The 67,231-nt window shown below is 40.8% G+C and overlaps 2 protein-coding genes across 4 annotated transcripts; both read right to left on the bottom strand.

Moving 5' to 3' along the window:
• Window positions 1-9,794: 9,794 nt before the first annotated feature.
• Window positions 9,795-20,503, bottom strand: LOC110525297 (HMG box-containing protein 1). 3 transcript variants are annotated; one of them, XM_036980382.1, is made up of 11 exons: window positions 20,382-20,503; window positions 18,859-19,037; window positions 18,463-18,649; window positions 18,029-18,152; window positions 15,936-16,047; window positions 13,692-13,810; window positions 13,365-13,521; window positions 12,753-12,897; window positions 12,339-12,626; window positions 11,898-12,039; window positions 9,795-10,938 (listed from the first exon to the last, which is right to left on the bottom strand). In XM_036980382.1, exons 2-11 carry the CDS (start codon window positions 18,998-19,000, stop codon window positions 10,921-10,923), a joined length of 1,434 nt encoding a protein of 477 aa, XP_036836277.1. In that variant the 5' UTR covers window positions 19,001-19,037; window positions 20,382-20,503; the 3' UTR covers window positions 9,795-10,920. The 3 variants fall into 3 exon arrangements, with proteins under 3 accessions (XP_036836277.1, XP_036836282.1, XP_021461009.1); XM_036980387.1 differs by having other exon boundaries at window positions 20,387-20,467; XM_021605334.2 differs by having other exon boundaries at window positions 19,997-20,394.
• Window positions 20,504-37,821: 17,318 nt separating this feature from the next.
• Window positions 37,822-62,370, bottom strand: LOC110525287 (cAMP-dependent protein kinase type II-beta regulatory subunit). Its single transcript, XM_021605298.2, has 11 exons — window positions 61,882-62,370; window positions 53,684-53,719; window positions 46,931-46,983; window positions 46,583-46,675; window positions 46,064-46,170; window positions 45,661-45,814; window positions 41,078-41,179; window positions 40,785-40,859; window positions 40,578-40,646; window positions 39,862-39,997; window positions 37,822-39,562 (listed from the first exon to the last, which is right to left on the bottom strand). The coding sequence occupies exons 1-11, from the start codon at window positions 62,144-62,146 to the stop codon at window positions 39,426-39,428; spliced, it is 1,227 nt and encodes a 408-aa protein (XP_021460973.2). The 5' UTR covers window positions 62,147-62,370; the 3' UTR covers window positions 37,822-39,425.
• Between the last annotated feature and the right edge of the window lie 4,861 nt (window positions 62,371-67,231).

The following is a 67,231-nucleotide window of genomic DNA, read 5'->3' as shown; positions in this document are numbered from 1 at the left end:
CCAGCATAAGGTGCATCTGTGTAATAATCAGCTTCTTGATATGCCACACCTGCCAGGCGGATGGATTATCTTGGCAAAGGAGAAATGCTCACTAACAGGGATGTAAACAAATTTGTGCACAAAATTTGCGAGAAATACGCTTTTTGGGCATATAGAACATTCCTGGGATTTTATTTCAGTTAATAAAACATGGGACCAACACTTTAAGTTGCATTTTATATTTTTGTTCAGTGTAAAAAAAATCTGCCCCCCCAAAAATTATTTTGAAATCACAAACAGAAAAACCTTGTGTTTGTTTTATTTCACACCTATTCCCAACACATTTTGCCAAAACAACCTGCTGTAGGACGTTGGTACCCAGGCAGGCACTAATGTGTCTCTCTCTCCTCACTGAACGAATGACAAATGGATGAATGGGTGATAATTGTGCACCTTACTTCACAATTTAATTTAAATTAGGCCTAACTAAATGATAAGGAGGGTGAAGATGTTGATTTACTTTAGAAAGACAACAGTGTAATGATGAGCAGAAAATCATTTGACCGCGCGCCTTGGGGGTTGATTTTTTATTTTGTAAAAATAATCTGTTTTGGGACTGGTTTATTTACTTTAACCCTATTACTAATCAAACGTATTGCAAGGGAAACGAAAACAAGATACATGTTGCAGTAGGCTTTTCGAATAATGCTAAATGTATCCTTGACTCTATCCAGCTAAATAAACAATGCCAGCTCTGTTGCTAAAGGTAACATGTCAGCCTATTAATTATGAAAATATAAACAATGACCTGTTACTCGGCTATTCAAAATCAAATAGGCTACAAATTCACTATAGACTAACTCTTAATTTGTTTAATTTAGGCTAGACCAATTACAGACCATTCGGAAAGAATTCAGACACCATGACTTTTTCCACAATTTGTTATGTTATTCCTTATTCTAAAATGTATTTAAATGTAGTTTTTTCCTCATTAATCTATCACAATACTCCATAATGACAAGCGAAAAACAGGTTCAGACATTTCCGCATGTTTATAAAAAAAAATGGAAATATCTTATTTACATAAGTATTCAGACCCTTTGCTCAGGTGCATCCTGTTTCCATTGATCATTCTTGAGATGTTTCTACAACTTGGAGTCCACCTGTGGTAAAATCAATTGGTTGGACATGATTTGGAAATGCACACCTGTCCATATAAGGTTCCATAGTTGACAATGTACGTCAGAGCAAAAACCAAGCCATAAGGTGCAAGGAATTGTCGGTAGACAAGATTGTGTCGAGGCACAGATCTGGGGAAGGGTACCGAAACATTTCTGCAGCATTGAAGGTCCCCAAGAACACAGTGGCTTCCATCATTCTTAAATGGTAGTAGTTTGAAAGAAACCATTAAGACTCTTCCTAGAGCTAGTCGCCCGGCCAAATTGAGCAATCGGGGGAGAAGGGCCTTGGTCAGGGAGGTGACCAAGAACCCGATGGTCACTCTGACAGAGCTCCAGAGTTCCTCTGTGGAGATGGGAGAATCTTCCAGACGGACAACCATCACTGCAGCACTCCACCAATCAGGCCTTTATGGTAGAGTGGCCAGATGGAATCCACTCCTCAGTAAAAGGCACATGACAGCCTGCTTGGAGTTTGCCAAAAGGCACCTAAATGACTCTCTGACCATGAAAAACAAGATTTTCTAGTCTGATGAAACCAAGAAAAAAGTATTTGGCTTGAATGCAAAGCATCACGTCTGGAGGAAACCTGGCACCAGCCATACAATGAAGCATGGTGGTGGCAGCATCATGCTGCGGGGATGTTTTTCAGTGGCAGGGACTGGGAGACTTGTCAGGATTAAAGGAAGGAAAGATGAACGGAGCATAGTACAGAGAGATCCTTGATGAAAACCTGCTCCAGAGCGCTCAGGACCTCAGACTAGGGCGAAGGTTCATCTTCCAAAAGGACAAAGACCCTAAGCACACAGCCAAGACAACGCAGGAGTGGCTTCGGGACAAGTCTCTGAATGTCCTTGAGTGGCCCAGCCAGAGCCCTGACTTGAACCCGATCGAATATCTCTGGAGAGACCTAAAAATAGCTGTGCAGCGACGCACCCCGTCCAGCCTGACTAAAGGGTCTGAATTCTTATAAATGTGTTATTTCAGTTTGATATTTTTTATACATTTGCAAACATTTCTAAAAACATGTTTTTGCTTTGTCATTATGGGGTTTTGTGTGTAGGTGGAGGAAAAAATACAATTGAATCAATTTTAGAATACCACAGAACGCAAACTGGCAGCGCGCATGCGCCACCGTGAGCTATTGTGCATACATTTATTTATTTTATTATTATTATTTTGCCCTAAACCAAACGCGATCACTATACACAGGTTAAAATATCAAAACAAACTCTGAACTAATGACATTAATTTGGGGACAGGTCGAAAAGCCTTAAATATGTATGGCAATTTAGCTAGTTAGCATGCACTTGCTAGCTAATTTGTCCTATTTAGCTAGCTTGCTGTTGCTAGCTAATTTGTACTGGGATATAAACATTGAGTTATTTTACCTGAAATGCACAAGGTCCTCTACTCCGACAATTAATCCACACATAAAACGGTCAACCGAATTGTTTCTAGTCATCTCTCCTCCTTCCAGGCTTTTTCATCTTTGAACTTATACGGTGTTTGGCATCTACACGTTCATAGTATTACCACGACAACCGGCAAAACAGTTCGTCTTTCAATCACCCACGTGGGTATAACCAATGAGGAGATGGCACGTGGGTACCTGCTTCTATAAACCAATGAGGAGATGGGAGAGGCAGGACTTAAAACGCGATCTGCGTCAGAAATAGGAATTACTTCTATTTTAGCCCTTGGCAACGCAGACACTCGTTGGCGAGCGCGAGCAGTGTGGGTGCAATAATTGAATAACATAGATTCCTAAATTTATTGTGCAATGCTCGCGCACGTGACGCGAGCGGTGTAGTCAGCCTCTGAGCCTGTAACGTAACAAAATTTGGAAAAAGTCAATGGGTCTGAATACATTCCAAAGGCATGGTTTGTACCAAAGATACCTTAAATAAATAAAAATGTCATGTTTTTCTGCCATATATGCAGTAGGCAATGTATTGTATAACGACACAATCCTTATTTTAATTCAGTTTTTTTTTTTCAGGCTTAGGCTCAAATAAAGTCCTATGCTTGTGCATAAACTGTCACATCTGCTCCTGCAACCCCCTCTACTGCTCATCCTGTGTCTCCTTAACCTGCCGCCACTCCCCCAGTACTCTCTCTGTCTCCCTCTCTCTCTGTGTGTGTATGATTGTGTGGGCGGAGACAGGTGTGCTGGAGTCAGAGCAGATCCCCACCAGCTACTATTCAGATCCTGTTATCCTGTTTTTGCCACCATGGCCTTTTTTTGCCTTATATAGACTTGTTTGTACTGTATTATTGACTGTATGTTTGTTTTACTCCATGTGTAACTCTGTGTCGTTGTATGTGTCGAACTGCTTTGCTTTATCTTGGCCAGGTCGCAATTGTAAATGAGAACTTGTTCTCAACTTGCCTACCTGGTGAAGGTAAAGGTGAAGTAAAGGTAAAGGTGAAATAAAATAAAAATAAAAAATCCTGTTGTGCCTGTTTTCCTTGCCTGACGCTGTTTTCCTCTCCACTACAGTTCTGCCCGCTCTGACTGTGGTACCTGTCTCCAGTCCCACATCTCGTCATCCTGCTACTCTGTCCTGGTTTCCCCACTCCACTACTCCCTTGGATTCCCCTCCGGACCTGCTTACCCTGTCTCAACCCCTCTCGCTCCAGCCTCAGCCTCCGCACCTGGTTTCCAGCTACGTGCCCGAGCTTCCCCTGACCTGCACTCCATCTTCCCCGTGTTTCAATAAATACCTTGGTTACTTCATCCCAGTCTACTCATCTGAGTCTGTTTTTGGGTTCCCCTGTTCCACTCTAATATGCATATGGTTGTTTTGAATAATCATCACCTAAAAAAAGAGCTGCCCATTTGGTGTGTTAGGCTTTGAAACAATATCCACAATGTGTTCCACTCAGTTTCAACCTATTGAACTTTTTTCTTGAAATTGATAAATCAGTTAGTTTTAAAAGCACATACTGTTTTGATGATAAGTGTTTGATGTGATTTTCAATTGCATTTGCCTTGACATCAGTGGTTAGTTGGACAATAGTGCTGTGAGTACCAGGCCATTAGCGACCTGATGATCGTTAGCAGTTGGGTACTACCAATGCATGTCCTGAATGTATAAGAGGAAGTTGCTGTGACTCAACGGTCACTTCATGTGTTTCCGGTATGTGTGCCTGAAGCGCTGAAAAATATGGACACCTTGAGGGTGGCCGACTCATTTCTAAGGTAACAGGAAGATGGTTTTGCTCGTTGTGAAATTGTGTATTGTAAGCACATATAGATCACATGGCTATTGAGAGACATGAAAACCTAGGAGATCAGTGTTTTTTTTTACCCCCTTTTCATGGTATCCAATTGGTAGTTACAGTCTTGTCTCATCGCTGCAACTCCCGTACAACTCGGGAGAGGCGAAAGTCGAGAGACGTGTGTCCTCCGAAACACAACCCAACCAAGCCGCACTGCTTCTTGACACAATGCCTACTTAACCCGGAAGCCAGCCGCACCAATGTGTCGGAGGAAACACTGTACACCAGCGACAGTGTTAGCGTGCACTGCGTCCGGCCCGCCACAGGAGTCGCTAGTGCATGATGGGACAAGGACATCCCTGCAGACCAAATCCTCACCTATCCCGGACAATGCTGGGCCAATTGTGCGCTCCTCATGGGTCTCCCGGTTGCGGCCGGCTGCGACAGAGCCTGGACTCGAACCCAGAATCTATAGTGGCACAGTTAGCACTGCGATGCAGTACCTTAGACCACTGCACCACTCGGGAGGAAAACCTGAGAGATCTGAGGGAAATCTTCAGCTTTGCTAAGATCATCTTACAAATTATTCATGAAAACTGAGCTGTCCCTCCTACAATTAGCTGGCTACCTCTTAAATGCTCAAGACGTGCAAAAACAAAAGATAGGACAGGTGAATAAGATTGCAAATTTAAACTTTTATTTAAAATATAGTACAAGGATATTTTGAGTTTGGTGGGGCATGGACCTGTACATTATCAACAACAAAGCTGTATAAATTCAACGCCATGGCAACCTGCAAGCAAAACATCACATGACCTGTACTAGCCTGGGTGCCAGTCTTTTTATGCTGTACTGCCAACTCCTTGTCATTCATTGTCATGCCATAGAGCACAAAACAGACTGGCACTCAGGCTAGACCTACTGTATACAGTTTGGCCATGTTTGTGTCAATGTAAAAACTGATAGATCTCTTGAAGATTATTTCGTATGTCATTTTATACACAGGTAACTGCCAAATAAAGGAAACACCAACATCAAGCCTCTAGATTTCAGTCCAAAAATAAATCATAAGGAATAAGGTATCTATATCTGAGAGGAGAACGAGTTACTTCTCTAACAGAACACAGCGGGTGTTCTTTAATGGAAGCCTCTCAAATATAATCCAGTTAGAATCAGGAATTCCCCAGGGTAGCTGTTTAGGACCCTTGCTTTTTTACATGTTTTTGACTTTGAGTAAAGCCAGAGTGCCTATGTATGCAGATGACTCAACACTCAACAAAGAGCTGCAGTTAGTTTCAGAGTGGGTGGCAAGGAATAAGTTAGCCCTAAATATTTCTACAACTAAAATCATTTTATTTGGAACAAAACTCTCACTAAACCCTAAACCTCAACTAAATATTGTAATAAATCATGTGGAACTTGAGCAAGTTGAGATGACTGAACTGCTTGGAGTAACCCTAGATTGTAAACTGTCATGGTTAAAACATATTGATACAACAGTAGCTAAGATGGGGAGAAGTCTGTCCATAATAAATTGCTGCTCTGCCTTCTTAACAACACTATCATCAAGGCAGGTCCTACAGGCCCTAGTTTTGTCACACCTTGACTACTGTTCAGTCATACGGTCAGGTGCCACAAAAAAGGACTTTGGAAATGTACAATTGGCTCAGAACAGAGCAGCACGGCTGACCCTTGGATGTACACAGAGAGCTAATATTAATAATATGCATGTCAAGTCTCTCGTGGCTGAAAGTGGAGGAGAGATTGACTTCATCACTACTTTTATTTATGAGAGGTATTGACATGTTGAATGCACCGAGCTGTCTGTCTAAACTACTGTCACACAGCTTGGATACCCATGCATACCCCATAAGACATGCCACAAGAGGTCTCTTCACAGTCCCCAAGTCCAGAACAGACTATGGGAGGCACACAGTACTACATAGAGTCATGACTACATGGAACTCCTTTCCACATCAAGTAACTCATGCCAGCAGTAAAATTTGATTTAAAAAACATATTAAAAAAACACCTTATGGAACAGCGGGGACTGTGATGCAACACAAACATTGGCGCATACACACACACACGATAACATAAGCACTACACATACACATGGATTTAGTACTGTAGATATGTGGTAGTGGTGGAGTAGGGGCCTGAGGGCACACAGTGTGTTGTGAAATCTGTAAATGTATTGTAATGTTTTAAAAATGGTATAAACTGCCTTAATTTTGCTGGACCCCAGGAAGAGTAGCTAATAGGGATCCATAATAAATACAAATACACACACACACACACACACACACACACACACACACACACACACACACACACACACACACACACACACACACACACACACACACACACACACACACACACACACACACACACACACACACACACACACCCTTTAAACCCCTATTTCAAAATAATGGGCAACTGGGCATTTTATACATTACCCTTAGCACGATGTGATGTTTTAATTGCTTAATTAACTCAGGAACCACATAAGTGTGGAAGCACCTGCTTTCGATATACTTTGTATCCCTCATTACTCACGTTTCCTTTATTTTGGCAGTTACCAGTAGCTTCCACTAGCATACATTTAATTGGTTGTACTGTATAAGATTACATATGTACTGTATATAAAGTGCAAAAAGAAATTAAAACACTAAAAGTGAAGGCTTGGGCCTGAAGTGCTGTTTGGATGAGTGTGCAAAACATCCATGTGTAGAAACATACATCATCATCGGCACACGACCAGCTGGTTTAGCAACTAGATGCCTGATTCACACTAAAGGGCTAAGCCAAGCCTGGCCGAGCTGTACTGAGAGGCCTGGTTATACATCTATCACAGTTCCTGAAACCATGCTAGAAAGCACAATGTGAAAAGAAAATATCCAAGCTATAATAATATGTTGGTTCGACCCTACAGTGTGAATCAGGAAACAGGGTATCTGAGTTATGTTCATTAGAGCAAGGAAGGAAACCTTTCAAAATGTTTTGCAATGGAACAATAACATAAGGGTTCTCCTTCAAATACTCATTTTGATGTATCACATATGGGGATTCGCTAGGATCACCAATACTCTTGGAAGGGCCAATAGAAATCATATGTTGGAGACAAGAGTGGAAAATGAGATGAGCCCCTCATCTTCTTATAAGGAGCCACTCTCCAAGCCTATGGCCATTCTCGTTCATCTTCCCCTTGAGGACTATTGCTCTCTAGATCTCAGCATGACCCTGTTTCCTGCTTATTTGCGCTGAAGCGAACCGTGTAGGATATTTTTGCTGAGCGTAGCTCTTCAGACCCTGTTGAGAGGTTGAGTACTGAACGAAAGGTTTTTGCTTTGTGTCAATTGCTTTTCTACTTCTCAGTGAATACAGGATTTTTTTTTATGAATACAGGATTTTGAATACTTCTTCCTTCAGATACATTGCCTGCTCTGTCTAGAGAGAGCCCACTTCCCACATCTATCCAGACTGACTTTCTGCACCCTGATAGAAGCAAAGACCGTGTGAGGGCCATGGGAGACCCCATCCCAAAAACGGTGACCACGCCATTTGGGGCGGGAGAGCTGACAAACCAATGAAATAGAGGGATGCCGTATGCTTTTTCAACTATGTTACCTACCCTCCCTTTTCCGTCTACACAGAGCAAGGGAATAGGGCCTCCCCCTCATTTTCGAGCCCCTCGATGGCCAGTGACTTTCAGGCAGCAGTTATACCCTACTCACAACCAGTCCTGGCAGGGTTTATGCAGGGTTTATACCCTAGCAAACAAAGCAATTCTCTACTCTCTCGGGGCATAGCTGGTGAGATTATTTTTTACATTTATTTTTTACATTTTAAGGAAAGAAATGCAGGTCTTCAACTCTTGAAAAAGAGGGCCAACCTCCTTATGCATTCTCTCTGTTTTACAGAAGTGGTATGACTAAACAGATCGTTTCGTCCTACACTGTGTTCCATGGTCTTATGCTCCTTGCAGGACTTTTTTGGACAGAGAGAAGGTCTGGTGGACCAACGCGTCAAACTTGTTGGCCTTCGTTAGCCAATACAGAAAGAACGGGAGAAACTCCCATTGCATAGGCATTGGCTTAATCTACCAACCAATCGTCACCCACAACACCTTCCCCTTAACCCTCCCCACTCTTTGCAGTCATGTGATTCTCCAAAATTTAATGATGACAAATACATTACTCAGTAGGTCACTCCCATAAAATTATATCGTCACTCCCACTAAGGCCAACTTTGAATCGTTGATATCCAAGGCTTATATTGCACCGTGCGCAATAGCCTAGGGATGAGGTTACTCAACCTGGGACATGTCTATTGTGCTTAAGATTCTTTCACAGCAGCTACTAGCCGCTGAGAAGCAATATTCCTCCATCTTTTGCTTTTGGCATCCCTAAAGTGAGTGTGTGGACAGTGCTCTACCAGCCACTGTTCACACCCGCATTCTGCCCCAGGGTTTTTCAGGCTAACCCTATACCTAACCCCATCCTTTGGTCCAGGTCGACAATTTATTTTTGTCGCACCTTGGAGCCTATAAGGGCGTTCCTGTTGTTGTCCAGTACACGCATTGCACATCTACTTGGATTGAACGAAGGCTCAGGCAAGGGTGTAATGCTTTCAATCATTTGGTTACCACCCTCGAAAGAGACATATCTCATTAAACTGAGATTTGCGCACCATGTTTTGGGCTTCCCCTCACTTTGTTATGAAGTTTTCCCAACAACTTGTTTCTGCAACTTCTTGCATGCGCACTTCCTCAGCTTCGGAGCCTCTTGAGGGTTGCTGATGTTGGGACTACCCTGGCTTCGGTGAGCATGTTTGCGATACGAGAGTTGGCCATATCACCATAGAGTATGTGATACATTGAAATTAGTATTTGAAAGAGAACTTAAGGTTACTTTTGTAACCCTGGTTCTCTGATATAAGTGAGATGTATCTCAGCATTTCACTGCTCACAAGAGTGCGAGGAGAAGCATGCTTGAGAATGACCAGAGGCCAGAAGAGTGGTTCCTTATAAGGAGTTAAGGGGGATCAGCTCCTTCGCCACTCTACCTGTGTCTCCAACAGATGCTTTTGGTTGGTCCTTCTGAGAGTAACAATAATAATAACAAAAAACTGAGATCAAAACAAGACAATGCGAGACTAGGCAAGGCACACAATTGGCCCAGCTTCGTCCGGGTTTGGCCATCATTGTAAATAAGAATTTGTTCTTAACTGACTTGCGTAGTTAAATAAAGGTTAAATAAAAAAAAATGGCCCGGCAGCAATGTTCCAACATCAAGTGGAAAGCGTTCCCAGAAGAGTAGAGGCTGTTATATCAGCAAAGGAGGAACAACTCCATATTAATGCCCATGATTTTGGAATGAGATGTTCGACGAGCAGGTGTCCACATACTTTTGGTCATGTACTGTATGACACAATGCATGAAAGGCTTTATCAATCTGTGCAATATATTGAGTTGTACAAATATAAGTCAATATGAACTACAGCTGAGAAGAGAAAAAACACAATTTTAAGGTTCCGTATTAAACCATTTAATAAGGCAGTTATAAATTGTGTGGTCACCATTTATTAATCATTACGCCCACATTTGTAAACCATTTACTAATAATTAGTAAAGTATTTTTGCAGTCCAGTGAGCACTATTTATACTTTATTAATATTTTATAAATATTTTGAGTGACCAGTGTAATTTCTCACAAAAAGATGGACATGCCATTGGTAGACATTCCTGCATGATTAATAAATGATGAGCAAGCGGTTTGTAAATGCCTTATAAATGCTTTATTATGGACCCTTAAAATAAAGTGTTACCAAAGCTATTTAAAATCCCCCTTATTTATTTTACAATTAAAAATATAACTTTTGTATCACTGCTCCTCCTTCCTTAACCGAACTTAGCACCACTGGGTCTCAAGTAGGATTCTCAATTTCCAGTATTTCTACCAAAATTCTCAAGTTTTCCAGAATTCCTGGTTGGAGGATTCTGGATTTCTTGCTTATACCCTCCTGATTCTGGGAATCTTTCAACCTGAATTTCTGGAAAACCTGGGGAATCTTTGGAAAGTTACCAGAATTTTGCAACCCTGATCTCAAGGTTTCATGCCTCGAAATATGAAATTACCTGAAGAAATAAAACTGAGCCTTTCCTTTTTTTATAGAGGAATAACAAGGCATCTTTTGTCATTTTAAAATGTAAGAAAATATAAGCACGGTTAGTTACACTTTATGACCTGCTTTTTAATATATAGTTCATAGTTGTTGTTTTATCTTGTAGGCCTATCTATAAGGTCTCTTAGTTATAAAAGCAAGTGTATTCAGCATCACAGTTATGTCTCATCAATTTGACAGGTGAGCAGAGAGAGAGAGTAGCCTGGTTCCAGGTCTGTTTGTGCTGTCTTATGGTCCAACGACCATAGTTGGCTATACAGCACAAACAGATCTGGGACCAGGCTAGAGAGGCTAGTGGGGTCGCCTGGTCGGTCTGTTCACCTGGTCGGTCTGTTCACCAGGCCATCTATTGGTGCTGGGACCCCTGAGGAGAGAGAAAGAGAGCGGTGGAGGGTAAAGGCCCAATGCAGACATTTTTATGTCAATATCAAATCATTTCTGGGTAACAATTAAGTACCTTACTCTAATAGATTTACATTAAAATTGGCAAAAAATAGCTTAGCAAAAAAACTGTGTTTTGTTTTTTGCTAGGACTGTCTGGGAGTGGTCTGAGTGGGGAAGGGAAAACTGAAAACTAGCTGTTATTGGCAGAGAGTTTTAGAAGTCTTTGTAATTGGCCTATTAACCAATTTACTGCATGGTGATGTCACAATGGAAAGCCGAAACTCCCGCCCATGCAAACCTGCTGATTAGAACATCCTATGTAGATTGTATTTTCAAAAAGAAACCATCAGGAAATAACACTGATCACATGGTTTAACACTTTTACAGTGTTCGTTTAACCAGCTGTTAATATTATACAAAACACAGGAAAACTGAATTTTTAGTGTACTGAGCCTTTAAAGCATGCTCAGAACTTGCACACAGCGTTATTATACCTAGAGTGTGCAATCCTATCTTTCCATTGATAGGCTGCTGTGACATTTTTGGCAAAGTGCCCTATAGGTTTTATAAATCTGTGACCTTACATCATCACTATTTGTTTTAGCTAAGCCCTGAATTTGGCACAGTTGCCTGGTAAACTATATACCTGGATAATTTCAGTTGGAACTTTATGATCATGCCTATAATAACAGCCTACACAGACCGCAAAAAACAACCGTAAATGGGATAAGATGTTTACATGCCACAGTATCCAGTCTAAGATCAGCATATATCCCAGGCATCTTATCCGGCTTTCCTACAGCCAGGATAAAAGCTTTTCGGGTTATTGTAAACCGGATATGATGTTTGTGTGTCAACTCGAAAACTGAATACTTGAGTATCCAGAATAATAAGGGAATATTGGTCTGCATGTAAACGTGGTCACTGTGATCAACTTACTGAGTTGGTTCTCTTGCGTTTCCAGCAGTCAGGGTTGAGTCTCTTCTGCTCGTCAGCCAGAGCCTTGGCCTCCATGGTGTACATCCTCCTTTCCTCGTTCTTCATCTTCTTCCACTTATCACCCAGGATTACACTGATGGCTCTGTATAGGGACACAAGGACATACTATAATTTCTACCATAATTCATTAATTAATTCAGTCACTCATGTGTGTGGAACTTTATTAATTACTGTGAGAGACAACACTCTTTTCTCTGCTACTGTAATCCTACCTGTGGCTCTGGTCTAAAGCAATAATCTACTCAGAGACGTTCCTAACATAGAGATCCTTTCATTTTGTAAACAATTTGTCAGAACAGGACGGATGTACTACTGACCATCCCCCCCAGAAAATTATGTTTTACACACATGCACACACACACGTTTGGTCTGCCTACCCACCTGTTATCCTTCCCAGGGTACATCTGTGTGTACTCCAACCTGTACTTCTTAGCGAAGAGCATGAAGGCGTTCATTGGCCGCTTGCATTTGGTGGGTGTGGCCCCGCCAGGGGCTGTCCCTGAGGTATTGCTCCTGTTTGATTTGCTGGTGGAGGAGGGGTGGAAGGAACTGGAGAGTTTCTCTGGGTCAGGGGAGACAGCGCCACTGCTGGACTGGGAGGTCCTACGCTGCCTGGCCATGCTGCTCAGCACATAGACAGCTGAAGAGTCCAGAGGGGTGAAGTCATAACTGGAGATGGATATGAAGAGATAGGGAAGATTAACACAATTTATATAATTTCACTAAAATCTTATCTACTGTGTCATACTGAGGCATTGATATTGTCTGAATAATATTCCGAATATTATTCTGTACCTCCTGAAGGTGTCGAAGACAACAGAGTCGTCACAGTTTATGGAGTCTCTGTGGCCTGGAGGAAGACATAGGTCCCCCACCTGCATCTCATAGCAGGGGATACCGTGCTGCACCACCGTCAGGCTGGGATAGAACGAGGACCAGCCTGGGACAGGAAGAGAAATGGAATTGTAAACATTTTTTTTAAATACACAAAAAATATGTACATCTGGCCTGTACTATAAAGCCCTATCACCATACAATCTCAAAGATGATCCTACCAATAGGCCATTGAACATCAAGAGCTGAACATTTGCTTAATCAATCTGATGATAGGGGCGGCAGGGTAGCCTAGTGGTTGGAGATTTGGACTAGTAACCGAAAGTTTGCAACTTCAAATCCCCGAGCTGACAAGGTACAAATCTGTCGTTAACCCACTGTTCCTAGGCCATCATTGAAAATAAGAATTTGTTCTTAACTGACTTGCCTAGTTAAATTAAGGTAAATAAAATATCTAGGATTTCAGAATAATACCGCCTGCATTTATCATTATGCACGCAGTTCCAGTTTGCCATGTTCCCTTAACTGATTCAGTTATCTTGTTAACAATTCAAAGACATTTCGTTCTTTTACCTTTGTTTTTCACAAAAAAGGGGTGATCAAATCTGCACTCCGCCGTTAAGAGGCCATCTTCTGGCGAGCCGGGGTCAAAGGTGAGTTTGAGGACAGCCTGGCCGTACGACACGTTCTCCTCGTGGGCCACTAGCTTCAGACCTTCCGAACCGTAGCTCTGTAAATCAATCAACATCCAGAGAAAAAAATGTGAGAGGGAGTCTAGCCAATCATATCAGATCTGGCGATTAGCAAGGGCATGTTCATAAGGCATCAAACGGAAGAAAACAAACAAACAGGGAGGGATTAGCTCGATTATTTTTTTGTTGCTGTAAAACATTTTGCTACCTTTCGGGCAGTGGACGGCATTATTCTCTCATCATCATCTGACTCGTCATCAGAGTCTCCCAGGTCCTCAGCCTCTTGCCACTCCTTGTTAGAACCCCTGTGGAACCGCAACCGGGTGCCTGAATAGGAGGATAACAGCAAAACATTTAGTCAAATAGAGTAAGTAGAGAGAGAGAGACAGAAATTTCTTCTTGCCTTGAGACTTGACTTTTGATGCTTCTTATTGATACATCCTTACTTACCAAGAAGAACAAACCGTATTGGCCTGTCATACTGCTGTCTAAACACCAGAGGCTGATATTTCCCTATGAATTTATGTTCACTCTGGATTAAGTTAGCAACTCACACAGAGGAAACACAGGCTTAAAAAAAGAATATATTTAATATAACACTTTTCATTACAGCTCAACTGAACATTAAACATGAAATAAAGGGACTTTATTATTTTGGTTTCCGTCAGCCACAATGGTGGTCAAGACGATAGATGGAATATGAAAATGTATGTCATTTTTGTTTTGTTATTAAAGGTTAATAGATTACGTTATTACGAAAACATTGTAATGTGAAGAGTTTTCCTAGTACATGTTTGATGTTTATTTATTTATTTACCTTTAGGCAAGTCAGTTAAGAACAAATTCTTATTTTCAATGACGGCCAGTGGGTTAACTGCCTGTTCAGGGGCAGAACGACAGATTTGTACCTTGTCAGCTCGGGGGTTTGAACTTGCAACCTTCTGGTTACTAGTCCATCGCTCTAACCACTAGGCTACGCTGCCGCCCCATTGTACGTTGTATGGAAAATATCCAAATCAAAGAGAATGTTTTGGGGAAGATTAAATGTTAAGTTAGTTGTCTAAAATTGGATTTGAATCAAATCTAGACCTTGCCTCATTAACTTGGTACGCCCAGAAAATTGCCCTAAAGGCGGTTACGCCCACTTCTGACCCAAGGGTATAAAACCTGTGAGTATAGAATTTACAGGAAGACTACCTGACCCAAGCTGCAGCAAGGTCTAAAAAGTCAACAAACCCAGAACAAGTTTGAAGACAAAGAAATCATTTTCTACCCAAGCTACGGATGAGTAGCTGTGTCTAAGCAGGTGAATTCAAGTCGAACCACCTAGCCTCCATCTCCCATCGAATTGTGGTATCTAAAGGGTTTCATTCCTATGCTGTGAGCTCTGAGCTACAGAGCTGTCTGTCCTCAGAAGACCCCTTCCAGAGCAAAGGGTGAGGGAACAGACTCCTAAGCCAAAAGGACATTGACATCGGGAGGACAGTCAGAGAGGTGCGCCGGAGTAGTGCGTCATCGAGCAGCCTGGACGGTCCACACAGAGAATCCTCTGAGATCATCCCCACGTAATTACATCATTATATTCTGACCCATAAGAGCGACAGTTTGGGGCAAGGCTAGGGTTAGAATAGCATAACTGACAAATTCACCCAAATGTATATTTCTCGTGTACTTTCTTTTTTCTCTCTCTTGAAATCCCCATTGTGGGTAACACACGCCATAGTGTGTTGGCCCATTATACTAAGTTCTAATCAATAGCCGATAATGTGCTTTGTCTATGTGTATCTTTTATTATAATTTTAGCTTTTTAGTAAATAAATATTCAACTAAGATTGGTGTGGTACAAACTCATTGGTGAGACCCGGGTCCGTGCAGATTCACGGGCTATACAACGTTCAGAACGAGATTGGTAGAGGCAACTGGTTAATTAGCGGCTGTTGTAAAAATCGATATTCTGATATTCTTTGAGTTAATTCGGGAAATAGAAACTCAATAAAAACTAGTTTTCCCATGGTGCCCCAGGTTAATGAGTTAATCATTGCTTGATTCAGTTAATCACGCAATTAGAAACTTTAATCATTCGATGAACAACAGTCGTCACATTAACTAATACAACGTCACGACACAGTGGACAGGTGGATGGCCTAGCCATTGACTGTAAGGCAGATGTTTCCAGCACTGATGACCTGCTTGGGTGTCCCAATAAGCATAGCCTCAATCTTACTACTGATCAACTGGAGGAAGTTCTCTTTCATCCATGCCATGCCACATATCTGTGATATGTTGCCTGATACAGTCCTGAATCCAGACTGCACAGCCACTTGTTATCAATGTGTTAGCTAGGCTTTTTCCACAAGTAAAATGTAAATGCACTCAAGGCCATAATTCTAGGAAAAGCTTATCAATTTCTCTCTGTGTATGTGTGTGTGTGCGCGCCTGCGTGCATCCATACCTTTCAGGAAACAGTGCCAGGCAGTTAAGGGCCAGGAGTTAGACCAACCCATGTCCTCATCATCAGAGAATGATGACATAGAGAACACACCAGACTCTGACTCACTGCTGGCCTGAATGGGGGATGTTCAAAAAAAGAGAAACATATTATTATTATTATATTCAGCCCCCTTGAACTTTGCGACCTTTTGCCACATTTCAGGCTTCAAACATAAAGATATAAAACTGTATTTTTTTGTGAAGAATCAACAACAAGTGGGACACAATCATGAAGTGGAACGACATTTATTGGATATTTCAAACTTTTTTAACAAATCAAAAACTGAAAAATTGGGCGTGCAAAATTATTCAGCCCCTTTACTTTCAGTGCAGCAAACTCTCTCCAGAAGTTCAGTGAGGATCTCTGAATTATCCAATGTTGACCTAAATGACTAATGATGATAAATGCAATCCACCTGTGTGTAATCAAGTCTCCGTATAAATGCACCTGCACTGTGATAGTCTCAGAGGTCCGTTAAAAGCGCAGAGAGCATCATGAAGAACAAGGAACACACCAGGCAGGTCCGAGATACTGTTGTGAAGAAGTTTAAAGCCGGATTTGGATACAAAAAGATTTCCCAAGCTTTAAACATCCCAAGGAGCACTGTGCAAGCAATAATATTGAAATGGAAGGAGTATCAGACCACTGCAAATCTACCAAGACCGGGCCGTCCCTCTAAACTTTCAGCTCATACAAGGAGAAGACTGATCAGAGATGCAGCCAAGAGGCCCATGATCACTCTGGATGAACTGCAGAGATCTACAGCTAAGGTGGGAGACTCTGGCCATAGGACAACAATCAGTCGTATATTGCACAAATCTGGCCTTTATGGAAGAATGGCAAGAAGAAAGCCATTTCTTAAAGATATCCATAAAAAGTGTCGTTTAAAGTTTGCCACAAGCCACCTGGGAGACACACCAAACATGTGGAAGAAGGTGCTCTGGTCAGATGAAACCAAAATTGAACTTTTTGGCAACAATGCAAAACGTTATGTTTGGCGTAAAAGCAACACAGCTGAACACACCATCCCCACTGTCAAACATGGTGGTGGCAGCATCATGGTTTGGGCCTGCTTTTCTTCAGCAGGGACAGGGAAGATGGTTAAAATTGATGGGAAGATGGATGGAGCCAAATACAGGACCCTTCTGGAAGAAAACCTGATGTAGTCTGCAAAAGACCTGAGACTGGGACGGTGATTTGTCTTCCAACAAGACAATGATCCAAAACATAAAGCAAAATCTACAATGGAATGGTTCAAAAATAAACATATCCAGGTGTTAGAATGGCCAAGTCAAAGTCCAGACCTGAATCCAATCGAGAATCTGTGGAAAGAACTGAAAACTGCTGTTCACAAATGCTCTCCATCCAACCTCACTGAGCTCGAGCTGTTTTGCAAGGAGGAATGGGAAAAAATGTCAGTCTCTCGATGTGCAAAACTGATAGACATACCTCAAGCGACTTACAGCTGTAATCGCAGCAAAAGGTGGCGCTACAAAGTATTAACTTAAGGGGGCTGAATAATTTTGCACGCCCAATTTTTCAGTTTTTGATTTGTTAAAAAAGTTTGAAATATCCAATAAATGTCGTTCCACTTCATGATTGTGTCCCACTTGTTGTTGATTCCTCACAAAAAAATACAGTTTTATATCTTCATGTTTGAAGCCTGAAATGTGGCAAAAGGTCGCAAAGTTCAAGGGGGCTGAATACTTTCGCAAGGCACTGTACATTGCCCTGAATGAAGCATGCCCATCAGGGTTGGCCAAAGCCACTTCAATTCAGTTCATCAAGGAAATTCCTAAATGAATTTCCAATCCATAGATAGAACATTTGAATTTCAGTGAGGGATTTCAGTTTACTTCCTGAATTGACTAAACTAAAATGGAATTGACCACAATGAACACAAATGGTCATACATAATCTTGTAGTAAATAGTCTAGGTGACGTGACACGTACAAAAACATTTTATTCATTCATTCAGTATAGAAGTGGAGAGGGTGATAGGGTCCACACACAGGAAATGGTTGAACTGAAAGGTAAATGGTGAAAGGTCGTACTCTGACACGTCTGCTGCGCTCCCTAAGGTGACCCCTAGAGGGGCTGGGTGCACTGCTAGCCAGGGGAGGTCGGGCGTAAGAATGTAAACTACGACTGGTGGCAAAGATGTGCATAGGAGACGACCTGATGAGAGGAATAAAGAGAAATACATATCAATCATCAATACATTAACAATCTAACACCATCACTTTGCCCGTCCATGAGACGACCTGATAAGGAGAAATACAGATATACATATCAAATTCGACATATCAAACATAAACCTAATGCTTTGTTGATGTGTGGCTCTATCTGTGTGTCTGTCTGTGTGTGTATGTGTGTGTGTGTACCACGTGCCTTTGTGTGACATGCATGTGTATTGTGTACCACGTGTGTGTATGCTACAGTAAATGAGTGTGCATATGCGTTGTCAACCCCTAAACACAACAGGTACCTCTTGATGGGAGGAGGCTCCTGCAGTAGGGGGCTCTGAGGGCTGGTGGCGATGTTAGCTAGCTCAGTCAGCCAATTGGTGTGAGGGTAACCAGCTATACAGTCCTGATGTGACACCCCAGTTCCCACATGGAACAGCACCAGAGAGGACTGGTTCTCCTCTACCTCCTGCAGCTCTGGCAGGTCATCTGGAGCGGGAGGGGAGTGAGGTTGGTCAGGGTTGTGCTTATAAGTGTTCAGAATATAATTAAATAGAACATTCCTGTCCTTTATGGTAACACTTTACATTGCAGTCTTATACCTGTATACTGTGTGTGTGTGTGTGTGTGTGTGTGTGTGTGTGTGTGTGTGTGTGTGTGTGTGTGTGTAGACCTATTACATAATAGCAGATATTTACCATACTCCATGGGAGTAGGGGGGCAGCCAGGTGATGAGGACAGAGCCTCATTGCATTTCAGAAGATCAAAAGAGTCTTCCATTCTATTTGCATCCATCTTGTTTTCCTCAACTTGTTCAGTCTTATTAACTTCCCATAACATATTACGCCATGTCAGCTGGAAAGTCTGTAGACAGCCACTGGAGACAACGATAAATTACAATTTCAGAATCTGACCACAACAGGTATAAAACATACAAAATTCCGAATTAATATTATTTGAATTATTTGGTTAAACGCTAGGCCTATGTAATTTATGTTTGCATTGAATATTAATAGGTGAATAATAAAATGCACTGGTTAAAAAGCATAGTTGACTGCATTATTCTACAATTACGAATCCCATTTCCTGTGGCAATAACACATTATGGCCATAATAAATCAAATCAAATCTACAGGTCATTACATTGGGGATAAAATGCCTCCATATAACAAAGTCCTTTGTCTGTGTAGACTAGATAAAGAACAGTCATGTGATCATATGCGTGCAGCCCTTGTTTATAAACTTGAGGAACTTCGCGCACGCGCACCAGAGCTCATTCATTCATAACTGCATAACAAGCACTGGTCAATAACGCTGTTATGATCATACAAAAATTCACAAAATATCGAGAGAAAATAGCAATATTATTTCATAGATAAAGGCGAATTGAGAAATATCAACGTGGCATGCCACCTAGTCTGAGCAATGTAGGCTACATTATAAAGGATCAGCTGAAGACAATAACAAGCTTTCTGCTTCGTAGCTGTGGCCAAATGAAATGTAGCCATTTTTTTTAGGTTATCGTAGAAACTTAAATTGTAAAGTTAAGATTATATCTAATGTTAGGCTTTATTATATTTATTTATTTATTCTAGATATGGCTTTCTAGATATCCGATAACTAATCTTGCGCAATTAATTTCTTGACATTTGTATTCTTGGAAAACTAGCTAAAACATAGAATGACACTTATTACTCTTAGAAATGTGAAACGTTAACATAGCCTATAGCCAACTGTCCAATTACTTTTTTCTATAATGCAATATGTTATTGTGTTGAGTGCTGTCACAAGGGAATAAGCTTTCTTGTCTAATAGTTAGAAAATAACCAAGCTCACTTGTAAACAAAAGAATGTCAACAAGTTCAGACACGACACCGCTTGCGCCCCACTGTTCGAGATTGTCAAATGAATGAACCGAAAATGTACATCGAGTCCGAAGTTTTTTCCCGAAACATTGTTTTACTACCTTTAAAGCAGGCTGTATTTGTCACTATATTGATATATAGCTAGCAAGCTGCTAGCCTAGCAAGCTAATGTTACAACCAAAATAACAAACATAACAATGAACAAAATATATCTAGAATAAATTGTCAATCGACATCGAACGGTAGAATGACAACTGTCCCACTCCACCAAACTATACGCGCTGAATAAAGAAAATTACACTGCTTATTTCTCAAGATTAGTTAGACGTTTGTTTCTTAGAAATCTGTTATTTTACCAAACCTGTCGCCATCAAGTAACTCTCTGGCTTCATTGAAGGGGTAGGAATACTTCCAAAACCGGTCATCTATTGGTGGATAAAAACGTCAGTAAAGTTAATCTCTAATCGTTATTGGTGGGTTCATGACGGCAATAAAAGGGCCTGGTTTGGTTTGTTAATCAAACGCCCATTGGCTGAATGTGCACGTCCGTTATTTCCCAGAAACAGATGATTGGTCATAACAAGGAGAATACAATTAATCCTTTGTTATTGAAACTCACAGGAATGTTCTTATATTATCTCTGTTGAATAACAGTGAAATATCAACATTGTCTGAACTCATTTTAACAAAGTTAAAGTTTAACAAAGTTAAACAATGTTATGAAGACATCCAAATACAGTATCTCCTTTTTTCACCTTTTTTTTCAACACAGGAAGTACAGGAAGTACATGAGGGAACACGAGTATACATGGATAATATACAATGGACAATTGAGCTAGGGGGTACAATATCACATTACACAAGGACCTTAAGGGACATACATACACTTATAATTCTAACAGCTTTTTTGTTAGTAGAGTATTCAATTTTCAAGCAAGTTCAATTGCTTTTTGTAGGGTAAGAAAATTTGTTTTTTTGTTTGTAAATTTACATTTGTGAATATGAAATTGGACCAAAAGAATAATTAAATTAATTACATAAAAATGTTTCAGCTTATTCCTATCGTAGGTAAAGAATCCAAGCAGTATATCTCTCCACGATAGTGTACATCTCTCCACAATAGACCTTCATAAATGTGTTCAATTATAAATCTACTGATGTCTTGCCACAGTTTTCTTACATGAATACAATGCCAAAAAGGATGCAACACTGTTTCTGGGTGGTCATTACAAAAGGAGCAATTTGAGTTAATGTTTTCCTTAAACTTCTTCATATAGTGGTTGGCAGGATAATATTTATGAACAATTTTAAAGGAAACTTCCTTAATTTTGTTAACAAGTAGGTATGTTTGTGGCAACCGCCAAATTTTTTTCCAACAGATATTATCAATAAATCTATTCCATGACATGACATCCTGCTGAAACAACGTTCGTATCGCTCTGTTGTTGAATGGACCAAAAGAGAACAAATCTTTCCTACTGATGAGTCAACAGGGTCAACAGAAGGTAGGCTCTGAGGGTCAGGTCTGGACACGCTCCTGAATAATAAAGCAACACCTGAGGGAATGGCATCTAAAACAATTGCAAAATCTTTAGGTGTTACAGGGACCTTGTAAAGTGATAAGACTTCCTTATAACTGAGTAAAATACCCACTGCATTTACCAGTTGGCTCACCAATAGGTTTTAATTCGGAACCAATATTCTAAAAACAAAGAAGTATTTTTATACAATATATCCCGATTATTCCATATAATATGTGTGGAGAAAAATTATGTCCATGACAAGGACCATGACAAGAAAACCTGCTGATGAAAAGCAGAAACTTTCACTGGAACTTTGGGAATATTATAATTACAAACCAACATGAAGTTAAGGTCACCAAAAGTAGAGAAGACACGATGAGGAATAAAATTCCAGATAGAAGTGGGTCTTCTTAAGAATTATTTTATCCAATTGATATTAAAACTATTATTTAAGGTAGTAACGTCCAGAAAATTCAGCCCAACATTCTCATAAGTGTTCATTACAACAGTTTTCCTAATGTAATGGGTACGGTTTCTCCACAGAAAGTTGAAAAGCATCTGGTCTATCTCCTTGCTTATTTTACCGTCAAGATATAAAGATAGAGCGCCGTATGTTAGTCAAGAGATACCTTCAGCCTTGGTTATTAGGACTCTTCCTTTTAAAGATAAGTCCCTCTGTAGCCATTGATTTAGCTTCCTCTGGGGTTTTTTAATAAGAGGGTTAATATTTAGTAAGCCTCTAGACTTCTGATCCTTTGTAATGGTTATGCCTAAACATGTAAGTTCTTCTTTTACTGGAATACCATAATATGTGTCACACACAAGGTGTCACAGTCACGTTCTGACCTTTATTTCCTTTGTTTTGTCGTTATTTAGTATGGTCAGGGCGTGAGTTGGGGTGGGCAGTCTATGTTTGTTTTTCTATGATTTGGGGATTTCTATGTTTCGGCCTAGTATGGTTCTCAATCAGAGGCAGGTGTCATTAGTTGTCTCTGATTGAGAATCATACTTAGGTAGCCTGGGTTTCACTGTTTGTTTGTGGGTGATTGTCTATGTTAGTTGCTTGTGTCAGCATAGTTCTCATTATAGCTTCACGGTCGTTATTCGTTTATTGTTTTGTATAGTTTGTATTCAGTGTTCAGTGCTTTTTTTAATGAAAAAATCATCATGAACACATGTGCATTTTGGTCCGCTTCATGCGACGACAGAATCACCCACCAACCAAGGACCAAGCGGCGTGGTAAACGGAGGCAGCAGCAAAAGCAGCAGCAGGAGAAGCAACAGGTGCAGCAGGAGAAGCAGCAGCAGCAGGAGCAACAGCAGCAGCAATGGGAGAGGCAGCACTATTTGGAAAAGTGGACTTGGGAGGAGATCCTAGACGGGAAAAGACCCTGGGCAGAGCCAGGGGAATATTGCCGCCCCAAAGCCGAGCTGGAGGCAGCGAAAGCAGAGAGGCGGCATTATGAGGAGCTGACATGGCAGAGCGGCTGGAAGCCCGAGAGGCAGCCCCAAAAATGTATTGGGGGGGGGGGGCACAGGGAGAGTGTGGCAGTCAGGAGCCAGACCTGAGCCAACTCCCCCTGTTTACCGTAAGGAGCCATGGATGTTATCGGAGCTGTCGGCGAAGCTGAGGGCTGAGTCTGAGAGGGTCGAGGAGTTATTGGACAGAATGGAGGAGAGTGAACGGATGGGAGATGAGGAGACACTCGAGGAGGTGTTAATAGAATTGAGGGAGTGTGAAGAGAGAGAGCAGTTGATTTGGCGTAGTATGCAAGGCATTCACCCTGAGGTGCGTGTCCCCAGCCCGGTACCACCAGTGCCGGCACCCCGCACCAGGCTGTCTCTCTGTCCCATCAATACAGGTGCTCCCGCCTGTCCGGCGCTACCAGAGCTTCCGCCCCTCAGTCCAGAGGCGCCAGAGCCCCTCAGTCCAGAGGCGCCAGAGCCCCTCAGTCCAGCGCTGCCAGAGCCTTCCTCCTCTCCAGCGCAGCCGGAGTCTCCCGTCTGTCCGGCGCTGCTGGAGTCATCCTTCACCCCGGCGCTGCCGGAATCTCCCGTCCATTCGGGACACATTTCTAGGGTCCCCAGTCCGAGGTCGGCGGCGAGGATCGCCGTGTTTAGGATGCCACGGAGGCGGAGGAGAAAGACTGTTGAAGTGGGGTCCACATCCCGCGCCAGAGCTGCCACCGCGGACAGACGCCCACCCAGACCCTCCCCTATAGGTTCAGGTTTTGCGGCCGGAGTCCGCACCTTTGGGGGGGGTACTGTCACGTTCTGACCCTTTATTTCCTTTGTTTTGTCATTATTTAGTATGGTCAGGGCGTGAGTTGGGGTGGGCAGTCTATGTTTGTTTTTCTATGATTTGGGGATTTCTATGTTTCGGCCTAGTATGGTTCTCAATCAGAGGCAGGTGTCATTAGTTGTCTCTGATTGAGAATCATACTTAGGTAGCCTGGGTTTCACTGTTTGTTTGTGGGTGATTGTCTATGTTAGTTGCTTGTGTCAGCACAGTTCTCATTATAGCTTCCTCATCATGAACATATACCACGATGCATTTTGGTCCGCTTCATACGACGATCGTGACAGTCATGAGTTCACATTTATTAATGTTAAGATATATACCAGACTCTTTGGAAAAGGATTGTATCACATTGTTCGATATGGGAATTTGGTTAGCATCTTTCAGAAAAAGTGTAGTATCGTCAGCCAGCTGGCTTACAACAATTTCTTTACCAGCTATGGAAATACATTGCAGGACTATTATTTAAACAATTTGCAAGAAGTTGGGTGATTAATAAAAACAGGTATGGCGAGATAGAACAACCTTGCCTAATTCCTCTCTTTAACTCAATACTAGGTGAGGTGCCATATTTCAATTTGATAGAGCTGTTACCATTTGTATAGAGTCTTAATAGCCTTACAGAAAAAATCCCAAAGCCAAGTCTCAAGGGAGTGGAAGAGGAACTGATGCTCTACTGTGTCAAATGCTTTATAAAAATCAAAAAAATAATATGAAGCTATCCTTGGTTATTAGGTCTGAGTAGTCAAGTATGTCTAATACTAGTCTGACATTGTTAGAAATATGTCTGTTCCTCATGAAGCCAGATTGTGTTTCTTCAATGACTGCATTCAGGACTTAAATTATTTTTGCAAGTAGTAAGGCTAATATCTTAGTCATTATTAAGAAGACAAATTGGACGGTAGTTATCGATGAGCAATGCTTATTTTTTAGGCTTAGGTATCAGAGTTATTAACCCCTGACTCATTGTAGGAGGGAGAACATTGTTTTTAATACTCTCTAAAAAAATACTTCAAATAGGAAGGGAGCTACTTGTTCAAAAAATAATTTGTCAAATTCTGATGTAATTCCATCAACACCTGGTGATTTATTGTTCTTTAGATGTTTGATAGACTCTACAATGAGCTATTTAGCTTCCAGTAGGATGCTCTACCAAGGTTAGTATCAGGGGTAAATATTTTAATATCAATGTAAATGGCGCTATGGTCTGTGAGGGGAGTGGTACAAATATTTGTAGTAACACACTCACTATCAATACATTTGGATATAAGCCAAAAACCTATTCTGGATTGTCTGGAGCCTGTTTTGTTACTCCAAGTGGATGATCTGTCAGCCGGAAACCTCTCTCTCCATATGTCAGTAAGATCAAACTTTTCTATAAAAGTATTAAACCCAAATTCTGATTGGTTGGCCTACCTGGGGGCCATCTATCAGTTGAATTATCTATAGTAATGTTATTGTCCCCTCCTATTAATAATAACACATTGGGAAATGTAGATAACCAATGAAGTACAGTGCCTTGCGAAAGTATTCGGCCCCCTTGAACTTTGCGACCTTTTGCCACATTTCAGGCTTCAAACATAAAGATATAAAACTGTATTTTTTTGTGAAGAATCAACAAGTGGGACACAATCATGAAGTGGAATGACATTTATTGGATATTTCAAACTTTTTTAACAAATCAAAAACTGAAAAATTGGGCGTGCAAAATTATTCAGCCCCTTTACTTTCAGTGCAGCAAACTCTCTCCAGAAGTTCAGTGAGGATCTCTGAATTATCCAATGTTGACCTAAATGACTAATGATGATAAATACAATCCACCTGTGTGTAATCAAGTCTCCGTATAAATGCACCTGCACTGTGATAGTCTCAGAGGTCCGTTAAAAGCGCAGAGAGCATCATGAAGAACAAGGAACACACCAGGCAGGTCCGAGATACTGTTGTGAAGAAGTTTAAAGCCGGATTTGGATACAAAAATATTTCCCAAGCTTTAAACATCCCAAGGAGCACTGTGCAAGCGATAATATTGAAATGGAAGGAGTATCAGACCACTGCAAATCTACCAAGACCTGGCCGTCCCTCTAAACTTTCAGCTCATACAAAGAGAAGACTGATCAGAGATGCAGCCAAGGGGCCCATGATCACTCTGGATGAACTGCAGAGATCTACAGCTGAGGTGGGAGACTATGTCCATAGGACAACAATCAGTCGTATATTGCACAAATCTGGCCTTTATGGAAGAGTGGCAAGAAGAAAGCCATTTCTTAAAGATATCCATAAAAAGTGTTGTTTAAAGTTTGCCACAAGCCACCTGGGAGACACAAAAGACTGCAAAAGAGTCTGCAAAAGACCTGAGACTGGGACAGAGATTTGTCTTCCAACAAGACAATGATCCAAAACATAAAGCAAAATCTACAATGGAATGGTTCAAAAATAAACATATCCAGGTGTTAGAATGGCCAAGTCAAAGTCCAGACCTGAATCCAATCGAGAATCTGTGGAAAGAACTGAAAACTGCTGTTCACAAATGCTCTCCATCCAACCTCACTGAGCTCGAGCTGTTTTGCAAGGAGGAATGGGAAAAAAATTCAGTCTCTCGATGTGCAAAACTGATAGAGACATACCCCAAGCGACTTACAGCTGTAATCGCAGCAAAAGGTGGCGCTACAAAGTATTAACTTAAGGGGGCTGAATAATTTTGCACGCCCAATTTTTCAGTTTTTGATTTGTTAAAAAAGTTTGAAATATCCAATAAATGTCGTTCCACTTCATGATTGTGTCCCACTTGTTGTTGATTCTTCACAAAAAAATACAGTTTTATATCTTTATGTTTGAAGCCTGAAATGTGGCAAAAGGTCGCAAAGTTCAAGGGGGCCGAATACTTTCGCAAGGCACTGTATATGTTTCTCTATAGATTCAAGCAACTCATCATTCTCATGTTTGGTGATGTACCCGTAGAAGTTTACAGTAATGAGCGTAATGTCATTGTAACTGATCACAAGACAAATAAAGTGACCAAAGGGGTCACTTTCCGAGTGTAGAATATTACCACCAAAGGTGTTTTTCATTGTAGTGACACCAGCGGAGTGTTCAGATCCATGGGAAGCCAAATATCGTTGCCCCACTGTGATCCCCAGAAGTTGGCATCAGCCGAAATTGAATGAGACTTGAAAAAGCAAAAATCTGTTTGAAATTGTTTAGCAAATAAAAAGAAGGCCTGGCGCTTCACATTGTTTCGTAACCCCCTAGCATTAAGAGAAACTATTGACAAAGACAAATACAGTATTGTCATTACATGGTCAGGTACAGCAAATTACAGTGTTACATAACGTGACATACAGCTGTGACTGAGGTTGGGGTACAATTGTGTAATTACAATCTATAACAGTTTTACATTTATCACAATCAACAATCAACCACATATATGGCATTTGTACATAAGGGGGCTGCAACGCGCGTTGATACAACACTTCCTATTAATTTTCAATGGAGGCAAAAATTATGGATATACTGACAATTTACATGTCTCTTCACCCTACACATGGAATAAACAAACAGAGTCAATAACACAATAGCACAATAGACAATCTATATACAGTGTGTGCAAAGGAGGTAAGATTAGGGAGGTAAGACAATAAATAGGCCGTAGTGGTGAAGTAATTACAATTTAGCAATTAAACACTGGAGTGGATAGATGAGCAGAAGATGAATGTGCAAGTAGAGATATTGGGTGCAAAGGAGAGAAAAAACATAACAAAATCAAATCAAATCAAATGTATTTATATAGCCCTTCGTACATCAGCTGATATCTCAAAATGCTGTACAGAAACCCAGCCTAAAACCCCAAACAGCAAGCAATGCAGGTGTAAAAGCACGGTGGCTAGGAAAAACTCCCTAGAAAGGCCAAAACCTAGGAAGAAACCTAGAGAGGAACCAGGCTATGTGGGGTGGCCAGTCCTCTTCTGGCTGTGCCGGGTGGAGATTATAACAGAACATGGCCAAGATGTTCAAATGTTCATAAATGACCAGCATGGTCCAATAATAATAAGGCAGAACAGTTGAAACTGGAGCAGCAGCACGGCCAGGTGGACTGGGGACAGCAAGGAGTCATCATGTCAGGTATTCCTGGGGCATGGTCCTAGGGCTCAGGTCCTCCGAGAGAGAGAGAGAAAGAGAGAAGGAGAGAGAGCACACTTAAATTCACACAGGACACCGATTAGGACAGGAGAAGTACTCCAGATATAACAAACTGACCCTAGCCCCCCGACACATAAACTACTGCAGCGTAAATACTGGAGGCTGAGACAGGAGGGGTCAGGAGACACTGTGGCCCCATCCGAGGACACCCCCGGACAGGGCCAAACAGGAAGGATATAACCCCACCTACTTTGCCAAAGCACAGCCCCCACACCACTAGAGGGATATCTTCAACCACCAACTTACCATCCTGAGACAAGGCTGAGTATAGCCCACAAAGATCTCCGCCATGGCACAACCCAAGGGGGGGCGCCAACCCAGACAGGAAGATCACATCAGTGAATCAACCCACTCAGGTGACGCACCCCTTCCAGGGATGGCATGAGAGAGCCCCAGTAAGCCAGTGACTCAGAGATGAGTCTTCAGTAAAGACTTAAAGGTTGAGACCGAGTTTGCGTCTCTGACATGGGTAGGCAGACCGTTCCATAAAAATGGAGCTCTATAGGAGAAAGCCCTGCCTCCAGCTGTTTGCTTAGAAATTCTAGGGACAATTAGGAGGCCTGCGTCTTGTGACCGTAGCGTACGTGTAGGTATGTACGGCAGGACCAAATCAGAGAGATATGTAGGAGCAAGCCCATGTAATGCTTTGTAGGTTAGCAGTAAAACCTTGAAATCAGCCCTTGCTTTGACAGGAAGCCAGTGTAGGGAGGCTAGCACTGGAGTAATATGATCGCATTTTTTGGTTCTAGTCAGGATTCTAGCAGCCGTATTTAGCACTAACTGAAGTTTATTTAGTGCTTTATCCGGGTAGCCGGAAAGTAGAGCATTGCAGTAGTCTAACCTAGAAGTGACAAAAGCATGGATTAATTTTTCTGCATCATTTTTGGACAGAAAGTTTCTGATTTTTGCAATGTTACGTAGATGGAAAAAAGCTGTCCTTGAAACAGTCTTGATATGTTCTTCAAAAGAGAGATCAGGGTCCAGAGTAACGCCAAGGTCCTTCACAGTTTTATTTGAGATGACTGTACAACCATTAAGATTAATTGTCAGATTCAACAGAAGATCTCTTTGTTTCTTGGGACCTAGAACAAGCATCTCTGTTTTGTCCGAGTTTAAAAGTAGAAAGTTTGCAGCCATCCACTTCCTTATGTCTGAAACACATGCTTCTAGCGTGGTCAATTTTGGGGCTTCGCCATGTTTCATTGAAATGTACAGCTGTGTGTAATCCGCATAACAGTGAAAGTTAATATTATGTTTTCGAATGACATCCCCAAGAGGTAAAATATATAGTGAAAACAATAGTGGTCCTAAAATGGAACCTTGAGGAACAACAAAATTTACAATTTCCATCAATTCCCATTATTAAAGTGGCTGGAGTTGAGTCAGTGTGTTGGCAGCAGCCACTCAATGTTAGTGGTGGCTGTTTAACAGTCTGATGGAATTGAGATAGAAGCTGTTTTTCAGTCTCTCGGTCCCTGCTTTGATGCACCTGTACTGACCTCGCCTTCTGGATGATAGCGGAGTGAACAGGCAGTGGCTCGGGCGGTTGTTGTCCTTGATGATCTTTATGGCCTTCCTAGGACATTGGGTGGTGTAGGTGTCCTGGAGGGCAGGTAGTTTGCCCTAAGTGATGCGTTGTGCAGACCTCACTACCCTCTGGAGAGCCTTACAGTTGTGGGCGGAGCAGTTGCCGTACCAGGCGGTGATACAGCCCGACAGGATGCTCTCGATTGTGCATCTGTAGATGTTTGTGAGTGCTTTTGTTGACAAGCCAAATTTCTTCAGCCTCCTGAGGTTGAAGAGGCGCTGCTGCGCCTTCTTCACGATGCTGTCTGTGTGGGTGGACCAATTCAGTTTGTCTGTGATGTGTACGCCGAGGAACTTAAAACTTACTACCCTCTCCACTACTGTCCCATCAATGTAGATAGGGGGGTGCTCCCTCTGCTGTTTCCTGAAGTCCACAATCATCTCCTTAGTCTTGTTGACGTTGAGTGTGAGGTTATTTTCCTGACACCACACTCTGAGGGCCCTCACCTCCTCCCTGTAGGCCGTCTCGTCGTTGTTGGTAATCAAGCCTACCACTGTAGTGTTGTCCCAGGGTCTCGAGCTTGATGACGAGTTTGGAGGGTACTATGGTGTTAAATGCTGAGCTGTAGTCGATGAACAGCATTCTCACATAGGTATTCCTCTTGTCCAGATGGGTTAGGTCAGTGTGCAGTGGTTGAGATTGCATCGTCTGTGGAACTATTTAGGCGGTAAGCAAATTGGAGTGGATCTAGGTTGTCAGTTAGGGTGGAGGTGATATGGTCCTTGACAAGTCTCTCAAAGCACTTCATGATGACGGAAGTGAGTGCTACTCGTTTAGCTCAGTTACCTTAGCTTTCTTGGGAACAGGGACAATGGTGGCCCTCTTGAAGCATGTGGGAACAGCAGACTGGGATAAGGATTGATTGAATATGTCCGTAAACACACCAGCCAGCTGGTCTGCCCATGCTCTGAGGACGCGACTGGGGATGCCGTCTGGACCTGCAGCCTTGCGAGGGTTAACACATTTAAATGTTTTACTCACATCGGCTGCAGTGAAAGAGAGTCCGCATGTTTTGGTTGCGGGCCGTGTCAGTGGCACTGTATTGTCCTCAAAGCGGGCAAAAAAGTTATTTAGTCTGCCTGGGAGCAAGACATCCTGGTCCGTGACAGGGCTGGTTTTCTTTTTGTAATCCGTGATTGACTGTAGACCCTGTCACATACCTCTTGTGTCTGAACCGTTGAATTGCGACTCTACTTTGTCTCTATACTGACGCTTAGCTTGTTTGATTGCCTTGCGGAGGGAATAGCTACACTGTTTGTATTAGGTCATGTTTCCGGTCACCTTGCCCTGGTTAAAAGCAGTGGTTCACGCTTTCAGTTTCACACGAATGCTGCAATCAATCCATGGTTTCTGGTTTGGGAATGTTTTAATTGTTGCAATGGGAACGACATCTTCAATGCACTTTCTAATGAACTCGCTCACCGAATCAGCGTATTCGTCAATGTTGTTGTTGGACGCAGTGCGAAACATATCCCAGTCCATGTGATGGAAGCAGTCTTGGAGCGTGGAATCAGATTGGTCGGACCAGCGTTGAACAGACCTGAGCGTAAGAGCTTCTTGTTTTAGCTTCTGTCTGTAGGCAGGGAGCATCAAAATGGAGTCGTGGTCAGCTTTTCCGAAAAAGTGGCGGGGGAGGGCATTATATGCGTCGCGGAATTTAGAATAGCAATGATCCAAGGTGTTACCAGCCCTGGTTGCGCAATCAATATGCTGATACAATTTAGGGAGTCTTGTTTTCAGATTAGTCTTGTTAAAATCCCCAGCTACAATGAATGCAGCCTCAGGATATGTGGTTTCCAGTCAAATAAAGTTTGTTCAGAGCCATTGATGTGTCTGCTTGGGGGGCAATATATACGGCTGTGATTATAATCGAAGAGAATTCCCTTGGTAGATAATGCGGTCGACATTTGATTGTGAGGAATTCTAAATCAGGTGAACAGAAGGACTTGAGTTCCTGTATGTTGTTGTGACCACACCACGTCTCGTTAACCATAAGGCATACGCCCCCGCCCCTCTTCTTACCAGAAATAAACTATTTCTGTCAGCGCGATGCGTGAAGAAACCAGCTGGCTGCACCGATTCCGTTAGTGTCTCTCGAGTGAGCCATGTTTCCGTGAAGCAAAGAACGTTACAGTCGCTGATGTCCCTCTGGAATGCTACCCTTACTCGGATTTCATCAACCTTGTTGTCAAGAGACTGGACACTGGCGAGAAGAATGCTAGGGAGTGGTGCGCGATGTGCCCGTCTCCGGAGCCTGACCAGAAGACCGCTTCGTTTCCCTCTTTTACGACGTCTTTGTTTTTGGGTCGCAGGCTGGGATCCATTCCGTTGTCCTGGGTGAAAGGCAGAACACAGGATCCGCTTCGGGAAAGTTATATTCCTGGTCGTACTGATGGTGAGTTGACGTTGCTCTTATATTCAGTAGTTCTTCCCGACTGTATGTAATGAAACCTAAGACTTCCTGGGGTACCAATGTAAGAAATAACATGTAAAAAAAACAAAAAACTGCATAGTTTCCTAGGAACGCAAAGCGTGGCGGCCATCTCTGTTGGTGCCGGAAGTAAAAAGCGTGTGCACACACAAGTGCATGTGTAGCATGTGACAATAGAAGGATCATGTCAAGGAAGCATCACAAATGAATACATAAATACCACTTGAAAATTGATAATGAGTTGATCATTTGAACCAGCTGTGTAGTGCTATGGCAAAAACAAAAACATGCACCCCTTTGAGGACCAGGACTGAGAACCACTGCTCTTCATTGGGAACTCTTCCTCTGCAGACAGGCTTTCACAGCTCTCTGCATCTGAGGACAGAAAACCTCACAAGAAACAGACTTCATTATACTAAAATTAAACCTGAATATTATGTAACTATAATCTCTGTCCTCACTTCTAGGGACTGGAACTACACAAAAGTACCTGCCCTATCCAGAATAGCCTACTCTCTCACTCTCCTTTCACCCTCCACCATGGCTTTTAGCTAGCTACCTACAAATGTGTTTGGAATAGTTTTTTTTTACAGTGATAAATACATAAAGATAGCTAGCTAATATGACGTTAGGTAGCTGGTAAAATGTAATTCACTTAGTTAGCTAGCTATACAGTATGTAAAGTTGGCTCGATAGCTAGCTAGCTACATTAGCAGTTCATTTGAGTTAGCCTGGACTGTAGCTAGTTAGCTAATAATACATCTTTTTTTTAACATTTTCTAAATGTATTTACTTACTTGAATACGTTCCCCCAGCCTTGTGGACAATTGGAAACAGAGCAGCAAAGTTTGTTTGTCACCAGAGCGCTTTAGAGCATATTACTATTTACCTGTGAATTAATTCATGAAATGGAGAATGGATTAAACTATTTACCCATTTAATAACTAGACCTTGATACAAAGTTGCTATGCTGAATTCTTTATGCACAATCGAACATGATGCCATATGCTGCCATATGCTGCCAGCACGCCCACAAGCGAGCCACTCTGGGCGGCGGAAGCGGAAAGCTGCAATTTCCCGCATGCTAGTGTACACGAACCATAACAATGGGAGTCATTGTCCACAAAGCGGCACGTCGGGCTGTCTAGCTCTCACCTGTGATTTCTTTAGATTGGTGCATTATTATCTCATTATTGTAATCTTTTTAAAATATTTGATGAAGGTTGTTGACGTCATCTGCCAACTCCGATATAAAGTGATTTTTCTCAAAGATCCCGGGATGTCACGTGTCCTGTTTATATCAATACACACGTATCAACTTAAGTATTGCAAAACTTATATTTGATCAAATTAACCTAATGTAGCAAACAAGACATACATTTTGTTGTTGACCAAAAAAATCGAAACTCTTTTGTTGACCTCCATACAAATTGTTCTTGCAAAACAACGAAAAAACGCCCACCTGCTGGATGGAGACAGATGCAAGTTCTCCCACTTAAAAAAATGAGAGGCCTGTAATTTTCATCATATGTAATTTTCATCATCGGTACACTTCAACTATGACAGACAAAATGAGAAAAAAAATCCAGAAAATCACATTGTAGGATTTTTAATGAATTTATTTGCAAATTATGGTGGAAAATAAGTATTTGGTCACCTACAAACAAGCAAGATTTCTGGCTCTCACAGACCTGTAACTTCTTCTTTAAGAGGCTCCTCTGTCCTCCACTCGTAACCTGTATTAATGGCACCTGTTTGAACTTGTTATCAGTATAAAAGACACCTGTCCACAACATCAAACAGTTACACTCCAAACTCCACTATGGCCAAGACCAAAGAGCTGTCAAAGGACACCAGAAACAAAATTGTAGACCTGCACCAGGCTGGGAAGACTGAATCTGCAATAGGTAAGAAGCTTGGTTTGAAGAAATCAACTGTGGGAGCAATTATTAGGAAATGGAAGACATACAAGACCACTGATAATCTCCCTCGATCTGGGGCTCCACGCAAGATCTCACCCCGTGGGGTCAAAATGATCACAAGGACGGTGATCAGAAATCCCAGAACCACACGGGGGGACCTAATGAATGACCTGCAGAGAGCTGGGACCAAAGTAACAAAGCCTACCATCAGTAACACACTACGCCGCCAGGGACTCAAATCCTGCAGTGCCAGACGTGTCCCCCTGCTTAAGCCAGTACAAGTCCAGGCCCGTCTGAAGTTTGCTAGAGAGCATTTGGATGATCCAGAAGAAGATTGGGAGAATGTCATATGGTCAGATGAAACCAAAATATAACTTTTTGGTAAAAACTCAACTCGCCGTGTTTGGAGGACAAAGAATGCTGAGTTGCATCCAAAGAACACCATACCTACTGTGAAGCATGGGGGTGGAAACATCATGCTTTGAGGCTGTTTTTCTGCAAAGGGACCAGGACGACTGATCGGTGTAAAGGAAAGAATGAATGGGGCCATGTATAGTGAGATTTTTAGTGAAAACCTCCTTCCATCAGCAAGGGCATTGAAGATGAAACGTGGCTGGGTCTTTCAGCATGACAATGATCCCAAACACACCGCCCGGGCAACGAAGGAGTGGCTTCGTAAGAAGCATTTCAAGGTCCTGGAGTGGCCTAGCCAGTCTCCAGATCTCAACCCCATAGAAAATCTTTGGAGGGAGTTGAAAGTCCGTGTTGCCCAGCAACAGCCCCAAAACATCACTGCTCTAGAGGAGATCTGCATGGAGGAATGGGCCAAAATACCAGCAACAGTGTGTGAAAACCTTGTGAAGACTGTGTATAGCCAAGTTATCATTGTTGGTAAGTGCCCGTAAAGTAAGCATTTCACTATTAATCTACACTTGTATTTTATTTTTTTACAATTTTATACTCATGTAAAAACACCCTTAAAGCTAGCTAGCTGGCTAATGTTAGCTAGACAGCTAGCTTACTAAAATAGAGATTTTAATAGCTAACATATTCTTCTCTACTGTCTACTTTAAAATGATTTATACTTTTACTTTTGATACTTAGTATATTTTTGCATTTACATTTAGTTTTAATACTTAAGTACGTACATTTAAAACCAAATCATTTTAGACTGTTACTCAAGTAGTATTTTACTGGGTGACTTTTACTTGAGTACGACAATTGGGTACTTTTTCCACCACTGGTGGATAAAATCACTATTTATAAGCAAATAGCCTACTCTCCCTCCAAAAATATTTGTAAGGGCTCTCTTCGTAATGAGGATCGGACCAAAGCGCAGCGTGGGAAGTGTTCATGATTTTATTTGATCAGCAAACACTCGAACAAAAATAAACAAGAGGGAAAAACAAAACAGTTCTGTAAGGTGCATATAGTATACAGAAAACAACTACCCACAAAACACAGGTGGGAAAAAGGCTGCCTAAGTATGATTCCCAATCAGAGACAACGAAAGACAATATTTGTCACGCCCTGACCTTAGAGAGCCGTTTTATTTCTCTATTTCATTCGGTCAGGGTGTGATGTGGGGTGGGCATTCTATGTTTTGTTTTCTATGTTTCTTTATTTCAATGTTTAGGCCGGGTATGGTTCTCAATCAGAGACAGCTGTCTATCGTTCTCTCTGATTGGGAATCATACTTAGGTAGCCCTTTCCCTCCTTCAGTGTGGGTAGTTAACTTTGTTTGCTGCACTAAGCTTCACGGTTGTTCAGTTTGTTTCTTGTTTTGTTGGTGTCATTCCGAAATAAAAAGTAATGTATATTCACCACGCTGCTCGTTGGTCTTCCTTCAATGGCGGCCGTGACAATATTCATATTAGCGGGTAAAATTAATTTGGTGTCAATAATAAATAAAATAATAAATAATGTTATATATTTTTTAATTTGCCTATCATATGCAAATAAACAATTAAATACATTTTCTGATTTTAAACCAGATTTTTATTAATAATTTAAAAAGCTTAAATTATTATTTACCTATGAATAAATTCATGAAATAGAGATGGATTAAAGTATTTATGTAACGATATTCTTCGTCCTCCTCTGACGAGGAGTATGAAATGTCGGACCAATGCACAGCGTGGTATGTGTTCATGATGATTTATTATACTGAACACTGAAAAATACAAAATAACAACATGAAAATAAACGAACACCGAAACAGTCCTGTAAGGTGCGCAAAACAGAAAATAATCACCCACAAAACACAGGTGGGAAAAGGCTACCTAAGTATGATTCTCAATCAGAGACAACGAACGACAACGAACGACACTTTTTTAAACCTTTATATTATGAGGGTGTCCCATTGAGAGCAAGGGAGTCCTGCATGACAAGTCTGAGACTTGTTTGAGACTCAAATACTTAAATGATGTATATTGGCCATTAACCAATATTGTCATCTTGAGTATAGTACCTAAAAGAAATGAGCGCAGCAGCTTCTTAATAAAAAATGGTGTTCTTCATTGTAATGAAAAGTTAGATATAACCAACAATAGCCAATAATAATGGATTTCCTCAGATATATCCAGTTCCCAGTCTGTAGTGGACCTTCTTCACAAAATCAGCAGCACTGCCAGCACAAAGCGAGAGGGGAATTATACCATTAAAAAAACTATTAGTAAAATACCTCCTGTATAAGCCAAGTTAGACCTAACCGAATCATGAGAAAACAAAAAGATCATTACTTGACAAATTGGAAAGAAATAATACAAAAACTGAGCAAACTGGAATGCTATTTGGCCCTAAACAGAGAGTACACAGTGGCAGAATACCTGGCCACTGTGACTGGCCCAAAATTAAGAAAAGCTTTGACTATGTACAGACTCAGTGGGAACAGCCTTGCAATTGAGAGAGGCTGCCATATTAGAAACACATATTACCTTCAGATTACACAGACCCACAAAGAATTGGAAAACAAATCACATTTTTATTAGGTGAAATACCACAGTGATCCATCACAGCAGCAATATTTGTGACCTGTTGCCACAAGAAAAGGGCAACCTGTGAATCACAAACACCATTGTAAATACAACCCATATTTATCCGTTTATTTATTTTCAGTTTTGTACTTCAACTATTTGCACATTGTTACAACACTGTACATATAGCCATAATATAACATTTTGAATGTCTCTATTCCTTTGAAACTTTTGTAAATGTAATGTTACTGCTAATTTCTGATTTTTGTTTATTATCTGTTTCACTTGCTTTGGCAATGTAAACATACGTTTCCCATGCCAATAAAGCCCTTTGAATTGAGTTGAATTGAGAGACAGAGAGCGAGAGAGGCTGCTATTGAGAAAGCATGGGACCATTGTGCACGTTTTCCAAAAGTCACAGGTTGTTTGCAATTTATGTAGAGGTAGACAGCAATACATACAATATAACTATGGCTGTGTACCAAATGGAACCCTATTCCCTATATAGTGCACTACTTTGGACCAGGGCCCATAGGGCTCTGGTCAAAAGCAGTGCATTATGTAGGAAATAAGGTGTCATTTGGACACATCTTATCAATGTCCTTGAAGTCATGGCTTAAAACTGCATATTATTATGTTTCACTGGCACACGAGAACAGTTGCATTTAATAATTAATGTTGTACATTTAAAATGAGAAACACAAGGAAATAAACTAGCTCATTAAAGACAATAATGGTTCAAATACCATATTACCGGTATGGTAACTAGTGTCTAGTGCTGCAGCTTAGAGGATTCAAGAGCTCAAAGTTGGTCAGCCAACTGTATTTATATTCTTACAAAACTATGATTATTTTGTTGTGCAAATGTATGGCATTATTAACTGTTTCTTAAAGCACACAGTGAATAATGTATTACAGTTTGTTCACAGACATGTTCAGGGAGTTGAATCACATGTTTGAGGAGACACATTTGCTATGAAAAAAAGGACTACTGCTTCCATAAGTAAATTTACATTCTCTGATGTAGAAAGAAGATCTCTTTTTCCCTTATTTTCTGATGACAAGATTGTTTTGTTCTTACCACCATGTTGAAACAAAGGGACCTAGTTCCCTTCTGTATCCTATTAAATGCATGATCCCCCCCTTGCTAAAAGATACGTCAACATGAGAATATCAAATTATTAACAAGAAACTCTTAACTGTGAAATGCGATAATTACTGTGACGTTATGATGACACCATCATAATCTAACAAGGATTTGAATGGCCTTTGGCACATGATGAAATATGATATCAGAATATTTGAAAGGACAATTTATATATCATCTATAACGTTATAGTGATCATTATACAAACAGTGTCAAAATGTGATAAATTCAATAAAATGCACACTTGTAGAAAATCTAAGAGGAAAAAGTTGAGGACAGAACAAATTAACATTTACATTTTGGATTTAACACGGATCTTTCTTTCAATAAAAATATTACTCCCAGGCAAAATCCTTTAAAACATACCATTGTGTCGTCTGGAATCAAACGTACACATTTTGTCTTACCCTATCTAAATCACTAATGGTAACATACTGTGTTTCACATTTTCTGAACGGAAAACAATACTACCCACTGGTTTCGGCAACTTTATTTGACACCCAGCGTCATTATGTCATAACAGCTGTAACACTGTCATGACACATATTTAGACCCGTTGTGACATATATTGCATTATTTTATGGCTGGTTATGACACCTACATAAGAGTGTTAAAACCCACAAAACCTACCACACAAGGCAAAACATTCCATTACACCATAGCTTGCTTGTCAACAGTATGTTTATGTTATATATCATTTTATGAAATTGACCATATTCAATTATCATTGTAACTGTCCACACATTGATGTCAGACATCCCTACCCAATGCTTTGTTGCTGATGACTGAGTTGAATACAGGAGCAGATTTCAGGAGCAGGACAAGACACCCTTTTGACTGATGACTGACATAAGGGCATGTACGTGATAGGCCTGTCTGGCTTATATGATTATGATAGTCATAATGCTTCTTCACAGGGTCATAAAGAGTATTTTCTTAGTCCGATTAAAATGACACAGGATGGGCATAATGCTTCATTACAGTGTCATAAAGTGCATTTTCTGCAATTTGTTTAAAATATGACAGAGACAACAAAAAAAAGGAAGCTTCTTGGCAGGGAAAAAACAAAAACATTCTTATGTAGGTGTCATAACCAGCCATAAAATAACGCAATATATGTCACAACAGGTGTAATTATATGGGTCATGACAGTATTATGACCATGTTATTACATGTTACGTCAGCTTTTATGACATGTGACATGTTTATGACCATGTCATAACGTGTTATGATGCTGGGTGTCAAGTAAAGTGTTATCCTGGTTTTTCACATCTTCTTCATAGTGCATCTCACTTAGTCTTTTTTCCGTTTCTGGATTTCATAGGTTTTTTCCATCAATGTCAGTGGTGCTATTTCCAAACAACGTGACCAGCTGATCTTCGTAATTTGCAATGTTTCTCTTCATGATGTCCATGCAGGGGCCCAGCAACCTCTCAAATGCCTGGACATCCATAACTGGTAAACACAAGAGGAGAGGTGTCAGACACAGGAAGGGATAACTCTAAACAGATTACTTATATCCATTGTAGGTCCTGATCTGACAAAGATCCACATTGACAAAGAATAAGAACAGCCCATGATTGTGTTTGGAAACGTTATTAGCCCTTAAATCCTTATGTCTTCCGTCCTTGTTTCTCCAATTCCTCTCAAACTGAATTGGAGGAGACTCTAATGAGCTTTGAGAAAAATGTAGGACAAGGACGGAGGAGTATATAAGGATTTGAGACACAGCCCACAGAGTAAAGGCAGTATACCTAAACATTTAACACTTCCCACAGCAAAAGCTGAAGCAGCTCTGGGTTTGTTCGTGACCAAAGCCAGTTCTCCAAAGTACTGCCCTCTTGAGCACGTGGCTATATCGACCTCCTCATCCTCTTGGTCTTTTTTCGTCTAGAGAGAATACATAAGAGAGTAACATAAACAACATAATATCCCACAAATGGCCTCCTGAGTGGCGCAGTGGTCTAAGGCACTGCCATCGCAGTGCTAGAAGCGTCACTACAGACCCGGGTTCGATCCTGGGCTGTATCACAACCGGCCGTGATCGGGAGTCCCATAGGGCGGCGCACAATTGGCCCAGCATTGTCCGGGTTAGGGGAGGGTTTGGCCGGGGGGGGTTTACTTGGCTTATCTCACTCTAGCGACTCCTTGTGCGGGCCGGGCGCCTGCAGGCTGACCTCGGTCATCATTGAACAGTGTTTCCCCGACACATTGGTGCGGCTGGCTTCAGGGTTAAGCGGGCAGGTGTTAAGAAGCAGTTTGGTGAGTCATGTTTCGGAGGATGCATGACTCGACCTTCACCTCACGAGCCTGTTGGGGAGCTGCAGCGATGAGACAAGGTCGAAATTGGGGAGAAAAAGGGGGTAAAATCCCCCACAAAAAAAATATATTTAAAAATGATCACACAAATCCATCTTAACTAAAATTGTATGATACATTCAAATCTGTAATATCTTAGACACAAACTTACCCTGCTTCTTTTCATGGTGATTCTAACTTGACCAGATTCAACTATATAAAAACAATCTGCTAGATCACCCTGCAACAGAACATACATTACAGTATTTCAAATAGCAAATAAACAATACATTAGAATGAAAGAAATACTTGCAAGAAGTACAATTACCTGGCATGATCATATAGAATGGAATAGAAGAGAAGATGGAGAAAACAATACCTGAGAGATGATCTGTTCTTCATCGCTGAATGGTTTAGAAGACAGCACGTCCACTACTTTCATTCTCTCTGAAAGCTGGGGATAACAGGGAAGGCGAACTTGGTTAAGACTGGTTTGCAGGGATGAGTTTGTTCTATACTTTAAAATACACATCATCTGAAAGCTGGGGATAACAGGGCACACACTAATTGGATTGCAGGGGACGTGTTTGTACTAATGTGAGAAAGAAAATGCACTTTGCGTTCACAAAAACATATTCTACTGATAAAGACAGAAACACAATAGATCTATACCTCTAGTGATGTAAGGAATGGAAGTGATTCAATGAACTCCTCATAAAGTCTCCTCTTCAACGCGTTGTTCTTTACAATGATCCTCCTGAATGTCAGACGATCCTGAAAATAGACACAGTTGTCAATATATCTCTAATCATTTATAATGGTAGGATGAAAAACAACAAGTCATGTCGATGTCTGGCAATGGTGAATGATATAGTCAAGACAAACAGTCCACAATTTGGGATTGTTTTGTTCAGTGCAGTACTATTTCCACTCCTATGATTCATTTTTCCTTTTAGTCACTGTGTCCAACATAACATTTTCCAGCAGAGGGACCTGCATCTCTAACCAATGTCAAGATTTTCCCCAAAAAGCTGTAGAAGTGTCCTATTATTATATCAAGCTATTATCATTGGTTAGTTTATCCGGATCCCCATTAGCTTTTTACCAAAGCAGCAACTATTCTTCCTGGGGTCCACACAAAAACAGAAAACACGACAAATAACAAAACACTGATACACTCATAGACAAGAACAGTCACATAAATCTATAATACAACAATATACAAACAGTACAGCTAAATAATAATGTATGTGTAGATTGCGTGTTAGAGTGTGATAATGTGTGGGTGGCAGGTAGCCTAGCAGTTAAGAGCGTTGTGCCAGTAACTGAAAGATTGCTGACTCGAATCCCTGAGCCAACTAGGTGAAAAATCTGTCAATGTGCCCTTGAGCAAGGCCCAAGTCGCTCTGGATAAGAGAGTGAGCTAAATGACTAGAATGTGAATATTTGTGTGTGTGTCATTTCACAGTCCCTATTGTGCCATGAGATGTTGTTTTATACACTTTTTATGGTAATTTTGCTGCTTGGTTGAGTAATTGGAGATAGCTCTGTATAATACTGTGGTGGGTGATTCTTAAACCAGTTTTAATCATGGCGGTAACAAAGTGATTTAGAAAGCCATGATGCATCTGCAACAATCATTCTGAAGACTAAGAGGCTTAGTTTATGGCACAGTGTTTCAATTTAAATATATTTAACATTTGTGTCTGAATTTTGTACATTTTCACCCCAAATTCTCATTAACAAAATGCGCCCGGATTAAATTCTCTGGTAATTTGATACAATTTTACTTTAGAAAAACCTAACTTATTTGAATAAAACACAAAATATGTTGCTGTAGTTTGTCCATAAATAATAAATGTTTTATACTAGTTGAAGTTTACATTAAACTATAATATTTATTACGTAAAAACACAATGTCTTTCTCATTACCGTAACATGTTTTTTGATTTGCTGTAAAAACACGAATATTTTTTTTTTATAGAGTTGTATTCACCCATGATGGATCATCTAGAAGAGTAGTCCTTAGATGAGCACGTTCATTTCATTTCTTCACTTATATGCGGGAATGAGGATCTTATTCTCAAACACCCTCTTTACGACGCTTGACCTTCTCATTACCGAAATGATTAAAGAGCTCAAATTGGGAAAAACTTAAGAGAACCATTACCTTACCAAAATGGAGGCATGAATGGGCCTCAGTGACGTGTTCAATTGTTCGCTGACTCGTGATGGCTGTCTCCTATTACTTGCAGATTGAGCTAAAGCCCTTCTCATTACCATTTCATTTTTCGTCTGTTTCGGTAATGAGATCCTTAATTTCGGTTACGATAATAAGCTAATTCTAATGTCAATGGGTGTGCTGTGCTGATAACTTAGATTGTTTTACCAGGACCACTGCTTACACCTATTGTATAGATTTTTTTGTAAAACATCAGTTATTTGATTAAGTAGAAGTTGTCAAAAAATATGCGTGGGTAGTTTTGGAAATTGTGGTAAAATGCATAATATCTGATCAATAAAGATAACAATAATTATTAATTAAATAGCTAAAGATCCTAATCTTAGTAATCCAAGAGGAATTATGGTTGAAAATGTGTTTCTTTTTTTAAACTATTATTTTGTCAAGTGCCAGTTTCTTGAGAATCACCCATGTGTTTCCGTGAATTCATTTTGGACTTGGGGACTGTGAAGAGACCCCTGGTGGCATGTCTTGTGGGGTGTGTCTGAGCTGAATGTTATTTAATTATGCAGACAATCTGGAATTTTCGTCACAGTAATATTTCTCATAAAAACTAAAAGAGAAGATGATAATCTCTTGTCAAACCTCAACCGAGAAAGACTGACATGCATGTTGTTGATGTTAGTTCTGTATGCAGCAAGGCATGCTGCTCTGCTTGAGCCAGATGGAGCTTTGCTTGGTATTTTATGTTGCTGCACTTCACCAATTGTTGCTGCACTTCATCAATATTGGACAAGACCAGAGCCTGAACAACTAGTACAGTTGATTTTTGAGTAAAAAAAACACATCTTCACAACTAATTTGTCAATATGACTTGACCATGATAATTGACCATCCAACGTCATACCTAGGAGTATAGCTTCCTCAACTTGCTCAAGGGTCACACCCTTTATGTACAACTCCAGTTGAGGTTTACATCTTAGAGAATGCTTTTAACCAAATACAATGCTATTATTAATTACCCATTCTAATTTTCCCAAGTACTCAACGCCATGGTCTGGTAGCATTTGGGGTTTATCACCTGTACAAGGACTCAAGTGCGGCTAATGTACAGAGTGTAATCCTTACAGCTCAGAGAGGAAAGATTCTTGGAAACTCTTTGTACAAAACATGGCTTTCCCTCACTGAGCTTTCTCAGATGTTTATCGATAGCTTAATACATACAGTGCATTCGGTAAGTATTCAGACCCCTTGACTTTTTCCACATTTTGTTATATTACAACCTTATTCTAAAATTTATAAAATTGTTTTTCCCTAATCAATCTACACAGAATACCCCATAATGACAAAGCGAAAACAGGTTTTTAGACATTTGTGCAACTGTATAAACAAATATGTATGTTATGTATCTTATTTACATAAGTATTCAGACCCTTTGCTGTGAGACTTGAAATTGAGCTCAGGTGCATCCTGTATCCATTGATCATCGTTGAGATGTTTCTAGAACTAGATTGGAGTCCACATGTGTTAACTAAATTGATTGGACATGATTTGGAAAGGCACACACCTACAGTATCGTATCTATATAAGGTCTTACTGTTGACAGTGCATGACAGAGCAAAAACCAAGCCGTGAGTTCGAAGGAATTGTCTGTAGAGTTCCGAAACAGGATTGTGTCGAGGCACAGATGGATGCCAAAAAATGTCTGCAGCATTGAAGGTCCCCAAGAACACAGTGGCCTCCATCACTCATAAATGGAAGAAGTTAGGTACCACCAATACTCTTCCTAGAGCTGGCTGGCCACCCGGCTATACTGAGCAATCGGGGGAGAAGGGCATTGGTCCGCAAGGTGACCAAGATCCCAATGGTCACTCTGACAGAGCTTCAGAGTTCCTCTGTGAACCTTCCAGTAGGACAACCATCTCTGCAGCACTCTACTAATCAGGTCTTTCACTGAGGAAAGGGGAAAGGGGGATACCTAGTCAGTTGTAGAACTCAATGCCTTCAGCTGAAATGTGTATTCCTCATATGCCTTAATCGACATCCACGTCTTCGGCACCCGGGGAACAGTGGGTTAACTGCCTTGTTCAGGAGTGGCCAGACTCCTCAGTGAAAGGCACATGACAGCCCACTTGGAGTCAAAAGTCACCTAAAGACTCAGACCATGCAAAACAAGATTCTCTGGTCTGATGAAACCAAGATTGAATTCTGGTCTGAATGCCAAGCGTCACGTCTGGAGGAAACCTGGCACCATCCCTATGGTGAAGCATGGTGGAGGCAACATCATGCTGTGTGGATGTTTTTCAACGGCAGGGACTGGGAGACTAGTCAGGGTTGAAAGAAAAATGAACGGAGCAAAGTACAGAGAGATCCTTGATGAAAACCTGCTCCAGAGCGCTCAGGACCTCAGACTGGGGTGAAGGTTCACCTTCCAACAGGACAATGACCCTAAGCACGCCGCCAAGACAACGCAGGAGTGGCCCAGCCAGATCCCGGACATGAACCCGATCAAACATCTCTGGAGAGACCTGAAAATAGCCATGCAGCGACACTCCCCATCCATCCTGACAGAGCTTGAGAGGATTTGCAGAGAAGAATGGAAGTTCGAACAATTACAGGAGTGCCAAGCTTGTAACGTAATAACCAAGAAGATTTGAGGCTGTAATCACTGCCAAAGGTGCTTCAACAAAGTACTGAGTAAAGGCTCTGAATATGTATGTAAATGGATTATTTCAGTTATTTATTTTTATTTCTAAAAACCTGTTTTTGCTTTGTCATTATGGTATTGTGTGTAGATTGATGAGGGAAACAAATATTTAATCCATTTTAGAATAAGGCGTAACGTAACAAAATGTGGAAAAAGTCAAGGGGTTTGAATACTTTGCACCACCTTACAGGCATTTTGTCCATGTGATTGATGCAAAATTGACTACTGAGCCATGCTGACAATGACCGTTTCCTAGAAAACTGCCAGACAACTGCTACCGCATCGTACAATATGCACTGTACAGTACTGTCCGTTACTGCATGTACTATGAGGAACAGTTTAGGGGGCAGAAAATAATTCACTCACCAGGCACCAGAGAGCTCCGGGCGAGGTGGCTATGATGGTAGCAGCCCTGGGGGTGTTGTACATCAGGGCCAGCTCTCCAAAGCTCCCCCGGTTATCATAGGCTCCCACAGTCTTCTCAATGCCATCAACCCTCATGCAGATATCAAATATCCCTCTGAGAGAGGGGGGAGAGAGGACGAGATTTAGAGAGAACAATTTGGATCATATAATAGTCCTTTCAAGACAAATACAGTGATTAACTGAAATGAAACTATTGCCAAATATACTATGATGTATGGGAGGAACATTTGGGGAGTAACCCCGAAAGGTTGTCAGTCCAACAGTTTAATCATTACGCCAAGAAGTCCAAACCTCTTGATGAGGTTGTTAGGTGTTAAGGTTACTATAGTATGTCAGGGTTTACCTTTCTATGACATAGAAGTTATCCCCATCGTCATCTTGATCTATGATGTGCTCTCCTACCTCAAATAACTTCTCAAACATGGCATCAAGTACTTGGGAAAATTGTTCCTGTGGTGTGAGATAACAAACAATAAATACAAATACAGACTGAAACAAAGACCTGAGGAGTATATCAAACTAGCAGTCTATTCAAATAGAAAACTTTGTAGGCCCTAGGCTACACATTACTCATTACACAGCATCATACATACAGTACATAGGATACATGAATATTCAACTTGATTCCTCGCTACATGTTGTTACAGTACTTAAACATAATTGGCAAAACAATCCCACAGTGCATCGGGCCATGTCACAAAACTACTGGCCCCAGGCTACACTCTGTTCTCTTTTCTGTGTATAGCGTGTGTGCGTGCGTGTGCGTGCGTGTGTAATGAACCATAGCAGATAGTGAATGGAGGGAAAGGGAGACCCACTACAGTACGATGAGGGACTAAAAATATAACATTCTTCATCTTACCGGGTCCAGGTTTTTAAACAGGAGGATATCTCTGCAGGCCTCCTGTAGTCTTTGCCTCTGCTCGTCTGTTTTAGGATGGGTCACCTGGGAAAGCTATTGTTATATGGAAAGTTATTGACAAAGATATTTTGAAAGAACACTTCTTTCGTCCTTCACGTCCAATTATCTGTATACTCCACGCACTAATACCAACACTCATCTAGTACAACATCATTTAGAAACCATAGCTGACATTTAGCTTGTCATCATTTTTTATCTCCAGAGAGTCCATTTCTTCAACAGTTCCTCTGTAGTCTCTGTAATAGTTTCTTGTGCAGTGTCACTTTTTGAAATGCAAGGCCATCTTACCCTCTGCTCTTTGTCCTCCTCGTCTTCATCAGGGTTGAATGCCTCCGCACACACTGTATGATAGAAGAGGTTATTGAAAGTTACTGCAAGACATTCACATTCACTGAAAATACAATATGCTGACCAGAAACACACATTCTGTTGAAGACATATGTTGCTTGTCAGAAAAGGTTAACAAAAAAATCTAAGAAATGTAGAAAAGTAGAAAAACAAGATTGTGCACAGAAAGGTATCACTGTATTTAATCCATTACTGATCCTAGTCTTATAAGCAACTGTCTTATTCATGGTGGATTTATAGTTTTTGTGTAAAATGATTTTATTAAACACAACCTTGTTTTAAAGTATTTGGCCTATTAACGAACTTCATCAAGATGTACGTTGTCTGTGTAAGAGATTCATTAAAGATAATACGAGGTCCATGTTCCAACAAAGGAATATATTGTAAAAATACGTGGATATCCATGACATCTCTGAGAGATTTAGTAATCCTAATAAAGTATCACTTTTTATACAGATCAGAGAGATAAAGAGTGAGTTAACACAACCAGAATTGAGCCAGAGTTCAGACCCTACTTGTGACTAACATAAAGCACATAATGTATTTATTATGGGGTGATAATACCTTCATTTTACACTTGAAGTTGACACAATAAAGACTTTTTGATTGAAGATGCCATAGACCTTTTTCAGAGTTTTTCACAGTTCAGCTTCTCTAATAACACACAAAAACAAAGGCACTGAGCCCAAACCTCCCCTTAAGACTTTAAAGATGGGTGGCCAGGGGGCCTCTCTTTTCACCTTTCTTCTGGCATGAGTGCTCAACAGCTAGCCTGGTCAACCAGACTGAGTGCTACGATCATTGGTGAGCGGAGTGGTCAGTATCGTTGACCGGCCTAGCCAATCAGCTCATAGATGCCTCCAGCCAACCATCCTCTTACTAACTATCCAGATAACAGTACAGTCACTCCTCTGTCTGTCCGTCTTCATCAATAACCTCAACTTCCCACACAACAGACTAGGATGGATCCTCATAGCCACACGGTCCTGCTGCCGCAAGTTTCAACTCACATCATTTTGTGATTGACTTCCTTCCTGGGGTTTGTTAAAGGAAGATCGAGATGACGGTGATAATTCATCTCTATTGTAAGCGAGGCTGGGTAAAATGAAACACAGTGGAGGAAGAGATCGGGTTAATGGCCTCTGTGAGTGTTAATACCTACCAGTTACATTATCCAGGGGATTTTCATATCCACAACGACCGGAGACTTTACCTGTCCTACATACTCATTCTTACTCTAATGTTAAACAAAATCAAAAGAATATGATAGAATAGAACTAAAAACATTCTGTGATCTTCACTACAGAGTGGACCTAAAAAAGTATGGAGCCTGACTACCTGTGTAACTTCAGAAAGTATCCTTGAGTAAGAGACATCTCTATTTTGTAAGTAGACTGCTGACTAAACGAACAGTCCAGACAGAGAAGTACCGTACTGTAGAAGATTCCTGGTAAAGCAAGTCAATTATTGAAATGGTGGTGTGTTGTTATAAGAACAGACACTACAGTGCTGCTGACTAAATTACTGCGGATTTCAGGCTCTCTGGGACTGGGTATTTCACGGTTGAAAAGTTAAAATAGACTACAGCAGAAGCATATCCCTACAGTGGTTTGTCCTTTAAAAGTTGCAGCGTACTGCGCCACAGCTTACTTGGTGCCACAGAATTCTATGGCATGTTATTTAAGTGCCAGAGACATCATTATAAGTACCATTAATGCTAGTTAGTGCTAGTTTGACCACCAGACTGCATCTTTGAGAAGCATTTGATAGCCTTCAATAAAGGCTGTCCTAGAGAATTAAATTTTTGTTGTTGTAAGAACATAGTATATGGGACATTTTTCTTAATTAATTTGATTAACATTATGGTGTTTCTATTCCAAGAAAAACAAAAAAACGCTCTGGAATAGAAAATATGACGCTGTACAACGTGACGGTCGGGAGTAGGCTACTGTACTTGGCTATTTTTTTAAAGAATCCCTGTGTTGTGTGTGCACGTGGGAGACCGGGGTTCAATTCCCCGACTGTCCTTGTAAATAAGAATTTGTTCTTAACTGACTTGCCTACTTAAAGGTTACACTAAGAGCATAACATTTCTACACCCTAATTGTATAATTGTAGTCTACCCAATACCCAAATGGAGATTCAGTGAAAATACATTGATTTATCAAGACCAGTCCCCATGCTTGTCTCAGAGCAGTGTGAAATGGTGCTAAAATATTTGTAGGCTATTGCTTCAAATCCTATTGCTTCTATCTTCAATATGCTCTTTAAATAAATAAGGCATACATCACTTTTAACAGCACATTACTCAACACTAGTGAGACTCATGTTGCCTACGGTTGGCCTACAGTATATCGAAAAATATGACGTGACTCTCCGCCGATAATTACATATAGAGGATTGGAGGATTCTAAATTAAAACCAAAAGCCACCTTATGGGTCTCCCGGTGGCGGCCGGCACTTGTATCGAACCTGCATCTGTAGCAACGCATTTTACACTGCGGGTGCCCCCATTCACTCTGGAGCCTCCATCCACAAAGTATCAAAATACAGAGAGGTGTTGGTAAAGGTATATCGTCCTGCTAATAGCCCATAATGGGCTATTATTATACAGTGGGGCAAAAAAGTATTTAGTCAGCCACCAATTGTGTAAGTTCTCCCACTTAAAAAGATAAGAGAGGCCTGTAATTTTCATCATAGGTACACTTCAACTATGACAGACAAAATGAGAAAAAGAAAATCCAGAAAATCACATTGTAGGATTTTTTATGAATTTATTTGCAAATTATGGTGGAAAATAAGTATTTGGTCAATAGCAAAAGTTTATCTCAATACTTTGTTATATACCCTTTGTTGGCAATGACAGAGGTCAAACGTTTTCTGTAAGTCTTCACAAGGTTTTCACATACTGTTGCTGGTATTTTGGCCCATTCCTCCATGCAGATCTACTCTAGAGCAGTGATGTTTTGGGACTGTTGCTGGGCAACATGGACTTTCAACTCCCTCCAAAGATTTTCTATGGGGTTGAGATCTGGAGACTGGCTAGGCCACTCCAGGACCTTAAAATGCTTCTTATGAAGCCACTCCTTCGTTGCCCGGGCGGTGTGTTTAGGATCATTGTCATGCTGAAAGACCCAGCCACGTTTCATCTTCAATGCCCTTGCTGATGGAAGGAGGTTTTCACTCAAAATCTCACAATACATGGCCCCATTCATTCTTACCTTTACACGGATCAGTCGTCCTGGTCCCTTTGCAGAAAAACAGCCCCAAAGCATGATGTTTCCACCCCCATGCTTCACAGTAGGTATGGTGTTCTTTGGATGCAACTCAGCATTCTTTGTCCTCCAAACACGACGAGTTGAGTTTTTACCAAAAAGTTATATTTTGGTTTCATCTGACCATATGACATTCTCCCAATCTTCTTCTGGATCATCCAAATGCTGGATTTGAGTCCCTGGCGGCGTAGTGTGTTACTGATGGTAGGCTTTGTTACTTTGGTCCCAGCTCTCTGCAGGTCATTCACTAGGTCTGGGATTTTTGCTCACCGTTCTTGTGATCATTTTGACCCCACGGGATGAGATCTTGCGTGGAGCCCCAGATCGAGGGAGATTATCAGTGGTCTTGTATGTCTTCCATTTCCTAATAATTTCTCCCACAGATGATTTCTTTAAACCAAGCTGCATACCTTTTGCAGATTCAGTCTTCCCAGCCTGGTGCAGGTCTACAATTTTGTTTCTGGTGTCCTTTTTTCAGCTCTTTGGTCTTGGCCATAGTGGAGTTTGGAGTGTGACTGTTTGAGGTTGTGGACAGGTGTCTTTTATACTGATAACAAGTTCAAACAGGTGCCATTAATACAGGTAACGAGTGGAGGACAGAGTAGCCTCTTAAAGAAGAAGTTACAGGTCTGTGAGAGCCAGAAATCTTGCTTGTTTGTAGGTGACCAAATACTTATTTTCCACCATCATTTGCAAATAAATTCATTAAAAATCCTACAATGTGATTTTCTGGATTTTTTTTTCTCATTTTGTCTGTCATAGTTGAAGTGTACCTATGATGAAAATACAGGCCTCTCTCATCTTTTTAAGTGGGAGAACTTGCACAATTGGTGGCTGACTAAATACTTTTTTTGCCCCACTGTAATACTGTACATGGTGTCCAAGTCAGGATAACCAAAACATTTATTTATTAAAGACTATCAAAAAAAATGTTGGTACTTATTCATCATGAATGAGCGAGTCACTCAGCTATAGGTTCCGGGCTATATGACTGTGCCATACAACTTGATCATTTTTCACGATATTTTGGAGGTTATTTTGTTTTCAAAAAACGAAAGTGAGCAACTGTAATCTGAATGAAGGCCAAAACATTTATTTCTGTTTTTAGATGTAATACATAATACTTTTCACTGTATTATTTGTTTTGTCTTTTCTGGTGGATTAAACTGAAAGTGCAACCAATCACGGCCGGTTGTGATACAGCCAACCTAACATATAAATACATTTGAAGATATAATTATCCCCCTACCCTTCTTCTAGGCAAGTCTATTTTCCAGCTACCTGCCAATAGCCATAATGGCGGTGTACAACATGACCGTGTGTGTTTCAAAAAGTATTTTCCAGTAAGCAACAATTTGTTTACCTTCATTAGACAACTTTGTTCCAATATTTCTGTAATTCAGTGAAATTGACTCCCATAGTAATTTGTTATGGATCCATAACTAAATAAATATCTGCATTTTGAAAGAGTATTTTTATCATAATTTTATTAACAAAAGCATAAAGGTGTTGATGAAGAAATACTGTACTGCTGTTTTGAGTTAGAAATTAAATACTTCAGAGTACTTGTGCATCGAATACATTGCAGGTAGGGGGATGTTCACACCTACACACCTTGAAGCTTACAGGGCTAAGTGCCACAAACAAAGTTAACTACCCACACTGAAAGGAGGGAAAAAGGGCTACCCAAGTATGATTCCCAATCAGAGACAACGATAGACAGCTGTCCCTGATTGAGAACCATACCCGGCCAAAACATAGAAATAAAGAAACCTAGAAAACAAAAAATAGAATGCCCACCCCACATCACACCCTGACCTAACCAAATAGAGAAATAAAACGGCTTTCTAAGGTCAGGGCATGACATATCCCCTGTGTATTTATACCTGTGTTCTCTGTTTGTCTGTTGCCAGTTCGTCTTCTTTTTTCAAGTCAACCAGCGTTTTGTGTCTTAGCTCCTGCTTTTTTCAGTCTTTCTTTTCTCGCCCTCCTGCTTTTGACCCTTGCCTGTCCTGACTCCGAGCATGCCTGCCTGACCAATCTGCCTGCCCAACCCTAAGCCTGCCTGCCAACCAGTACCGTTGCCCCACCTCTGGTTTACTGCCTGCCTTGAACTGTCTATTGCCTGCCCCTGTTGGAATATTAAACTATTGTTTATTCGACGTGGTCTGCATCTAGGTCTTACCTTCACACCTGACAGTTTACCTTCATTAGACAACTTTGTTCCAATATTTCTGTAACTCAGTGATATTTATTCCCATAGTATTGCTTTATGGAGCCAGAACTAAATAAACATCGGATTTTGAAAGAGTATTTTCATAATTATTTTATTAACGAAAGCATTAAGATGCCATTATTAGTGACATTGTTTTGGTTTGAAAGTGCAGACTGGCACTAAGAACAGCGGGAACATCTCCCTAGTCAGCTCCCTCCCTCCCCCTTCCTCCTCCTCCCTTCCCCATGGGCTAGGTCTGTCTTCTGTGCGCAGCTCTACGGCCCATCCAGTGCCCCCCGCCCTCATGTCTTGAACCTTGTGTGCTTTCAGTGGATACAGCTTGAGAACTGCAAGGCAATCCCATTGTGCGCCACTCGGGTGCCATGACCAATATGACACATATATACATATACACACATATATACACACATATATATTGTCCTGCTAAGAACTGTGTTAATAATATATATGTGAGAATATCCAAGGGGAATTTATATCATTCTAAATTAATAACAATAATAATCGCTTTGTTAAAAAATATATATATATATATATATATTGGAGATTATTTTGTTTTCAAATAATGTAACATGAGTGAGAAAAAGGCCAATCTTGAACATGGGGTGAGACATTGTTACTAATTTGTAAATAAAGCCAGTTTGTTATTTATTTATGTTTTTAGAGGGAGAGAAACCAAATACCTACAGTCATCTCATGGATCTCCCAGTCGAGGCCAGCACGGGTATTGAACCAGCATCTGTTGCAACACAGCTTGCACTGCTACGCAGTGTCTTAGACCTTTGCGCCACTCAGGCACTGTACAACGTGACCGATCGGGAGAGGGCTACAATACTACAGTAAGAGCAAAATAATCCTAACAAAATAAAATAATAGTGTAACAACAGTTTTAGTAAGTAATACTGAAGTCGTGCACAATTATCTGTTTCTATTTAGGTTTATGTCGCCCATTCATTGTCAGTTAGAGACACAGTAGGACCCAAAAGCATAATCAGTGCTCTAACTCCCCCTTGCGCTGGTCTGGAGCAATGAAGTGGTGACGCAGGGTACTGTACTAAACCACAATATTACCTCTAAGTCCCGCAGCATAATAGCAAACCTTTAGTGGAGCCACCACTGTACTAATAATGTTCAGGCTTTTGTTCCACCCTAACACACCAGAAACAACAAAAATAACACACTCACCTGATGCTCTTCTAATAAATCGACTCATCACAGGAGCTGAAAAAAAGTGGAAAAGCGAGGTGATCATATAGGATTATATTGGAATCTGTTGTGGTGAAACTGCCATGTCAGTTTGCGATATTACAACAACAAATATCACTTCAAACAACGAACACTGTTTTATTCCCTCAGACATCATTGCATATCATTGCACACGCGGATAGAACAGCTCTCCATCCAACCTCACTGAGCTCGAGCTGTTTTGCAAGGAGGAATGGGAAAAAATGTCAGTCTCTCGATGTGCAAAACTGATAGAGACATACCCCAAGCGACTTTACAGCTGTAATCACAGCAAAAGGTGGCGCTACAAAGTATTAACTTAAGGGGGCTGAATAATTTTGGACGCCCAATTTTTCAGTTTTTGATTTGTTAGAAAAGTTTGAAATATCCAATAAATGTCGTTCCACTTCATGATTGTGTCCCACTTGTTGTTGATTCTTCACAAAAAAATACAGTTTTATATCTTTATGTTTGAAGCCTGAAATGTGGCAAAAGGTCGCAAAGTTCAAGGGGGCCGAATACTTTCGCAAGGCACTGTACCTGCCATTTCCTGGTTGCAAAAATTCAAATAGTTTGCCTAATTTCAGTTTTTGTGACAAAACAAGAAAGTATAGTGTAGAGAATAATTGAACCATCTAAACCGCTGTGAAATAGTTTCCATAACCCAAAGAATGTGAAATGTCAGAATAATATTTATTTAATTTATTTCAGCTTTTATTTCTTTCATCACATTCCCAGTGGGTCAGAAGTTTACATGCGTCGTCCAATGGTGTTTATGCTTGCAAACTATTGTTTGAACAGATGAACGTGGTACCTTCAGGCGTTTGGAAATTGCTCGCAAGGATGAACCAGACTTGTAGAGGTCTACAATTTTTTTCCTGAGGTCTTGACTGATTTCTTTTGATTTTCCCATGATGTCAAGCAAAGTGGCAATGAGTTTGAAGGTAGGCCTTGAAATACATCCACAGGTACACCTCCAATTGATTCAAATGATGTCAGTTAGCCTATCAGAATCTTCTAAAGCCATGACATAATTTTCTGGAATTTTACAAGCTGTTTAAAGGCACAGTCAACTTAGTGTATGTCAACTTCTGACCCACTGGAATTGTGATACGGTGAATTATAAGTGAAATAATCTGTCTGTAAACAATTGTTGAAAAAATGACTTGTGTCATGCACAAACTAGATGTCCTAACCGACTTGCCAAAACTATAGTTTGTTAACAAGAAATCTGTGGAGTGGTTGAAAAACGAGTTTTAATGACTCCAACCTAGGTGTATGCAAACTTCGGACTTCAATTGTATAGGCCTAAGGCCAAGACAATAAGAAGACACAGTGGCAGAAACATAACAATCGGAAATCGTTTTTTGGACACCGGTTTAGACAATTTTGTTTTACACCTTTATTTAACTAGGCAAGTCAGTTAAGAACACATTCTTATTTTCAATGGCAGCTTAGGAACGGTGGGTTAACTGCCTTGTTCAGGGGCAGAACGACAGATTTTTACCTTGTCAGCTCAGGGATTCAATCTTGCAACCTTACAGTTAACTAGTCCAACGCTCTAACCACCTGCCTCTCATTGCACTCCACGAGGAGCCTGCTTGTTACGCGAATGCAGTAAGAAGCCAAGGTAAGTTGCAAGCTTGCATTAAACTTATCTTATAAAAAACAATCAATCAATCATAATCACTAGTTAACTACACATCGTTGATGATATTACTAGTTTATCTAGCGTGTCCTGCATTGCATATAATCGATGTGGTGCACATTCGCGAAAAAGTACTGTCGTTTCTCCAACGTGTACCCTAACCATAAACATCAATGCCTTTCTTAAAATCAATACACAAGTATATATTTTTAAACCTTCATATTTAGTTAATATTTCCTGCTAACATGAATTTATTTTAATTAGGTAAATTGTGTCACTTCTCTTGCAACACAGTCATGGTATATGCAGCAGTTTGGGATGCCTGGCTTGTTGTGAACTGTGTGAAGACTATTTCTTCCTAACAAAGACAGCCAACTTCGCCAAACGGGGGATGATTTAACAAAAGCGCATTTGCGAAAAAAGCACAGTCGTTGCACGATTGTACCTAACCATAAACACCAATGCCTTTCTTAAAATCAATACAAAGAAGTACATATTTTTAAACCTGCATATTTAGCTAAAAGAAATCCAGGTTAGCAGGCAATATTAACCAGGTGAAATTGTGTCACTTCTCTTGTGTTCATTGCATGCAGAGTCAGGGTATATGCAATAGTTTGGGCCGCCTGGCTCGCTGCAAACTAGTTTGCCAGAATTTTATGTAATTATGACATAACATTGAAGGTTTGTGGTAGCAGAATCAGAATGAGTAAGTTAACATTGATAAATAACATGTTTTATTTACATAATAATGCTTATGTGAGATATTTCTCATTAGGATGTTTTCTTTTGGATAATCCTGTTGGCAGTTGCATTTTCCTCTCTTCTCTCAGGGCTTAGTCACTAGGGGCCCAGAGAGGGGAGAGGTCAGGCTTGTCTTCATATGTCAATATATCTGTTAAACCATGTGATGCTATGAAGAATATCAGAAGGGGATAGGACAGAATGGAGGCTTGTCTTCTTATGGGAATGTGTCTGTAACTATTGTATGTCCCCTCTGAGGTTGCCCTTATCTTGATCTAGTATATGACCTAAGAGGCTCACTGTCTCGGTGAGCTTGTCCAGGAGGGGGTGTATTTGAGATGGGCGTATCTAAAATTGACAATTGATATATGCCATTGGATGAGGTAATGGTTTGGTACTATGTTGTACCAAGAATGAGATAAGAACTTTGTTTAGGAGACCAAACTGAACGATAATTTATAGCTAAAGCTATCTGGCTATGGGATACTCCTCTTTCAAGTAAAAGGTTCTTTGTGAACTGTTCCTGAGATCTGTGTTTCATCATGTGAGTTGAGATGGGTGTGTCTTGGCTATTAATGATACTAAGAACTGTTTTGTAAGCACTCTCAGAGAATTCATTTCTAGACACTGAATTGATCTGAGAGTCACAGGGCTATAGTGAAGCTCATATATAATTAAAAGATGGACTTTATAATATAACTCTGACTTGTGTGTGGTTTGCTCTCTCAATGTTTAGTAATACAGGAAATTATCACGACAGGTTGTACAATGTAACAGCAATATTTAGACTTAGGGTTGCCACCCGTTAGATAAAATATGGAACGGTTCCGTATTTCATTGAAATAATAAACGTTTTGTTTTCGAAATGATAGTTTCTGGATTCGACCATATTAATGACCAAAGGCTCGTATTTCTGTGTGTTATTATGTTATAATAAAGTATATGATTTGATATTTGATAGAGCAGTCTGACTGAGCAGTGGTAGGCGGCAGCAGGCTCGTAAGCATTCATTCAAACAGCATTGTTGTGCGTTTTGCCAGCAGCTCTTCGCTGTGCTTCAAGCATTGAGCAGTTTATGACTTCAAGCCTATCAACTCCTGAGATTAGGCTGGTGTAACCGGGGTGCGCGTTAATAGCGTTTCAAATGTCACTCGCTCTGAGACTTGGAGTAGTTGTTCCCCTTGCTCTGCAAGGGCCGCGGAATTTGCTTCGAGGGTGGCTGTTGTCGATGTGTTCCTGGTTCGAACCCAGGTAGGGGTGAGGAGAGGGACGGAAGCTATACTGATACACTGGCAATACTAAAGTGCCTATAAGAACATCCAATAGTCAAAAGTATATGAAATACAAATGGTATAGAGAGAAATAGTCCTATAAATACTATATTAACTACAACCTAAAACCTCTTACCTTGGAAAATTGAAGTCTCATGTTAAAAGGAACCACCAGCTTTCATATGTTCTCATGTTCTGTGCAAGGAACTTAAACGTTAGCTTTTTTACATGGCACATATTGCACTTTTACTTCTTCAACACTTTGTTTTTGCATTATTTAAACCAAATTGAACATGTTTCATTATTTATTTGAGGCTAAATAGATTTTTATTGATGTATTATATTAAGTTAAAATAAGTGTTAATTCAGTATTGTTGTAATTGACATTATTACAAATAAATACATTTTAAAAAATCGGCAGATTAATCGGTATCAGCTTTTTTTGGTCCTCCAATAATCGGTATCGGTATCAGCGTTGAAAAATCATAATCGACCATAGTCGACCTCTACCACAGAGAGTTGGTTCTAAAGAAAACAGGAACTGCCTCCACTATTCAAGCACCATTTCAACATCATCTAATCACATATGCTTAGTCTAAAACACTGACTAACTAAATAAATACCAAAAACTAGTTAGTCCAATCAACGTAATCTAATTACAGTATGATGTGGCTCTCCATGGTATTGAGTTCTGTGTGTTTGTGCGTTTGTGTGTGCGTACATGCGTGCAAGTAGAAAAAACATGTTGACCCACCCTATTTGTAGAGAAATGCCAATACCATCCTCCTCTTTCACATTGCCTAAATGGTTTGTGACTGATACAGTACACGCTTTTAGTTTTTGTTGTCCTAGGCAACCTGACATAAAATACTTGCTCGCTAGCCTAACTTCCTTTCATGGGCAACGATACACCAGGCCAGCTAGTTAGAATCACCTTTGGAACTGATTACAGCCGTGAGTCTGAAAGAGCTTTGCACTCCGGGATTGTACCATACAGTATGTGACTCACCACCTGGATTCGGGCTTATGTAGCAAAATGTGAAATTGTGTTTTTTACATTGGATAAAAGTAGAAACTCAGAGCTACAAAATGGTACACTGCATTTGAAGAACAATCGGAAAGTAATTCTGCTTTGAAAATGTATCAACTTGTAAACTCACTTTTGAGAAAATCGACCTTTGAATGTTTTGGTATCTAGTGAAGAACTCTGCTTTGTCTACACCCATTCAGTATCGTTCACACCCTCTTAAGCTTTAGCAACACCCATCTCTGTTCGCTCTCGGAGTGCACACTTGACGCTCTGGCCAATCATTTGTTTACCTCTGGATAACATGAAAACAGCCTAACCAGCTCTGCTGGCAACAATTTCATTACACTTTTTTGTAGACGTTTACTGACACCGGCCATATTCAACGGGTGTTGTACACACGTCACGTAACATTAGCTAATGAGCCAACCAGCTAACATTAGCTAGTTAAACAACAATGAACAAAGTGCCAACACTGCCTAACATTAGGCTCTAACTAGAAAAGCAAACAGCTCTGGGAAACGAATTATAATGTCCGCTAGGGAGCCAGCCAGCTAACATTAGCTAGCTAGCTAACTGTACACTTTAGCTTAAGACATATAGCTAGATGAACAATGACCCTAGCTACAGTGCCTTGCGAAAGTATTCGGCCCCCTTGAACTTTGCGACCTTTTGCCACATTTCAGGCTTCAAACATAAAGATATAAAACCGTATTTTTTTGTGAAGAATCAACAACAAGTGGGACACAATCATGAAGTGGAACGACATTTATTGGATATTTCAAACTTTTTTAACAAATCAAAAAAGTGTTAAACAAATCAAATATTGATCTGGTTGAAAAGCCAAGCATGTGCAAAGCTGTCATCAAGGCAAAGGGTGGCTATTTGAAGAATCCCAAATATAAAATATATTTTGATTTGTTTAACACTTTTTTGGTTACTACATAATTCCATATGTGTTATTTCATAGTTTTTATATTTTCACTATTATTCTGAAATGTAGAAAATAGTAAAAATTAAGAAAACCCTTTGAATGAGTAGGTGTTCTAAAACTTTTGTCCAGTAGTGTATAAATTGAGTTTTTCACTCTATTTCTTATGTAAATTAGTTAATAAAGCCGTATACAAACATGTCTCTTTTTTGATTTCTTGTGTAAGGCAGCTCCAAAATGCAGGTGTTTCAGCCTAGTTCAGTGATTTCTGTGGTGGAAGGGCAGCCAGCGGAAAATACAGAGCGTAGGGGTTGGTAATCTTCTCTAGTTGCGCAGTGATTGGCTCAGTGTTCTGTCACTCATGGGGACACTACGTCACCACAAAATCTCGAAAGTTCAAGCCCCCTTGGGTGCTGCCATAGATTTACATTAGAAGTGCCCATCCAAGAAGGCTCAAGTTCATTGGTCACAGATAAAATGACGTCAAATCACGTTATATCTATCGTAGCTTTGATTGGACTGATCATGTAAACGTCATACTTTCACAATCTTAGCTAACAAGCTAGACAAGCAGTTATAATCATGAATCACATCGATAATCTACTGGAAAATCCCCTTTCAATATGAAGAGAAATTATAGATAAAACTTAGCGGTGCTCATCGGCCATTGGACATGAAGATTACACAACAAGTTGGAAATCGCAAATTTAACATTGAGTGGTTTGGAAGGAATCAGAGGCTAACTGCAAGCATTGCAAAGCAATCAATATTTTGCTTCCCCTGCCTGCTATTCGGTGGAGAGGGGGTGTGGTCCAAGTCTGGGTTTAAAGGTCTCTTTTCCAAGCTTAAAAAGGATAAACATTCACACGCAACACCATGGGGCAGAAAAGGTTGAATACATTGGCCATGCTGTCAATCCAGCATGACTTCTGCCGTGTTCAACAGGGAAATCTCAGACTTCAGTGAGTTCAAGACACCTGGGAACTCTGAAACAATTTGCTCCGACTGGGAAAATAGGTTTTGAACGGTCATCCAACTCGGAATTCCAAGTCGGGAACTCTGGCCTCTTTCTTGAGCTCTGACCTGAAGATCACTGACATCATGATTCAGCCTTTTTTCAGTTTCCAGTTGTCTTGAAAGCACCATAAATCCTGAGAATGTCAGACTTTGATGACAAAGTTTAATGACAAAATTTGCCCACAAGAAGGGCCGCAGCGCCACCTTCCTGTTCAAGTGAGCACAGCACTTGTGAGCACTTTGGTCTTCTATGCTGCTGCATAAATTACGTAATATGCCAGGGAGATATGTATACTGTAGCTAAGAAAGTAATCCTACGTGTATGTTGTATAGTAAGCTGTTAGTAGCCCATGTGCCTCACCCTATTAATTTGGTCCATTTCCCCCTCATAACTTAGCCCTAATGTTCTGACTTTGTGGTGCACATGTAGCCTGTTTCAGAGAAATGTCATCATCGAATATTGTCTGCTTATATGCCCCCTTTATTTATCCTACAGTTCTGACTTGGTGTTCAGGGAGAATACTGCAAGAACGACCCATGTTCTGAATTCTGTCACTGTACATTTTGAAACTGCTGTAACAAATAGTTATTTTGACTCTGTCCATCTTAGCTCGCTCATTATTGTCTTAATCGAAATTACGGATTGCTTCTTATCGGCTCATCGTTCCACTATGCCATAGTTTGTATGTCTCAATTGTCAGTAGAAACCACATTTGTTTAAGCAAGTCAGCAATATCAGCTATGTTTTTAAAAAGGCAGTGAATTAGGCTGAATTAACGGTTTCGCTACCAGACAAGGCTCCGCTGATAGCCAGGTGTAGCAGTGGTAAGGACTTACTCTATGGTGCTGAAAAGAAAGCTCTGCTGTTGAGACAGCTTTATGTAGGCCTTAGCAGTTTGTGGGCACCGTTTGTCACCGTTATAGTGCACTTAATGGATTGTTTAGCATTGTGTTGTGTAGTGGCTTTGCTGGCATGTATGTACAAAAATATATATTTTTTGCCCCACCAAGATTTACATGCTTAAATCGCCACTACTAAGGTTTATGTGATTTTCATGAGGACTGTGTACTCTATTGTTGCTCTAACTCCCTCTCTAGTAACTTGGCCTATATGCATTGTGTAAGCCTAATGATGTCAAAAGAAATTCTCAGGAATCAGGAAACAGGATAAACTGTTGGCTAGAGATCAAATGCTACACAGTTGCACAGGATGTTCATTTCGTGTCAATCAGCCTCTATCACCATGTCCATATTTGGCGAAGGACAGCCCAGACAGAATCATCATGGCATGGTGTTGTTACAATGTGGAAAACAATTTGAAAGCTCATCACACATCACTGGCTACAGTGGCTACATTTTCTAAGAGGCAAACATGTTGCAATTGTAGAATTTCATTCCATCTCATATACAATTTATTATGTTCTATTCCATTCCGATATTCCACTGGCTGAATAATATAATAGAAATTGAATACAATTTAATAGAATGGAGCTCAACATGGTTATTGTTCATATATTAGCCTACCTGTGAATTCCTCGTCGTCACTCTCCTCCTCTCCATTTTCAGAATCAATCTGCATGGCTTCCTCAATGAAATTGACCGCTTTCCCACTGGGTCTCGTGGCCGAATTTTGGTCATTGCCAAACGCGGCTCCTCTAATTTCACTGTCCTTCAGTTGGGTGAAATACTGCAAAGCGAACTCGAGCAAATCTCCCGGCTGATTCCTCAGCACTTCCACGGTAAAGCTCTGCAACAGCTCCGTCAATCCTTCAGGAATTTCTATACTCATTCCTGATGTCAAATCTATGAGAAATACGAATAAAATGTATATATTTGTGCTTCCAACAAATGAAAGAATTCTGTTCAATTCTACTCAAAACAAAATAAAGATATTTTTTTTACTGAGATATGCGCTTAATTGCCCGGGGAATGTTTTATAATCCCCATGCAATGCAGAGAGTCCTTTCAATGTGCTGAATGAAAATGGCTCTGAATTTTTTGGACTCAGCATCTTCTGCTGCTTCTGGCTACACATGTGACCAAAGAAACCATGGCAACCACCATCCCAGGGATTGCGTATGAGAGCAAGCTGCAGCAATGCAATGGATGGCAAAAACTGCAGTGGCATAATGTTGGAGGCCTAATCAACTCTGCAATTGAGGGCAAAAACTGCAGTGACATACTATTGTAGGCCTAATCAGATGACAGCCGTTGCATCAATGCTGCTTAATAAATAATACAGTCAAACTTTTTTCATTATGTAAATCAAACATTTTTACTTAATATGTGTGCAACAAAAGTTCAACATTCACCAGTGCCTTGTGCACCCCAGTTGCATCAAAGTCCATTAATTTCAATGGGATACAATCCGCACTGCTGCGACTCATCTGCTAGACATCTGCCAGACTAGGCTGCAGTGCGTGCAGTGTATTTTTCCAATGTGTAGGTTGCATTGCCGTGCAGCAGAGATCTGTATATAATGACTAGATGCTCATGTCTCCGCCCTAACAATGTGAGTCCTCCCAAAGGCGGGAAGGCAGGTGACAAGTTTAGGTCCAAAATTAACCCATAGGAACGCTTAGGGTTTATTATGGACAGATTTTGGCGAGAGTGAAACCTCCCGCTTCACCTCTTCCTCTCTGCGTGGGGTCTTACATGCTGACCCATTATTGCAAAATAAATTTAAACATACATGTTATTCAATTATTGCACCCACACTCGCGTGCGCCAACGAGCGTATGCATTGCCAAGTGCTAAAAGAGAAGTCAGTTCTATTTGTGACACTGCATAATCCCAAACGGCGTTCCATAGAATGCCGTGCAAATCCTGCCTCTCCCATCTCCTCATTGGTTATACCCACGTGGGTGATTGAAAGATGAACTTCAGTCGGTTGGTCGTGGTAATACACCTATGAAAGTTAGATGCCAATCGCCATATGAAGTCCAAAGGTGAAAAAGCCTGGAAGGAGGAGAGATGATTAGAAACGATTCGGTTGATTGGTTTATGTGTGGATTAATTGTCAGAGTAGAGGACCTTGTGCATTTCAGGTAAACTAACAACTCAACGTTTATATCCCATGACAAATTAGCTAGCAACTGCAAGTTAGCTAGCTAAATTGCCATAACTGTTTAATGCTTTTCGACCTTTCCCCAAATTAATATAATTGGTTCAGAGTTTGTTTTGATATTTCAACCTGCATGTCGTGATCACGTTTGGTGTGGGGGGACAAAATCAATTTGCGCACGATTTGGGTACGGTGTAACAAACTGAAGTAGATTAACCACCCAAGAAGGTGCTTACGTGTAACTTTCAGCTATGTGTTTCTGGGATAGCAACAAAAAAAAATGTAATGGGATTTATTGAATATATGCAAGGGAATGGTTTTGGAAGCATAAGGACTGTATCTTTCATATCAGCGAGAAATCATTTTCACAAACAAAAGGTTAAATTGATACACACCTTGATAAGGTTATTGTTCCCACATGGCCATATCTCCATGTTACAGTGCTTGTTTATGGAAGACAGGCGGAAGACAAGAGCACAACCTGTGCTTTTTAGTGATCTAGCATGCTCCGAATACCGGTGTGTAAGTGTAACTCGGGAAGTGTAGTTTCATGGATGGTTTTCGAGAGCTAGGGGAGTATCAGCTGCTAGTCAACTATGCCTGTTTAGAGAGTGTTCTGACAGTACTTTTGACATGACCGAGGCAAGTTTGACCTCTTACTTGCCAAGATAGGAGCAAGCATCGCTAGGAAGGAGACCAACTACCACAAGTCCAGCTGAAAGGCTCACCATTTGTGTATTTACTTAATAGTTGGCTGCTGATTACAAAATTGCCCATGGTAAATGAAACTACCAACATTGGAAGCTGAAATGTACTAGCCTATAATGAGTTTGGTATAGCCTACACTACAGCATGAAGCAATAGTTTGCCCATGGTACATGAAACGATCAAATTTGGAAGCTGAAATTAAGTTGTGGATGAAACAATAGTTTGCCCGATTATAATTTGAGGCAATGGTGAATAGATTAGGCCTACTGTTTTAGATTGAATGAATTTATAACATATTTTTATTTTTGCAGATTCCTGTCAACTGGGGACATAGTATGGTATAGTGCCCTTAAACTCAACTCTGGAACTCAAAGCCAGTTCCACTGCGTTTTTTTGGACACCAGGTAGGTGCAATTAATTATCAATTAGAACAGAAAACCAGCAGGCTCCAGACCTTGTAGGGTAGAGTGGAATACTCCTGGTATAGTCTATATACTGTATATAAACGTCACAGGTGTGACTCATTTGCATGTTTAACCTAACAAGCATTTATATTGGTTAATTGCCTTGTCATGTGACTTGAGCTGCATGTATTTAAACCCATCTTTGTGTTTCTTTGGCAGCTGCCCACAGGAAGTAAATGTAGTCTGGAGGCATGGTGGAGCCTAGATTTAACCTGAGCATGTGATGGCTTCTTTTGGTAAAAGCACATGGCTAATGGAGTTTGTTTGAGCTGAAGTGAGATCGCATCCTGGGCCCCTTTTTGTTGGTGTGGTTATGTATTTTAACTAGCATGGTTTTAAGAGTAAAGAGTAAGATATAGTGCATGTTAAAGTTTTCAGACCCCTTGATTTTTTCCACATATTATTCTAAATTGCTTAAATTGTTTTCCCCCCTCATCAATCTACACACAATACCCCACAATGACAAAGCAAAAACAGGTTTTTAGAAATGTTTGCAAATGTATAAAAAAAACTGTCACATCTACATAAGTATTAACCTTTTAAGTAACCTTTTACTCAGTACTTTTTTTGAAGAACCTTTGGCAGCGATTACAGCCTTGAGTCTTCTTGGGTCTGACGCTACAATCTTGGCACACCTGTATTTTGGGAGTTTCTCCCATTTTCTTCTCTGTAGATTCTCTCAAGCTCTGTCAGGTTGGAGGGGGAGCGTCGCTGCACAGCTATTTTCAGGTCTCTCCAGAGATGTTCGATCGGGTTCAAGTCTGGGCTCTGGCTGGGCCACTCAAGGACATTCAGAGATTTGTCCCAAAGCCTCTCCTGCATTTTTTTTGTCTGTGTGCTCTTAAGGTTGTTGTCCTGTTGGAAGGTGAACCTCCACCCCAGTCTTAGGCCCTGAGTGCTCTGGAGCAGGTTTTCATCAAGGATCTCTCTATACTTTGCTCTGTTCATCTTTACCTCGATCCTGACTAGTCTCCCAGTCCCTGATGGTGAAAAACATCCCCACAGCATGATGCTGCCACCACCATGCTTCACCAAAGGGATGGTGCCAGGTTTCCTCCAGATGTGAAGCTTGGCATTCGGGCCAAATAGTTCAATCTTGGTTTCATCAGACCAGAGTATCGTGTTTCTCATGGTCTGAGAGTCCTTTAGGTGCCTTTTGGCAAACTCCAAGTGGGCTGTCATTTGCCTTTTACTGAGGAGTGGCTTCCGAACTGGCCACTCTACCACAAAGTCCTGATTGGTAGAGTGCTCTAAAGATGGTTGTCCATCTGGAAGGTTCTCCAATCTCTACAGAGGAACTCTGGAGATCTTTCAGAGTGACCTTCCGGTTCTTGGTCACCTTCTTGGTCTCCCCCGATTGCTCAGTTTGGCTGGGCGGCCAGCTCTAGCAAATGTCTTAGTTTTTCCAAACTTCTTCCATTTAAGAATAAAGGAGGCCACTGTGTTCTTGGGGCCCTTCAATGCTGCCCTTCCCCAGATCTGTGCCTCGACATATGTCTCAGAGCTCTGCAGATAATTCCTTCAACCTCATGGCTTGGTTTTTGCTCTGACGTGCACGGTCAACTGTGGGACCTAATATAGACAGGTGTGTGCCTTTCCAAATCATGTCAGACCAATTGAATTTACCACAGGTGGACTCAAATCAAGTTGTAGAAACATCTCAAAGATGATCAATTTCGAGTCTCATAGCAAAGGGCCTGAATCGTTATGTCAAGGTATTTCTGTTTTTTATTTTTGATGAACTTGCCAACTGTCACGACTCCGACCGAAGGTGGCTCCCCTTACCGTTCGGGTGGCGCTTGGCGGTCGTCGTCGCCGGCCTACTAGCTGCTACTGATTCTTTCCTCCCCCTCCTAATCTGTTTATTGAGTACACCTGTTTTGAGTTGGGTATAATTAGTGAGGCTTTATTAGTCAGCCGGCCCGCCTGGTTCTTTGTGTGGGATTAATTATTGTGACCTTCTGTTTTGTGTAACTTGTGTGCACATCTGTGGGTTACGTGTTTTCCCATTTCGTGGGTTTTGCTGGACAGTTTAAGTCCCCGTGTTTGGGGCGTTTGTTTTGTTATACGCCCTGTGTTTTCGTGGGGTTGGCTTATGTTCGCCGTTTTGTGCATTAAAGTAGCACTACCCTGAACTCTCTGCTTCCTGCGCCTGACTTCTCACCCACTACACTCAGAACGTTACACCAACATTTCTAAAAACTTGTTTTCGCATTGTTATTGTGGGGAATTGTGCAGTCGCAAAAACTGGCTCTGAGGACCGCCACAGGAAAGGAAGACCCAGAGTTACCTATGCCACAGAGGATAAGTTCATTAGAGTTACCGGCCTCAGAAATTGCAGCCCAAATAATTGCTTCAAATAGTTCTATTAACAGACACATCTCACCATCAACTGTTCAGAGGAAACTGTGTGAATCAAGCTTTCAATGTTGAATTGCTGCAAAGAAACCACTGCTAAAGGACACCAATAAAAAGACAAGACTTGCTTGGGCCAAGAAACACGAGCAATGGACATTAGATTGGTGGAAAATGTGTCCTTTGGACTGATGAGTCCAATTTAGATGAACGGAGGATCTCTGCATGTGTGGTTCCAACCGTGAAGCATGGAGGAGGTATGATGGTGTGGGGGTGCTTTGCT

Source organism: Oncorhynchus mykiss, chromosome 1 (assembly GCF_013265735.2).
Source record: "Oncorhynchus mykiss isolate Arlee chromosome 1, USDA_OmykA_1.1, whole genome shotgun sequence".
NCBI classification, from domain to species: domain Eukaryota; kingdom Metazoa; phylum Chordata; class Actinopteri; order Salmoniformes; family Salmonidae; genus Oncorhynchus; species Oncorhynchus mykiss.
The sequence above is the reverse complement of the archived record's forward strand: the minus strand, read 5'-3'. Positions and strand labels throughout refer to the sequence as shown.

Bases quoted from the DNA above. Each gene is read 5' to 3' on its own strand.
- LOC110525297 (XM_036980382.1), bottom strand. From the start codon at position 19,000: ATGTTATGGGAAGTTAATAAGACTGAACAAGTTGAGGAAAACAAGATG. The intron at 18,650-18,858 runs GTAAATATCTGC...CTCCCGCTCCAG, and splicing joins CCCTACTCCCATGGAGTATG to ATGACCTGCCAGAGCTGCAG. The intron at 13,522-13,691 runs GTAGCAAAATGT...ATTGATTTACAG, and splicing joins TGCCGTCCACTGCCCGAAAG to AGCTACGGTTCGGAAGGTCT.
- LOC110525287 (XM_021605298.2), bottom strand. From the start codon at position 62,146: ATGAGTATAGAAATTCCTGAAGGATTGACGGAGCTGTTGCAGAGCTTT. The intron at 53,720-61,881 runs GTAGGCTAATAT...ACTTTTTTTCAG, and splicing joins TGACGACGAGGAATTCACAG to CTCCTGTGATGAGTCGATTT. The intron at 45,815-46,063 runs GTAAACCCTGAC...CCCCTCTCTCAG, and splicing joins AACTTCTATGTCATAGAAAG to AGGGATATTTGATATCTGCA.